General features: G+C 45.4%; 3 protein-coding genes across 8 annotated transcripts; 2 read left to right on the top strand and 1 right to left on the bottom strand.

Moving 5' to 3' along the window:
• Window positions 1–14021: 14021 nt before the first annotated feature.
• On the top strand, window positions 14022–19029 carry LOC144114201 (mpv17-like protein 2). 5 transcript variants are annotated; one of them, XM_077647784.1, is made up of 3 exons: window positions 14022–14185; window positions 15094–15356; window positions 16547–19029. In XM_077647784.1, the coding sequence occupies exons 2-3, from the start codon at window positions 15133–15135 to the stop codon at window positions 16893–16895; spliced, it is 573 nt and encodes a 190-aa protein (XP_077503910.1). In that variant the 5' UTR covers window positions 14022–14185; window positions 15094–15132; the 3' UTR covers window positions 16896–19029. The 5 variants fall into 5 exon arrangements, with proteins under 5 accessions (XP_077503910.1, XP_077503908.1, XP_077503909.1 ...); XM_077647782.1 differs by having other exon boundaries at window positions 14124–14389; XM_077647783.1 differs by lacking the exon at window positions 14022–14185 and adding an exon at window positions 14499–14646.
• Window positions 19030–21341: 2312 nt separating this feature from the next.
• SmD1 (small ribonucleoprotein particle protein SmD1) lies at window positions 21342–38403 on the bottom strand. The gene is made up of 5 exons (XM_077647785.1): window positions 38260–38403; window positions 37856–37932; window positions 32469–32660; window positions 29506–29605; window positions 21342–23494 (listed from the first exon to the last, which is right to left on the bottom strand). The coding sequence occupies exons 1-4, from the start codon at window positions 38271–38273 to the stop codon at window positions 29526–29528; spliced, it is 363 nt and encodes a 120-aa protein (XP_077503911.1). The 5' UTR covers window positions 38274–38403; the 3' UTR covers window positions 21342–23494; window positions 29506–29525.
• Window positions 38404–39261: 858 nt separating this feature from the next.
• On the top strand, window positions 39262–67187 carry LOC144114199 (leukocyte receptor cluster member 1 homolog). 2 transcript variants are annotated; one of them, XM_077647779.1, is made up of 8 exons: window positions 39262–39487; window positions 39863–39905; window positions 40312–40411; window positions 47858–48010; window positions 49769–49886; window positions 55029–55092; window positions 59734–59848; window positions 62378–63348. In XM_077647779.1, exons 2-8 carry the CDS (start codon window positions 39883–39885, stop codon window positions 62618–62620), a joined length of 816 nt encoding a protein of 271 aa, XP_077503905.1. In that variant the 5' UTR covers window positions 39262–39487; window positions 39863–39882; the 3' UTR covers window positions 62621–63348. The 2 variants fall into 2 exon arrangements, with proteins under 2 accessions (XP_077503905.1, XP_077503904.1); XM_077647778.1 differs by lacking the exon at window positions 39262–39487 and having other exon boundaries at window positions 39758–39905; window positions 62378–67187.
• Window positions 67188–70959: the final 3772 nt, after the last annotated feature.

Here is a 70959-nt window from a genome sequence, read left to right as displayed (position 1 = left end):
TTCAAGCACTTGCTATAATATGGATGTTTCTAACATGTTTCTTTAGTTGTAAACCGTGCAAAAGTTACTAATTATGCTGCAGACAAAAGGTCCAAACGGTATGAAAGAACGGCGCGCACAACATGCTTTTAGATTTTTAACCCGAAACTGATGATCCTCTTTCAGTACTATGTAGAAGTCAGTTTAGACTTTTTAAGCATTTGCTGCACTCTGCGACATCCAAAAATATGTTTTTTTTTGTAATTAAAAACTAAAAGTTGCTGCTCAAAACTTGAAATAAGGATAAAATTGCATGATCGGGCAACGCGCATCACAGTATCCCAGCCATTGAAACCGAATTTGAGGGTCATCTTTTAGCGCCGCGTAGCAGCCAACCTGCGCAATGTCGTGGTGATCTCGGGGCCCATTGAAATCGAGAAGATGCGTCAGGAATGTTCTTCAAGAACGTTGTTCGGAAACGCACCTCACCTATTCGATATACTAATGGCATCACCAATCAATCACCGATTTGGTTGCTTACCGATTTACTATGGGGCCGCCATCTTGAATTCCTCGGACAGAAAATTTCATGCCGAAGGGAGGTGGTAGCAGACCCCCAAAAATAGAGAAACGTGATGAATAAGAGCTAACGCTCATAAAACTTGTTCCCTTCTTTGACATTTCAATGCACAGGTAGCATAGGTTTCCGCTCAGCAAAACCCAACTTGCTGCATAAATGACTCTATATATGTGAAGGGGCAAAAGGAATTTAGGCCTATCAGGAACCAGACACTGGGCCTCTTCGAATATCCGCCTCTGGTTGCCCGCGACTGCCAGAGCGCGGGGAGCCATAGGCGCTCGCATTTTCTCGGGCTGCTCCGCGCACTTCCGGTGGCTGCCCAGAACGCGTTCGTTTTTCTCTGGCTGGGCGGTTTCGGGCCGCCAGCGGGCGGCCAGACAATGGCCAGACTTGCCAGGACGATTTTGTGCTGGCAGCGCTCGGGCAACTAGCAGACGACGGAGAGGTGGTATGGTAGTGGGATGCGCGCGCGGCCATTTTTATATTGGCTATAAGGACCGCGGTTCTTCATGTGATGTTTTGCGCGATCCGGGCGCTTGTTTCGACTATAACACGAAGCATATCGTCTGTGGCGCCTGCAATGGCGACTTTTGCGATAGTTCTCGCTGTTTATCTATTTGTTTTGCGTACTCAATTCTGTGTGATCACAGTTCGATCGTCTGACCACCTCGCAAGCACAAATGTTCACTTCATGTTATGATCGCATATAGTTCTGATGCACAAAATATTTCGGCTGTTAATTTCGTGCGCCCGGCTGATATTGCGATGGTGTTCGAGGCCTTTCACTAGAGCGATCAGACGCGTGCATATATGCACGTGCTGAACGTGTTTTGGGATGTGTTAGTTGAGCGCGATACAAGAGCGTATGGTCTTCATTGAGTTCTGCGCAATGGAAATGCGTATATGGTTTGAGAAACGCTTGGTTGATTGAAACATGTTCTTTATTAACAACCTTCACGAGCACACTGATCGATGCACCTCTGCGTGCACATGTATGTGGCCACGCAGTTGTCACTTACGGGTGCCGATTGAGGCGAGTGCTGATTCTGTCGTCGCCAACTGTCGTATAGCTTGATGCTCGGGCCTTCTGCCACAAAAGCTTAAAATATCTTAGAAGAACCGTACGCATGCGTCTCCTCACGTTTGGTTCATTAAAGAGATAAAAAGAATTTCCCAGCGCGGATCATCATGCATGCACACGTACGTGAGGCACCGACACGCAAGGCCGGATTGTAGCGCCTTTCATTCGAATGCCAGTCCTCTGCGGTAAAGCTGTAGCATTACAAATACGCTAAGCGACTAAATTTGTAGAGTATACCCGCTTGTTCTAGATGAACGTTCAATCAGCTGATCGCTTTTGTCGAGATATGCGTGCATGAATTCCTTGCCGGCAGCAAAAGCCGGCGGCCGACAGACTGCAGTTGAACTGAACGTATCCCGCTTTTTCGTGATTATTAATTACAGCCCTCAGGAGTTCACGAACGTAGAAATCGCAATAACCACAGCGCAGAGTCAATCACCATGCAAGGTCGATCGTCTGCAGCCATACGCCAGTCATACTTATTGCGTAGTAAACAAACACGCGATAATTCGAGGGTATGGCGTGTCGTTTGATGAGCAGCGCACGGGCAGTTTTTTTCCCTGCGGTGTGGTGTCTACTGAAAGACGTCAGATTGCGAAAGCTGATCGCATGCTTTTGAGGATTTCTCGAAGCTTACACAGCACACTGTGCACCGAAGGCACACGCTAGCGTTGGCGTTGCCAATGTGTACGAGTGCGAGCACGACAGAGAGACAGAAAAACTTTATTGAGCAAGTGAGTTTTAGACCCAGCTGGGTCCCTGGGCCACTGCGCGGTCCCGCACTGCATCAAGTAGGTCATGCCGGGACATGACGTCGGCAGCCCGAGTCACCGCAGCAAGCTGCGATGTCGGGTCGGCAGACATGAGCAGGACCTCCCAGTCCTCCCAGCTCGAGATGGCGTGCTGTCCCCGCGGGGGAGGGTCAGCAGGGCAGCCGAAAAGGATATGGGAGAGTGGCGTGGGGTCACCGCATAGGGAGCATGCAGGGAATGTGTCGCGATAGTGGGATAAAAGCTGAGGGGATGACAGAGAGCGGGTCTGGAGGCGTCTGAAGAGGATCTGTTGGCAGTGCATAAGAGAGGGGTAGGGAGGAGGGTAAGTCCGACGGTTCAAACGGGGTATTTGCGTGAGCTCCGCAAAGGTGTGCGCCCGCTCCCTCGAGAATCCTGGATCGAGACTGTCCTGAGCCCGGCAAATCAATCCTCAGGCCAATTTATCGGCAGCCTCGTTTCCAGGGTTCCCAGAGTGAGCCGGCACCCACTGAAGCTCTACCCTGCGTGGTAAATTTTGGGTAGGGGTGTTCAACAATTGCCAGGCAGGGGCGTGAATCCTGCCCCTGGCAAAGTTGGACAGAGCCGTTTTGGAGTCGCTGAGGATGTATTGGGCGTCCGAATGTGCACGGGCTAGGGCGATGGCGGCCTCCTCTGCCTCCTCAGGCATAGAGCCCGAGGGAAGACGGTGAGTTAGGGGGTGAGGTAGGGTTGGATTGTAGGCAACTGCTACCGCTTCATGCGCTGTACATGCGGCGTCTACCCAAATGGCATTGTGGGCTTGCCCATAATACTTAAGGAGGGCATTAGCGCGAGCTACGCGGCGAGGGATGTGATATTGGGGATGGACGTTTCGAGGAAGGGGTTTCACAACGAGAGGTGTATGGATGTGTCGAGGGATGGCTATAAGGGTTGACTGGTTAGAGGGTATGTTGATGCGAAGGGAAGAGAGTATATGGCGGCCAGTGGCGCTCGTGGCAAGTCTAAGGTACTGTGTCTGAAGGTACGCGTCAACTCGTTCCTGGATGGTGTTATGCATGCCTAGTGCAAGAAGTTTGGCTGTGCTAGTGCTACGAGGTAGGTGTAGGGCTGCCTTAGTCGCAAGGCGGATCATTGCGTTCACGCATTCGGTTTCCGTGCGGTTCAATTTGAGATATGGGGTTGCGTATAGAATGCGGCTAAGCGTAAATGCGTGCACTACTTTCATGTTGTCCGCTTCGTTTAAACCCTTGTTAAGGGGGAACACTCGGCGTAGAAGGTGCAACACGGATTGCGTGGATGCCTTGAGTCTTTTAAGGGTATGTTCATTTCGTCCAGAATACTGCATGTGGAGGCCAAGGATGCGGAGGGCGGGTGTGATGGGGATAGGGGATCCTTTTAAATTGATTTGGATGGGCGAGTTAGAGCCAGATTTTGGCCTAATTAGGAAGAGCGCGGACTTAGATGGGGAACATTCGAGCCCAATGGATGACGCGTGAGAGGAGATGGTGTCCGCTGCTAACTGAGGAGTTTCCTCAATTTCCTCGTCAGAGCCATGAGTGGTCCACGTGGTAATATCATCAGCGTACAGGGTATGCTTTAGCTGTGTGATTAGGGCCAGTTTGTGAGCTAGGGGGATGAGAGCAACGTTAAAGAAAAGGAGAGAAAGGACCGCCCCTTGAGGGGTTCCGAGCTCTCCGAGTGTATAAGGGGATGTGGTAATCTGGTCTATGTACAGGGAGGCAGTGCGGCCCGAGAGAAACGCGCGAGCGTAGTTGTAGGTTTTAGGGCCTACCTATAGAGCCTGCAGTTCCCGTAAGATGGCATAGTTTCGAATCCTGTCAAATACCTTGGTGAGGTTAACTGCCAGGATAGCTTTAGTGTGGTGGGGGATGGTATCATCAAGCACGTCATGCGTAATTTGAAGTAGGGCGTCCTGTGCAGATAGATGCGCACGAAAGCCGAGCATACTGTGGGGGAAAAGGTGGTTGTCTTCCATATACGTTGTTAGCCGAGCAAGAATTATGTGCCCGAAGACCTTGCCTAAACATGATGTAAGAGAAATGGGGCGGATGTTTTCTAGGGTGATAGGCTTGTGGGGTTTTGGAATAAAAATAGTTTTTCCATGCTTCCACGAGGCAGGGAGAGTACCTGCCTCCCAACATTCGTTAAAGTAGTTGACTAAGTCAGAGATGGAAGCATCGTCAACGGATTTCTGATAGCTGCATTGGTAATTTGATCATCTCCGGGAGCGGTATTCCGTAATTTAAATAGGACGGCGCGAAATTCTGTAATAAGGGCGTCAAGCTCGGGCTGGGATGGGCCCGCATAATCAGGATACTTGCAAGGGAGACCGGGGGCTGTATAGGTGCATTTCACCTGAGCGAGGAAAGCGTCGGTGTCCGGTCGATGGTTGTGAGCAAGGCGGCGAATGCTAAGGCGCGTCTGGGATTTGGATTGCGTGGGGTCTAGCATGTGCCGTAACAGATGCCAAGCGCGGGTTGTGGAGAGATTGCCGCGGAGACCGTCACAAACATATGCCCCGTTAGCTTTGCAAAGAGTGGCACTACATTGTACTATTTGGGATTGAATCTGGGCAAGTTTGAGTTTTAGTCTCCTATTGTGCTTCTGAGTCTTCCACCTTTGCGTTATGTTGTCCTGTGCTTGGAGGAGGTGGGCGAGCTTGCTGTCAATAACAGGGATGTCTGGGGTAGAGTCGAGCGTTTGAGTGTGTTGGCGAATGTCTTTTTGCAACTGAATAATCCAGGTGTCTAGGTCGAAGGAGGCCTGTGTTGGCTGCGCTTGCCTAAATTTGCGGAGCGCGTCCCAATTAGTGTGCTTAACGGTTAAGAAAGAACAGGGTTGATTTTGCAGGGATGGGCGGTAAGACTTCAATAAGGCTGTTAGCGATAGGGGAGGTAATTACGTGCTCCACGTAATGCAAGGATTTACTGACATATGTGACCACCCGAGGAAGATAAGTGGGATCTGATGGGATAAAAGCATATCCTGGCAGCTGCCTGCAAACATTGGCGTCCTGAATGGCGATAATGTCTGGTGGGGATGACGAACTTGCGATAATTTGCTGCAGAGGATCGCGCTTTCGCCGAAAGCCCCTGCAATTCCACTGAATATTCTGTAAAGAATTAAGGCCCGTCGGAGGAGCCATGTTGTTGGGTAGTGAGGGGAAGGAGCGGTGTGGAGAGTGGGACTGTGGGAGGATAGTCCATTGGAGTCCAGGAGTGAGGCGAGTTAAGCGCTCCTCTACCTTGGTCATGATGCTACATATGACACTATCCATTAGACGGGTAATGGTAGATTCAATCATTAGCTGGCACTGTGAAGTGAGCTGCGCAGTAATGCGCTCTGTGAGCCTGGCTTCCTAGTTTTGGGCGAAGGCCTGAAATTTGGCATCTAGGTCTATTGGTTCGACTGGGCTCTTATCAGGCCTTCCTTTTTTAAGGGGGAGGTTGGGCGGGTTGAGTTGGTGAAGGGGAGGGGGGTGGTGGATGGGGAGATAAAGCAGAGGTGGCGGTAGAGAGGGCTGCCCTGAGCTGCTTTACTTCCTCTCGCAGAACCTTCACGCCCGGATCCTGGGAGGTCCTGGTGTTCGTCCCGGCAGCCTTGAAGGCCCATATTGCAGTAGACTGGAGGGACGTTTTCAGCGGAGGAAAGTCGTTCTTGTTCGTTTGCAGCGGAGGAAAGTCATCCTTGTTAGGGGGCATTGCCTTCTGGGGCGATGGGTTGCGTCGTTTGGCGGTGCGATTTCTAGCCATGCACGAGCCGGTGCCCGTGAGGTGCTGGCCTCCACAGAGAATGCAGGTCGGGACGCAGGAGGGCTCATCTTGCGGTTCATGCTTGTCTCCGCACCGCGAGCAGAGACCAGTCTTGGGGTGCGGGCACACGTCATACCTATGGCCCGGCCGACGACAGTTCGTGCACGCGTCTGGACTTCCCTTGTACGGCGTGCATCTGTACACTACACTCATGTAGCGTATGGTATGGGGGACTGGTCCGTGCGCAAAGGTGATCAGTACGGAATGAGTCCTACCCATTCTGCGGGCTGCAATGATATCAGCGTACGGGTTACGGGTCTGGAGGTCCCGTAGCATCTGCTCCGGCGTCTCGTCCCAGTAGGCTTGAGAGATGACTCCACGCACAGCAGCCGCCGGCGGTGCAATGTAGGCTGCGACAGTGTAAGCGGTCTCTTGGAGGACCACTTCCCTGAGCTGGACGAGGTGAAGGGCGGTTGCCTCGTGCGGGGTAGCGACCGTGAAGGTGTTATTCGTAGGATGGATGCTCAGGTGCATGTCACCGAGGTCACGGCCAGCAGCGCTGATTTGCAGGGCTTGCAGGAGTGGCTGCGCCATGATGCCTTTCAAAGCGAGGCCTTCTCTTGGTCGGTAAACGACCCGTATAGTGCCGGGAGGCAAGTTGTTTGCTTCGGTGTGCGGCTACGTGCGTCCCGCGCAGCTGTTCTTGTTGAGGCCTGTATGTAGGCTTGAAAGTCGCAGCGGTAGCGGACGCGGACGCCGTAGGCTTAGATCAGTTTGTAGCGCCCCTCGCGCCGCGCTCGGCTCAGGCCATGGCACGCGGCGCCGGACAAGAAAGAGGAAGTTGGGCTAGGCCGCCGCAGCGCCAGCAGCGCAAATAAAAAGTTCGAACCTCAACGCTGTCGGAGCTGGTTCTTCCTCGCTTTAGCTCCGACAAGCTGTTTGTTCTGCAGTCTGCGGCAGCCCTCAATAACTTCAGGTCGCTGTTTTTGATCTCAAGCAGCCTATTTCTGCCGTACGCGTGCGTAGCAACGAGACGCAGCAGAACGCGAAGCTATGGAGAGCATTTGCCTTCCGTGATCCGTGAAAGGTTTGCCGACGGGCTGGTTCCGGAGGCCGCCAGCCCATGTGACCATGATGAGATTTCCTGTCAGGGGCAAATTTGCTGGCAGCCAGCGGGCTGGCCGAGCGCGGTAAATCGAAGAGCAAAACCAACGTTTTAGATAAGGACAGTTGTAACTTCCGTTGACGCTTTCATCTCAAATAGACGCGAGCGCCATCACTAGGTTTTTGACAGTGTCGCGTTAGTTTTCGTTAGTTTTATCCAAAGTTGTCTAAAAACGTTGCTCAGAGTTTTTAGATAAGGGCAATTGGAAAACTGCGGTGGCGCACCAGGGCGCAGATCGGAGCCAAAACGGTTGCCACCTAGGCGGTGGCTTTGCGGTCGCTTTGGGATGAGCGCCTCGTCTGCTACTGCCAGCTTGAGGAACGTTAGCAGACGGTGACTCGCGTGCGTACGGAAACGTATTGATAATGAATACAAACGTAAGTTGCGCCTTCGTCTCTTTTGTATTAATGAAACAAGACGGCTTAGTAGTATTTATAACCATAACCTCAGCCGGGCACGTTGAAGACGCGTTGGCAAACAGCTTATCACATGCGTATTAGATACGCATTCAAGAAGTAAAGCTAACGTGCTCCCAGTATCGATAACTTTACTTATAGAAGATGCCTGAACCACCATGACGATTATATTTTCATGTCGAGGTATTAAAACAAAGTGGCTGACGAAAAAATAAAAAGTGCGAATGCCGCAAAAAAAGAAAGAAAAAGCGTTTAGTGTCCTTGTAAGCTTTTTCCAGGTTTTGCTTACAGACACTCAACTTTTAGTGATCTAATAAATAGAAGAAAGTTTACAGTATACTTTGTACAACCATATATTACACACGCAAGGAACGCAAACTACAAAGGGGTAAGCGGCACGTAGAGTTTCTCTGATTTTTCCGCGTGGGAACGCGGAAAGAAGGGCTTTAAGTTTCGGCCGAGATCTACAGACAAAAGCTCAACCCCGAGCATCCTGGCTGGCCTCTCGTACCGCAGGCGTAGAGCACACGCGAACTTTGCAATACGTATACGAGCGCGGCTTGCAGCAGCCGCGCCCGGCGCAGATGACTATTACTTCTGCTACGTGACCAACCGCAGGCAATGGCCGTAGCGGCGAAGAGAAAACCAAGAAAACTAACTTGGTATTGTCAAAACCCTAGAGATGGCGCTCGCGTCTCTTTGTATAGAGGGCAGAGAAAAACAAACTCCAAGAGCAGCTTACTGAATTGTTGGATGCAAAAATGGCTGACACCGCCATGCGAAGTCACAATGACGGACATTCCAGCGCCAGCCACGCGGATGGGGCCTGTACTGGCATGGACAGCAATAGGAAAGTAGGTAAGGCAGGTTTAGGCAGGAACAGCTACGCACACGTGACAGCCAGGAAGTCTGGAGGCGATGGAGAGGAGGGGAACAAGCTAACCCCAAGGAATGAGGTCACAGCCAGTGATAAGAGGCAGCATTATCCAGAAGTTAGGAGAGAGGAAGGGAATACCCTAGTCCTTATCGGTGGTGACTCAAATATGAGTAGGTGACTCAAATATGAGGGGCTAAATGATGTCCTGAATGGTGAAGCTGCAAAAGTAGTGGAAAGATTAGCGGAGGGAATTGACGATTTAAGGGCGATAGCACAGCAAGTCCAGATCGTGGTGTGCACAGTGCCGGAGGTGCAAGAACGGAACGGAGAAATTTCCAAGACGTTGTGGCTGTTGATCGGGAGATAAGGAAGTTAAGCCGGGAGAAAAGCTTTGAAGTGGCAGACATAAACAGGGAAGTGCATAGAGCAGGCTTTGGCGGAGGCTTTACACGAGATGGCATCCACTTTAATGGAAGGCTAGGAGCCAAGATTGGCTGGCGCCTGGCAGGCCGGCCAGTAGCTTTTTTAGGGGGTCCGCTGCGGCTCAGGGCGTAGGGGTAGGTAGAAGCAAAGTAGAAAGTGTAACAATGGAGCCTAACACCAATAAAATTGTCACTAGGAGGTCCAGGAAGAAAACTACAAAAAGGAAATTTAACACCAGGATCAGGCACATAAACATGCAAGACGTTAGAAAGAGAGCGAAGTGGTTAGAAGTAGAACAGCAGTTAAAGGATGAAGAAGTAGGTGTATACGCGCTATGCGAAACACATCCAAGGAATCTAGAAGACCGACCATTTATTGATGGCTACGTCTGGGAAGGGAGCGACAGAACAACAATGGAGAGGAAAGGAGGAGGAGTAGGTATGCTGGTACATCAAGGAACAAATTGGCAAAGAATAAAGTCAATTTGCAAAGAACATGTCTGGGCATCAGGTACAATTGCCGGTAAAAGGACATGGCTAGGAGTAGTTTATTTAGGGACAGGAGAAAAATGCAGACAAGAGAACAAGGATAAAGTTATTGTCTCAATGACGATATAAAGCAGTTTGGAGAATGTGCCGATATTATTCTGCTGGGTGACATGAATGGCCACACCGAGGATCTGGATGGATACACAGATTGTAACGGGAAGTTGATGCTAGACTTCTGTGAGCGACACAACCTAGTTATTGTAAATAGAGAAACTGTGAGGGATAAATCACGTGGGCATCTCGTAACAGGCAAACAACCATTGACTACTGCTTAATGCCGCAGGGGATCTATAGCAAGCTCGCAATAATGGAAATAGACGAAGAGGGGAAGTACAGCCTCGGAAGTGAACATAAGCGTATTAGTCTACAGTTCCATGGGAGCCCTGCTCAAAAGATAAATGAAGGGAAGTCAAAAAGAGTACGCAAAATTAAATGACGAACAAATACCGCTAATAGCGGCCGGCATAGAGGAAGCAATAGAGAAACATCCCATAGAAAAATCGAATTATAATCAGTTAGAACTACTAATTAGTACAAAAATAAAAGAAGTAAAAGGAGTAAACCGCTGGAGAGGAAGCCACGAAGTTGCTGGAACAAAGAAATTAGGGAGGCCATCGAACATCGACGGTTGGCATCACGAGAACACAGAGAAGCAAAGAGTGCGCAGTTATCTGAAGAGGAAATAGGCCAAAAATGGGAATCTTATGGATAAACGAAGCAAGTGCAGGCCATCGTGCAGGCTAAAATGAAGCAGTCCTCTGATCGCTGGCTGGCGGAAGTTCGCGATGCAACTAAAGGGGGGTCAAGAAACGCATACTGAAGAAGTTGGCGCGGAACAACGAGGACAAGCGAGACAAACAAAGACGAGCGCTACTCACAACTAAAGGTTTATTCCAGACAATGCTCGAATAAATAGTGAAACCAACAAGAAAAAAACAAACAAACGTCATGAAGACCACATTTTACCCCGTGAATCCCAATGATTTGGTTAGGAACAGATACTCCCTATCAGATAAGCGGACGGAAGTCTGCCTAATGCACATATCGGCACTGATGCGCATATGAAAAGCTTCCATGAGCTCACGCGTGAGTTGCTCCCTGTGCCTGAATAGGATGGTCGTTTTTTCAAAAAGCGGTTTACACTTGATTTTCTTTTCCTTGTCGTTTGTAATGCACGTGCGGCAATGTTTAGGGAGGTTATCAAGAGAATCTCCCCCGAGCAATCTTCGGTGTTCTCCTAATCTCTCGTTGACGCATCGTCCAGTTTGGCCGATGTATAGTGCGCCACAAGACAACGGCAATCTGTACACAACCCCCCTGGCACAGGTAACGAACGGGGCTTTGTGTTTGATGCTGCATTCATTTCTTGTTTTTCATACCGTTCTTTCGCCTCCTTCATCCATCCGGTTGTGCACCTGTGAGCAGATTGCTCCCAACTTCCGAGGGGCGGAAAACACAATCGGAATTTGATAACGCCCGACAACATTTTTCAATCCATGCGTCAATCTGTGCACGTATGGTATGACTGCAAAATTTCAACGCTCTGTTTCCCGGAGTTTACGTCGCGACCCATCCTTGATCCACCTTACCAATCTTCCACAAGCCTCCACAGGACAGATCTAGGAACAGCTCCTAGATCTGTGTTTGCATTTTCGCCCCAAGCATGTTTGTTGGGCATACCACCCTAGGGCCAAAAAAGCATTGCTTGATTATTCATCCGGTCATTCCAAAGTCATAAAGAATGGGATAGTCCCTTCCTGTCTGAAAGCGGCCATCACCAAGTCTTGCTCACATGCTATCAAGGAAAGCGCCGAGTCCCAGGTGAAGAGGCTGAAAGAAAGCGGGTACCCTCAGCATATAATCGTGGAAGCTTGTGGAAGATTGGTAAGGTGGATCAAGGATGGGTCGCGACCTAAACTCCGGGAAACAGAGCGTCGAAATTTTGCAGTCATACCATACGTGCACAGATTGGCGCATGGACTGAAAAATGTTGCCGGGCGTTATCAAATTCCGATTGTGTTTTCCGCCCCTCGGAAGTTGGGAGCAATCTGCTCACAGGTGCACAACCGGATGGATGAAGGAGGCGAAAGAACGGTACGAAAAACAAGAAATGAATGCAGCATCAAACACAAAGCCCCGTTCGTTACCTGTGCCAGAGGGGTTGTGTACAAATCGCCGTTGTCGTGTGGCGCACTATACATCGGCCAAACTGGACGATGCGTCAACGAGAGATTAGGAGAACACCGAAAATTGCTCGGGGGAGATTCTCTTGTTAACCTCCCTAAACATTGCCGCACGTGCGGCAATGTGGCAACAAGGAAAAGAAAATTCAGTGTAAACCGTTTTTCGAAAAAACGACCATCTTATTCAGGCACAGGGAGCAACTCACGCGTGAGCTCATGGAAGCTTTTCATATGCGCATCAGTGGCGATAAGTGCATTAGACAGACTTCCGTCCGCTTCTCTGATAGGGAGTATCTGTTCCTAACCAAATCATTGGGATTCCTTTCTTCTTTCACTCCCTCCTTTATCCCTTCCCTTACGGCGCGGTTCAGGTGTCCAACGATATATGAGACAGATGCTGCGCCATTTCCTTTCCCCCAAAACCAATTATTATTATTATTATTCACGGGGTAACATGTGGTGTTCATGACGTTTGTTTGTTTTTTCTTGTTGGTTTCACTATTTATTCGAGCATTGTCTGGAATAAACCTTTAGTTGTGAGTAGCGCTCGTCTTTGTCTCGCTTGTCCTCGTTGTTCCGCGAAAACTTCTTCAGTATGCATTTCAGCCAACTAGCCCAACTTTCTGCTCTCCTAAGGGGGTCAAGAAAATTCTGGAATCATATAAGCTGGCTGGGTAAAGCGAATCACAGAAAGCAGGAACAGATTCACGATGCTGAGGGAAAATGTTTAGTGGGAGATGACGCTGTGAACTACATTGCGTCAGTTATAGCTGATCGTGGTGGCTACTGCCATCACCCCGTTTCAAAGGTGCCACTCTTACCTTCCATCCATCCATTCGATTAAAGTCACTGGAACGGGCACCCAGTGACTTATACCCCTGTCACACGGGCATTTCGAGGGCCCTCGAACCGATAGTCTATCGACTCAAAGGCGATCGAGCGCTGCCACACGGGCAGTTTCAATGGCGATCGAGTCAATAGCCTATCGAGTCAACGGAGTAGCGCAGAACTCCATCGAGATTTCGAGGGCCTTCGAGCGCTGCCCAAGGTTGCTAGCGTTGCTCCGAGCGTCGCCAAGCGCACTTTCGTACACGACACATTCATTGTACAAAAGCATGAACAATCATTATTCGCATAAAATTTAATGCAAACAGCCTGTAACATTATTTTAAAATTTTATTAGTCTGGTTTTAAGTGCATTAAGCGCATTAATTTTGCGTTGCAGTCTTTGCGTTGCTTGCGTACTTAATGTTGACAACATGGCGGCACCCTGCCCGCCCGCTTCACAGCGATAACAGCCTCGTCGCTAATCCCTCAAAGCAATATCGTGTTCTAAGCTGTTGTATTCGCCTTCGATTTGCCCATTCTTACCCTCGCATAAAGTTTCAAGAGACAAATAGCTCTTGTTTTTTAGATATCATAGCAATTTCCCAGGTCTTAAGCCTGACGAGGCAGCGCTCCGACGCAGTTGTACTGGCTTGGTTTTGGCTCGTCTTGTATTAGAGTGGCTACAGCAGTGTCTGCACATGTCCGTCGCGTACGTGCAATTAAAAGGGTTTTGAACGACTCGCGTATGCGTGTATTTCAGCATTTAGTATACATTTATCAAATATTTTTGTTATTTTTGCAAAATCCAAAGTAGCGATTGTAGCGCCACACATCCGTGGCGTAAGACACGAGAACCATTTCAATCGCCATTGAGATTTGCCGTGTAGCAGCGACGAGTTCGATGGCGATTGAGAATCTCGAAGACCCTCGACTCGAGGGTGATTGAAACTGGCCGTGTGACAGGGGTATTATTTGAGATGAAAGCGGGAACGGAAGTGGGGCCGCATCCCGGGGGCAAGTTATCTAAAAACGCTGGTAAAAACTACAACCACGAAAACGAAACTGAACAACCGAAAAAATCTAATCCGTAACATAGTCAACAAGCCACTAGACGTCAATCCAGTTTTTTGTCTTCCCAGCATGCCTCGGGCGTTTATTGTGGGTTGAAGTGGAGGAGGAGGATAAACGTGAAAACCCACCTTTTCCCTCAAGGGTACAGTAAGAAACTCTAAGATTCAGATGTTACAGATGGTAGCGCCGTCTATCAATTTTAAAAGTAGTTATATTTTTACATATGCAACCTTACTTTGGAAAGAACAGTTCATTTTTCGCGCTATCGTTGCGCGACGATCACACTAGAACCAGTTAGAGAAGGAACGTTTGAATGATGTGTTCAGCATAGAGCTGCTAAATATTAACAACTCTATGGTGTTCATTCAAGTTCAGTGGAGCGTTCGCGGTTGTTCTGAATGGTGGCGCCGTTGCCGGTCTTCTCATGTGTGGGCTTTTTTTTTTTTTGTTGCTGGTGTTCCCATCGAATACAGAAAGTCGCTCATATATCCATATGATCCACGTAGCTGGTAATTACAATACTGTTTCGGCAGTCTGTCAGCATTTTTGTCAGCTTTTTTTTTCTGCTTTAGTATCCGTCTTTGGTCACTTTGGTCGTTTCAAGTTTTTCGATGTTGGGACGACGTTGTGCTATTTGATCGTTTTGTGTTCTGAAGTATGTTCGAAGTAAAGTTTACTAAAACAGTGCGTCATTTGCTGTGCACCATGGAAATGTGAGTCTTATTCCGCTGTCCATCCATCCATTCGAGAAACTAACGGTACAGTGTATTCTAACGGGTCACTAGTTGTCTTCTCAACTCGTAAGCAGCCAAATGTAGCCTCATCCATTTCAGCCGCGTGTAATCCATTTTAGCCGCGTGGGAAGGCGTGTAATCCTCGTCTTCATTAGATCGGCCCACCTTTTCTCATTCATCAAACACCACCTCTTTTTTTTTTTCTTTCTACCTTCCCAACTCCCTTATGCCCTAAGGTAATAAATAACGTTATCAAAAAACAAATTGCTCACAACTTTCTGCAGCGCTTTAGTGGAGCTGCCGTCAGCTTTTGGGTAACCGTGTGGACGCCTCATGAGCGCGTAATCGAGAGCAGCACCCTTGTGGAAGCCTTTCGCGTTGTGCTGTGCCACATGAGAAGGGTAAACTTTATCGAAAGAAATTGTTTGCTTTTTTGGATCCTCCTGGGGGCAGTCATCAGTCCAGGAATGGGAGGCTCAAAAAAAAAAATTTCTTTGGTTTGTCCTTGAGTATCGCAGATAAACATTTTATTTGGCAACTGCCCATTAGCACAGCTTTCTCTGCTTGAGGAGATTTTAGTTTGTGTGCATAGATCAGCACTTGGCCCTTGGGAAAACTGAATGCTTGGTAAGGACAAGTGCTAATAGGAACATCCATTATTTAAAATTCTTCTCTTTTGCCAGTGTCGAACAAGCTCAGAACTGACTGGAGAACTGCATCCAATGGAATATGGAGCCCTGCAGCTTTTCAGGAGATTTGGTCGAGCGCTCTTTGGTCGCCACTTGGTGGCAACCAATGCCACAATATCGACCGTTATGGGGATTACTGGTGACCTCGTCCAGCAGCACTACGAAATATTGTGTGGCCACCAGGCTGACATCAACGCAGTAAGGACATCACACATGGCAGCAGCTGGTCTTACCACTGGCATGGTCTGTCATTATTGGTGTGTACTTGTTTTATTTGTTTTAGTGAAGTTTCATGTCCTTTATACCTTCCTTGATTTTTTAGTAAGGGAGTTATTACTCATTAGCATCCACCTAAGCACAGCTATACTGCATCAAAGGAAAGCTATACAGCTTTCACAGAAACTTCGTAGTTGGAGTAAGACATGTCCTGGTCTGGGAATCAAATCTGAGACCACCGCCTCTCCGGGACAGTTCCCGTAGACATTGAACTGACTCTCTTCATTTTCTTTCAAGGTATGGGACAAGCTCCAGAAAAACGTTTACATGTATGAAATATTGAACACAGAAAATTTACAATGTAATTTGAATTTGTTTTGTTTGTTGTCATGCTCTTTCAACTTTGTGGCATTACACATGTGCCAGTGGCTTGAATTTTCTATTCTAGCAGCCTTCATTTAACTGACGTGTTAATCATATCTGCACAGCAAGTCATGCAACATTTCATGTATGTTACGACTGCAGAGTAATTGTTTAACAACCTTCAGACACCAAAGGAAAGAATTATATTAGCTATTTTACCCAAACTAAGCAAAAATTCTTTGTAAAAATATGACTTGGTAGAAGAAAACAAACTGGCAAAGTAACCTTTCTTGTGAGAATTCTTGGCATAGTATATGCTGTTTTGCAATTGAGGCATGAAGTAGCCCCTTTGGTAAGATAGGTCTAATCTTGTGAAGGTGACTGTGGTAGCAAATGAACTCGTAATCACTTGGCCCCTTTCAGTACCACTTTGCATGCAAAAGTATTTGCATTCAAGGTGTCCAATGGTGCTGTAATGGTACTTTCTGAATGTACTCTGTACAAGCTGATCCAAAGTTACATAGAACGACACTGTTATTTTATAGTTTTGAGTGGAATTGAGGGTTTCGCATTGCTCAAGGACAACTGGAGTGTTCTGCTGTGTGAGCACAGCATGCATGAGGTGATACGTCATTGCAGTGATACCACCGGCAGTGGTCCATTAATTTTAATTTTTGTCGTACATTTGAACATGTTGAGTGGAGAGCTTCAAATGATAGAAGAAATATAAATATCTTTAGCCTTGGCTGCTAAATTTTTATGAGCCTCCATTTATTGTTTACTGCTTTACTGAGTCAGGGAAACATGCTTTCATCTGCCTGAATTTATGTGCTATAATGAGAACATTTTTTCACACCATTGTTTTCAGGTACGTCCTTTTGGACCGATGGATGCTGGGTCGATCCCTGCGCACTGTTTTGCTGAAGGTACTGTATGACCAGGTTGTGTTTTCACCCATCTGTCTGGCTGTCTACTTTGGCACAGTCAGCCTCCTAGAGCGTTCCACGTGGGCTGAGCTGGGTCGTGAGCTGTGGTGCAAAGGTGGCACCATATACCGGGTGGAGTGGGTAGTTTGGCCACCTGCACAGTTTCTCAACTTCTATGTGCTTCCTCTAAGGTATCGCGTCTTCTTCGACAACCTCATTTCCTTTGGATTTGATGTGTACTCACCATACATCAAGTACAGGGACCAAAGGACTCATGTTAGCCACAGCTGATTGCTTTGTGTGTTGAGCTGCTGTTATTGTTTATAAAGGCTCATTGTTAAAAAGGCTGGAGAATCAGAATGCTGCATGTGTTATAAAGTGCTGTTGTAGATTAAGTATGTTATTTGTGAAAGCACTGTTATAAAAAAAACCAGAATGTGAAGTGAATTTCAACCCCAAGCCTGTTCTGCAAGTCTCTTTTATTTCTCATGGTCAAATATTATTGCAAAAACGTTGCAAGACAGAGCCAAAAGCAATGCTGAAACCGAATCATGTTTGATGCTTCCCGATAGATAATGATGCCTTGTTCAAATCGACGAAAGTACCAGAATCTAGTATACTTGTCTTTGTGAGCCTTAATTCTCTTTGAACCATTAGCCCGTCAACTGTGGTGCATAGGGCCCAGAGGAATGCTAAAATTGTTAGTGGTGAGGCTAGTGACGTGACGCTTGATCAATATGTTTGAACTTCCCTAAAACTATAGGCTCTGCCTTCTAGCAGTAATGCAACTTGTTCAAGTGCAGTAGAAGCTAAACTTAATTTGCAGTAGTGAGCCCAGCACTATGTCATGCAATTGGTCAGGTTTAGGGTGGCATTCACGTTTTCAGTCCGAAGTTTTTTGAGCTTTGTGTGAGCAAGTGTAGCACTGAATCAGCTCTCCAAGTGGTTGGACAGGTGAAAGGTACGGGGCAGGCATGGGTTAGAAATACTACAGTACAAGAGGAAAGGCCAGTAATATATGGTAGTTGCATGTGGTTGTGTAGGTAGTGGGATTCTAGAAGCAAATTGGTTGCTGTCTGCTGCCGAGTTGTAAATTCTGCCTGTGTGATGTATGGGTGAGGTCTGGCTATGATAGAATTTGAAAATCATGAAGAGCGATCAGCTTGACAGCTGATGGGATATTATAGTACCCATGTTACCACTGATGCAGCAATGTAAGGAAATGCAATGTTCACAGTCTTGCGTGAAGGGTCACAAGAAGAGCTCATGGTTATCTTCTAGACTCAAATTCAAAGTTGGCTGTTTTAGTGCTTGCCAACAATGCTTTAAATAATGCTGCAACTCTGTTGTGTCGTACATAGGCATGCAACTTGGTATGTTGGTATGCAAAATGCCTGTACAAGCATGCAAATATTTGTTGGTCTGTTTTTGTTAAGTTTGTTTTTCTGTTGTTCTTTTGGATCAGTTGTACATTTTTATGCCATATTATATTACATAATAGTATATGGCCAGTTGGTAAGACATTATACAGCGAAAAACTGCAAAAGACGCAGGAGGCAGGCAACAGCACAAGGCAAGTGACAACCACCTTGTGTTGTTGCCTGTCTCTATCCTGCGTCTTTTGCGGTTCTTCATCATTATATTACTTATTACATGACTGATATAGCCAAGTAGCAGCATTATCACTTGGTAATGGCATGCTTGGTATATATACTCTGTGCCACTGTTTACATGCTTAAGGTTTGGTACTTTGGATTTTAAAATTAGTGCTTCTGTTTGCAGATGGAACTGCTATTTTTGACAAATGCCGTGATTTTTTTGTCATCACAGTGATAGCAGGCTTCGTCACTTCTCTTATGCTTCCGAGTGCATCAGATTACATTTTAAGCACCTGATTAGACATGTGAATCAGCCCATTTGCCCTCATCCTGTCTCTGTCATCGTTTGCGTGCGCCTGATACACCGCGGAGTCTACACTGCATATGACTTTTGTTACTAGCAATAAGAGTTTTGTTACTAGCACTGAGAGTTCATGTTTAGATCACAGAAATCTGAATTTTATTTACTTTAAATCTTGTGTCCAGTGTGTTGGATGTGAAAGCATCTGATTCTAGGGGTTACTTCATTATATGAGAAAAAATGGTTATGGCATTGTGACATAGTTTAATATTCCCGATGAAGCAGTGGGGAAGGTTAACTTTTTTATGGCTGCGTTTAGTAGATTATATCAGTATGGTAATGATACCTGGATGTGCTTTATTTTTTCCCAAAATGGAATGGAATTTTTGGAAAGTGTACATTCATATTAGCACTTCATCTGTTTACAAGTGTGCTTGATGCGGTGTAAATGGATCTCGGATATTTTTTTCCCACTTATAAAACACTGTTCTACAACCTGTTACATTAAACATTTGTAAAATCACAATGCATTAGGCTCTGCTGTCTCAAGTCATTCTCTCTCTCTTCAATGTATGCAAATTCACAGGGCAAGAACTACACCTACTGGGTGTTTCATTTAAGCTGTTCTGCAATTTCCAAAAATGCAATTTTTGACTTGGGAGAGTGCTTTTTTTCAGTATAGAGTTGTCAGCAGTGTAGCATGTCAGAATACAGCTAAATTGTGCCAACTAGTAGGCTAGTTAAGTAATATTGAATAATTTCCTATTAGTATTTATTCTCGTAAGCTGCACACCCCTAATTTATTGCCCACGTTTGTGAAAAAAAACCTGTATTCGCATATTTATTTATACATACTGCTAATCCCATTTGGGATTGTTGCAGGAGGGCAAAATAGGGTTAGTAATAACAGTTCAAAAATACATCATTTTGGTGAAGATCGTAATATAAACAACTAATAGTAAGGGTAAAGCAAAGGCACTGGAATTAACTATGGAAATACAACCAAAAATACAACAACGCAGAATAACAATACAACGAACTGTATCATAACCATATCGAAACAAGGCAAATTAATCTCACAATAGGCATCATGACAGAAGTTGCATCGCAATAGTTCCGAAAACAATACTGGTAGTCTGTGTATACCTGAACAAAGTTAACATTAAGGAACACAGAATAGGTATTTATGCTCCCTGCTGTGCAAGTGCACAAGTTTTTTAGATAGTGTTCATAAAATCTCCGGGCAATTTGTGCGTCCCTTTTTGAAGCAAAAATGTGTACAAATTATGCAACTAAATACGGTAGTGTTAGTTCCTATTTATTGAGAGGTGTGTAGCCCACTGTAAGTAGCATTTATATTAGTCTTTAGAATTTTGAAAGTGTAGCTACCCTCAGTGCTGTGACCCATCAAATCTTGCCTACATTGCGCCATAGTACAAGCGCTTTCGAAAAGCTGGCAGGCAAAGCAACCCCTCCAGTGCACGTAACTCGTCAAAATAGTGAAAATTTGTTTCGTCACAGCACCAAGGGTAACTGCATTTTCATAATTCTAAAAGCTGATATTTATATTACTTATGGTGGGCTACACACTTCTCAATAATTAAGGAGCCCAACTACAGTTACATGTCAACCATTCAGTATTAGTTAACCAGCCTACTGGTAGCATGTCTTCTGTGTTCTCATGCCCTAAACTGCCGACAATGCTTTGCTGAAAAAAGCGCACTTTTAAGTCAAAAAGCATATTTTAAAAAAATTGTGGAAAACCTTGGGTGAAACATCCGGTATATACCAAATGTGTTAAGTGTAGGCATGCTGAACCATGGGACAGGTTTGCTGTAGTATTTCAGAAATTAACAAAACTTGTACAAGAAGCACCACTAATCAAATCGCCAGTGCCACCACAGATGCGTTCTCTGCAAGTGCATGCATGGTCAGTGGTTGAAGCACGACTTGCGCATAAACTTCGGAGTTGTATCAATTCAAAGAACTGAAAGAACATATAATAGCATACTTGTGCGATCTGTGACCCTACCCACTTTTCTACCTTACCCACCAAGGACGTTGTACCCACTACCGGGTCGCAAGTGCAATCTCCATTCTATTCGAGAGATTTAGCATGGCACGATCCGCTTCCAAGCGCCACCAGTGAGCACGCGCAGACTGGTCTCGATGCAGCAAGCGCGAGCTTAGCTGGCCGGCACTTCGCAACGTCAGGGCAATATGCACATGCTCAGCGACTCCATGTAGAAGCGGATCATGCTGTGCAAAATCCATTATGTATCCGACGTATCCTCCCGCACTGCCTCTAAAATACATCTAATCCAAGCCACTGGTTCGATACCGGCCGCACTACGATGGATGATGAACACAATAACACCCACATGCTGAGCGATGTCGGCGCACGTTAAGCTTGTAGCCCTCCCATTAAACTTAATTGCGCTCAGCTGATTTGCAAGGTCCCACCCTATCATCTAATAGGGAGTCGCTTGTATAGACAGTCTCTTCAGACAATAGTTGCACAGCCAATGATGGTTTATTAGACATAAGCAAGAGAGGCATTTAGCTGCCGTAAATGTTCCAATTTTGGCAATCAATGTGCAAAATGACAGTTCATACTTAAGCTGTGCAGGGAAGGTCATTGACCACTGATCATTTGTATTACAACAGCAGCTGTCACTGCAAGTAGGTTTTGCATGCTTTAACCAGTAAACTACGCAAAATAAAAAAAGTAATGCTTTTTTGAATGGAAAGATGACAGTGTGCAAGAAAACACCCTGCCACAATTATACGATGTATAACCAGAAATGATCTTAATAAAGAGATATGAGTAATGACAACTGCAGCACCACGTCATACTTTTATTTTACTCACAGAAACAGAAAGTAAACATAAGCCAAGAGAGAGATATAACATTTAGATGAAGAGCTTACTTCAGCGAAGGTAGGCTGAAATAAGGATGTATATACAACATGACAGCATGATGCAATGTTGAAAAAAAAAAGGCAACAGTTCACTGCACTGTTGTGAGCCAATAAATTGTGTGCTAGTCGCACTGCACTCACAGACCGTTTTGAAGCGAGTGCCTTCTTTCAGGTAAGCAACAAAGTTTTCCCTCATACAGTGAAAGCTCGCTAGTTCGAACTTCGATAATTCGAACTACTCTACTTGGTCCGGCCAAGCTCCATACAGTCTGTGTATAAAAAGAGCCCGTTTATTCGAGAGCGAGTCTGTTGGTTCCCCTACAGATAATTCCAACTATGCGCCGCCGCCAGTGACCGCTGCCTACCCTCTATTCCCCCCAGCCTCCCGAACCCAGAACTACCCTATATACTCGCGTAATGGACCCACCACCCACTTTTGTCGGCCAGAATTTACTTTTTTTTGTTTTGCAGCCTAGGGAGTTCCTCAGTTTTCGCTGCTGTCTGCAGCACAGGCCTTGGCAGCCAAGTTGCTGCCCGCGGCCGACATGACCACTTGTTTATGTTTTGAGAAGAGCTCCAGCCAGAGGGGTGGGAGGACGCTCAGCGAACTTGGCAGAGCGCCAAGACGTTGTGCACTCTAAGCTAAAGCTTAAACATTCGCATTACACACTCCTCACTGTCCCGTTTTTAACCCCGCAGTAAGAAACGCGCGCGCGCCTGACCTTCAGGGCGGGTGTTCAGCACGTCCGGGTTATCTCGCCGCCGGTTAGCACAAAATTTCCGGATCTCGTTAAACTGAACGACGCTGAACACTAGCGGCACGAATGCGTCTGACCGCCCGCGTTTGTTGACGGAAGGACGGACCGAGATATGTGAAATCTCGACCCTTCGAAAAAAAAAATCTGTTGGGTGCCTCCGTGGCCAGCATGAACAAGAGCCTGACGCGCTGCTAAACTTTTTTTCTTCCGCGTAATGAACCCTCCCCCCAAGCTGATGTCATCTTTTCTGGAAAAAAAAGTGGGTCCATTACGCTAGTAAACACGGTAAATACTCATTATCGAGCCCTGTTAATTCAGAAATACAGATAAGTACTGTCGGCGCGGCCCCAGACAATGCCCATGAAAGGCTAACTTCAGACGGGCGCTATAAATTACGTGCGAGAAACTTTTTTTTTTTCCTTTACAAGTGTCGTCCACTCTTCCACCCATCAGTCACCAAGAGAACTTCGCGGTCAGCCGCGATCATGACACCAGCTTTTAGCATCATCCCCTGCAAAAGGCTCTTGCTGCTTTCGCGCGTTCCAATGACTGAGTGGCAGTAGACTGCATCCGCCCCAATCGCCCATGGCACAATAAGATGAACATTGCGAAAACGAGGCTTGCACAACCGGACAAGCGCTGGCACTCTGCCAAGCGCGCTCCCCCCTATGATAGAGCTAACATCAAAAGGTCGCTGTGCAGCATCTTGGCGCACTGCCAAGAAATGCGTTGTGGACAGTGACAGTGCGACATGGAGGGAAGCATTAACAACAGACACTTTTTTTTTCTTTCTGGGACCAAATAGATATGCATATGACAGGACGAATTCAGCAATTCTTAGGCAAAAATCGGGGGTGGGTGGGTTCACTATGTGAGTGGGTTTTACGCGAGTAAATACGGTACATATACCGTAATGCAAATGGTTCTCGTCAGTTTTTTCGAGGCTATTCGATAATTCGAACATTGGATAATTCTAACTTTTTTCCCGGTTGCGTGAAGTTCCAATTAACGAGCTTTTACTGCATTATATTGGCACAGACAGGTGAACTGAAAGACAACGAAATTTAAATATTTGCAGCAGCAACCAAATAGCAAGTTTTACTATAAGTCATTGGATTTAAACCACTACCCAATTATTTTATTTGGCTAAGCCACTGTGGGAAAGCTAACTGTGTGAAATTTAACAGAACAACAGAAAACCATCCAACCAAGCAAATAAGAAAACTTCTTGCTCCGTCTGAAAACAATGACCGCCAAACGCATCTCCAAGTGCAGTACTCTTCTTTTTGGAAATTAATCCCTGCTGGTGAACCTGAAAGTAGAATAAAATAACAATAAGGTTAGATACAGTAGCATCAGTAGAAGAAAAAACTACAGCTTACAGCCAAACTTTGTTTATATGGAAGTTTATACTAATATCCATATATAACAGACGCATGCATACATAGAAGGATACATTCAGTACACAGATATCAGAGAATTAGCACAACAGAGACATACCAGGTGTCCCAGCTAAATAATAATAATAATAATAATAATATTAATAATAATAATAATAATAATAATAATAATAATATCTTTTATTCACTTCAATTCGTAAGTACATGCTCTAGCCCGCTTAAGCGTTATCGCTTGTGCAAGTGGCTGGGCAGCCGGGGTGTGAAGTACATGACTCAGCAGTGAATAAAATAGAAAAACAAAAAAGAGCTCGAACCAGACAGACTCAGAAATTGCTTCCGTGATGCGAGGCGAACACAAGTACAAAAAACGTGGAGTACATACAAGAAAGCATTCCACCGTTGTCACTTTCATGCACGAAACGGCAACGCTGAGAACATGGAAAAAATAGATTAAAAATTTGTCACTCAACATTACTATTCAACCACGATCGAAGAAACTTGTTAAGTTGTTTTAATTCATTAATGCTCGGGGCGGTTTGCATCTTATTGAAGTAATAAGGAACATAATGACTGCGGTTTTTTCCATAATTAGTGTAAATCCGTGGTATGACGTATTTTTCCCGCTGACGGAGACATCGTACTTTAATGTTGTCGATTTTAAAGACGCTGTGGAAGAAATCGTTGCGCAACATGTCAAAAATAAATTGCTTGTGTACCGGTAGCATCTCAAAATGTTCCATACTAGCTATTACTGCTTTATCATGACAGCTGGTTCCGTAGGCGAGATTAGATGCAATTCTGTACAGTATGCGGCTTAGTACGTTTAGTTTATATAATGATGCGGTTCCGTAAATTGTTATTCCATATCGCAATATGGATTCTCCTAACCCTTTATAAATCATTTTTCTAACCGACACATCGCAAATAGATCGTAGGGCATACATATAAACACACACCAGGTGCAAACGTTTGGCTAGTTCTTGAATATGAAAGTTCCATGACAGAGTTTCGTCAAATGTCATGCCAAGATACTTGAAGCTCGATTTAAGTTCCAAAGGTGGGCATGAACAGCATGTGCAATTCTTATCATGAAGATATATATTAGAGCATGTTCGAAGTTTTTTGTATGGACTATGAAAACAAAGAAGGCAGGTTTTTGAGATATTAGTATAAATCTGATTAGCGTTGAACCATTCTATCAAAAAATGAACATCCCGCTGCACCCTGCCGCATGCTTCTTCATAAGTTTCAATTGGTATCACCAGAGCAGTGTCATCTGCATATAAAAAATGTAACAAAGCTTTTAAAAAAGATGAAGTGTCCTAGCCCCGTGAAACCAACTGAGGGTTGTTCAGAGTCACGTGGCCTAGTCATTATTTTTTTCGTTCTTCAAAGTTAAATAACTGAGCCTAATTAGCTAACTTTTTAATTATTGATTTGAGGAACAAAGTATGAATGTAAAAGTCGTAGACCGTTTCCATCAAGGTACGATTGACGTAGCTTTATTTATTGGCCTTGAAAGAAAGCTATCACGTGACCAGCTGCTGGGCCACATCTCTGCCCCAATGTGCACACAAAGGCTCATCGGGGAGAGGACTTCAGTTAAATGAATTTTGTTCTCTAAGATGCGTCGTGGGACATTTAAATGGCACCATTGTCACATGGACCGTTTTTTTTTTATTGTGCGAGCTAGGGTTTAAGGCCAGAAAAAAAAAAAACTTAATGTTAACGGTATTTTTCCACTGACAATTTGTTCCCCAGGGTAATAATTAAAAATCAGCTAATTATGCTTAACCAATTAGTTAACTTTGAAGAACAAAAAAAATATCTGCAGACTAGGTCACGCGACTCTAAACAACCCTCAGTTGGTCTCACGTGGCTAGGACATTCCACGCTTTTAAAAAGCTTGGTTACATTTAGCTGGGACACCGGTATACGGACTAATGTACGCCTCCAGCGCACAGCATTGGTAAGGGCGGGGCCAGGTCCAGCGTCCAGCCCGGCGTCCAGCAATCCAGTATAAGTCTCCACTATGCTAACTACCCATTACAGAATCAAGTTCTGGTGATAAGAAACCTGAGCCCTACAAAAGACATGCCTTCAGACAACCTACTTTTTTAAAGCACCAAGAATTTCACAATCAATTCTAAAACAACACAAACAATTAAGCTGAAGGGGAGCTCCTCAACCAGGTTTTTATATATATATATATATATATATATATATATATATATATATATATATATATATATATATATATATATATATATATATATATATATAAAAACCATTTGCATGCATAACGGCCCCTACTGCGCAAGGCAGGCTTGGGAAGATGGCGCGGTCGCAAAAGCTGCAAGTGGAAAGGGGGCGAATTACGTGCAGTTTACCCGGCTCGGTCGTGCTGGCAGTTGCTTTCCCGGATGAACAGCTGCGACAGCAAACTTCCAGTAACATCTGGCTCGCGCCAGAATTCGAAACTACAGGACCGTTTGCTGTTTGGTTTGCTGCTAGTCAGCCGGGCTGCATGTGAGGGTGTTTTTTTATCGCCTTTTATCTCTATTTGCCTCAGAGCTGGCTTTGCAACTGCATCATTGCTCGTTAACTGCTTCGAGCCATCATGCCATCCCGTGGGAAGGAACTGCATAAAACGTGGGCCAGGGTGGGAGAGGGTATGAGTTATATTGGGAATCAACTTTTTTTTTTTGTTAATGAGGTGTGTGAGTTGGGGGAGGGAGGGTCGACGTAGAGGGGACAATATTGGATATATATTGTGCATTATGACCTTATTACAAGTTTAGAGCAAAAGCTCTACTGTTCCAGTTCTTCAAGGCCATGTTGGTATGCAAAACGATCTTGGGAGGCAGCGGAGTGCAAAATGAAACTAATAAAATAAAAATGAAAACAAAATGAAATCTGAAGCAAACAAAACAAAAAGAAAACAAATAACAATAAAATTAAAAACATCATAAATAAAAGTAAAGAACTGCAGAAAGAATGGCAGAAAAGAAGCTTTCGCACTGCATTAAGGTTCGGCAGAATTGCGACTGACCTGCGTCATTTTATTTAGGACATGTTCGCAAAATCTTCGCATAATTTGCGCACCACCTTTTTTGCAGCCTTAAAGAAAATTACTGAACAAGTTATGTGGGTAAACATGATAACTCAACTCTACTATGGGGTACTGTCACATCACCAGTTGCTTGACAAAATGTAGCCACAGAACTTGGTAGCTGTACCAAACCAATCATTTCACCCAGTGCCAAAGCATAATGCGCCCAATTCTGTGCCATTTCAAAGACAAATTTTATCCAGACAGTACACCAAGTGCGCAAAAATTGAACACATTTAGATACGCTCACAGATAATGCAACAGTGCACCTGAAAAACCAAGTGGCGCCAAAGACATCCCAGAGAAAAATACACATCTTGAATGCACTTGAAAAACACAACATGAGCAACGCTAACACAGGACAAACGAACATAGAAAAAGGATGAGAAACAACTAGAATGGTTTCCCCCTTCTTTTGACTTTCATTCAGCCTTTGTAACTGCAGTTAATGTTGTTACCGTTTATGGGGGTTCAATGTCCCAAAGTGACTCAGGCTATGAGGGACACCGTAGTGAAGGGTTCCGGAAATTTCGACCACCAGGAGGTCTTAAAGTAAAGGGGCTAAAATAAAGTTGCAGTATGCCTTCAATGTTAAAGCGTGCTGCTTCACATATGTATTGTCCAGCAAGAACTTTTTAAATGTGTTTTGTAGAAGCAGAGTTATCTGTAGTCACAATTTGAATTTTAGGGTCTTCATGCCTTTCCCTCTCCTCTCGTCACTTTTTGCACGTTGGATAGTCGGCGCTCCTTCGGCGGCCCGACCTCCAGGAGCGGCACTTCCTGACCTGCCAGAGCAATGCGGCTTATTGGCCGCGGCCATGGTAGCTGCCTGACGTCGTAAAGAATCTAACCAATAGCCACTTCTCAACTTGTATACGCAGGTATGAGCGACAGAGGAGGGTGTGAGCATAAAAAATCCCCGGGGAGGGCTTGCCAACTTTCGCGCGCGATTGGTGTAGAAGTTATCACCGTATAAATGCTGTAAGGGCTGCACTCCGTTAAGGAGTCCATGTTGCAGAAAAGCCGGTGTTGTCTGCCATGAGAGAAAAATGGCGCATCTCGGTGGACACCTGAACTGCGCCGCAAGGGAAGGGATTTTCCTTCCCTTAGGGCATGGTATGGTGTCCAGCGAGAATTGTGAGACAGGCGAGACAGGCGTCATATCCTTTCCTTAAAACCAATTTTCATTTCATTTTCCTTCCCTTACGGCCCTGATAGGGTGCCCCCCGAGATATGCGAGACAGGCGTCTTTCCTTAAATTGTGCAACTGGCCAGGCGTTGCGTCGAACGGGCGTGCACTCCTTGGCAAGGCTGCAACACACTGTCGCATCTCACCCTTAAAGATGAAGCTGAAGCATCCTCCAAATTTTTTTTTTTCTAGATATGAAGGCAAATTTTCGGGGTGTGGCCCATACACGCGATGTGCGAGGAAAAGTTTTTTGAAGTAAAAACACACCAATCGGGGAATGAGCGACATTTATTCTACTTTCAATCGCCACTCGTGGAGTATTGCGACTCCGAGCTGGTGCTGTGCTCTGGTGCATGCTCATCCCACAAGAAATTGTGCAGCATGTCCGCAGACGTTGTTCGCGCTTGCATCACTTAATAGAGCAGCTCTTCCAGTTCGGGAAACTTGCATGGCTTGCCTCGGAAAGCGCGCTTTTTGCACCTTGTGTTCCTCAATGCATCCTTTTGGTTGCACAATCATCAGACGCACTTCTCAGCCATGTCGAATTTCCTGCCCGTCACACGCTTGCCGTGTTCAACAGCAAACTCCCAGCCGTGTAGTGCTTGCTCATCATGCTAAAACTGCAACGCTCAGCGGCAGCATGCGAAAGCCACAACTACAGTGAACTAACACGCTACCACAACTCCCGTGCCTCTGACAGCCGCAGAAGGCTGGAGCTGGTGATACTGATGCCGATATGATAGCGGGAGCTTGCGGCAGAGGAAAAAGTTGATGACGAGCAGCGGCCTTCGGCGCCATCCATGGGCAGCACCTGGAAGCTCCTGTGCGCATGCGTCGCCCCCACGATCAAGCGCACCGTTGTTTGCAGCCGGAGCTGATCACGGAGGTCACGGCGTGTGCATTTCGAAGGCTATTCCAGCGTGGGTCGTGGAAAGTTTGGGTGCGGCCCTTACATGGATATAATTTTTTTTCCTTTGGGAAAAGAGGGCGCGGACCATACACGGATGCAGCCCTTACAGATGTTTATACAGTATTTGGCTCAGGTATTCATTACAACACACTGCAGTGATTGAGCGAGTTGATGTGCTCTCCTCAGAAAGTGTTTCAGAGCCCCTTTAACGTGCACTGACAGTACATAGACATCTAGAATTTCACCTCCATCGAAATTCAACCGCCGCGGCCGGGATCAAACCCGCATCTTTTGGGTCAGCAGTCGAGCACCATAGCCACTGTGGCGGTGCAGCTCATGTTGTGATCTTCAAGATGGGATATCAGCTAGCCCAATCATCCACATTAATCTTGAATTCAGCTAGTGCTAATACGCTATTAATATTTCTCTAGCCTGAACTCAACAGCAGGTCTGGAGCATTCATACAAAGCAACACGCAACTCTGGTATGCACAGCCCCCAGCCTTGGCACGCACAAACCAACAAGCTGAAGCTAATGCTCAGCCACATACTAATTTTTTATACAGGCAGAGACACTGTGTGAATGCAAGCATTTGGCTATTCTGAACCTTCAAGCACCTTGCAGAGCAGGTAGCTTGTTAGAAAAAAGCTAACTTTGATTGCAACAACAAAGAACGCCTGTGCAAGTGTGAAGAGTGGCAACAAAGTAATACCCTGATGCCCGGAGTGATGTCTATCGCCGGCCTCGACCCCTGGCACCACCACGTCCTCGGCCACGGCCTCTGCCCCTTCCTCGGCCACGGCCCATTGCGGCTGTGAGCAGGATAAAAAGTGATATGCACACTTGACCAGAAACCACAGATAACTATCGCATGAACTCCCACTTAGTAGCAAGTGCTAGTGCATTTTCCAAATTGGCTTTTTCTGCAACCACTGATATCACAGGTCTCTTTTCAGCTCTGGGAGAAATATGTGCCCAGCTTTGAGAAGCAAATCCCCTAAAAGGGCATAGCTAGACACCGGTAGCTCCAGAAGGTTTTAGAAAGGCAGTGCCATGAACATGTGCTTTCTTGAACAACAAATATACATCCAAGGATTGACATAGTGTGAAATTATGCGTACTTTATCCTAGCACTATTTTCAATTCCAGGCAATGAGCCAAAGAAATTGGAATAGTTTATGGTACCTACATCCCAAAGAAATAAGTGGTCATCCATACATTTTACACAAAAGTTACACAAGCATTTGCTGTGCTGTTCACGAGTTCAAAATGAGAATCCCAGGCAATCATTAGGATAATTTGCGGTTGCATGCCTCTTAAATGTGAATCACAGCATACACGGCGGTAATTACTGTAATGCAATAGATGATATGCGAAACTGCTTGGAGATCTGGCAACACTGCACCCGTGGCTTCCAGTTCCCATCTTGGCTCAGTCGAACAGGTGTGTAGTTTGCTAGCGTGCTTGCTTGATATCGCATGCCATCTATTACAGGAATTTAATTACTTGTCTCGGTAATTGGTAGTGTAATGGGCAGTAATTGGTACTTTTGGGCAGTAATTTGGGAGCAAAAGTAATTCATTACTGTCAAAATGACTTTCATTAAGAATGCACCACAGCTCATTGTGTTGGCAAAGATTTAATTTCTTGTTTGCTGGGTCAAGCACCATAAAAGCAAGAATGCACGAAAACACACGGGTCAGTGGCAATGTGCGTGCAGCCTTAGCCGCCATCTTTCAACCGGGAAAAGGGAAAGCTACATAGTTACTGGCACCTTGTATGAACACAGACATACCAACATGCGATTTGACAATCTTTTAAGTGCACTCAAAGCTGAAAAAGTTTTTCATCTTGCACAAGACAGGGCTACCTACCCTAAAATGAGTCATGTTTTATGGTTTACGAGGGCTTAACGTCCCAAAGCGACTCGGGCTATGAGGGACACCTAGTGAAGGGCTCCAGAAATTTCGACCACCTGGGTTTCTTTAACGTGTACTGATATCACGCAGCACACGGGTCTCTAGAATTTCGCCTCCATTGAAATTCGACCGTAGCGGCTGGGATCGAGCGCGCGTCTTTCCAAGTCAGCAGCTAAGCGCCATAACCGAGCTACCGCAGCGGCTAAAACGCACCAGTAGAACAGCTATCCATGGCGAAGGGTACTCTATCTTCAAAGCAGGGCAAAAATTTCAACATCCACTTTACTGCATCACAGGAGCAGAAGAGCTTCAAAGTGAGAGATTTGAAATGAATCCACACTTGTAGATTTGCTTCCAAGAATGATCTACACAAATTGAATGTAGCAAGTATCCCATTGTGCAATGGCAGTGTTTCTTCCATGCACTAAACTAGTTTACAGGTTCAGAATGCTCAACCAAGTTTAGAAACTGAACATGACAGTAAAGTGCGCATACCTTCTTGAGACAACTGTACCAAATGCCCCAACGAAGTTCTTTTCCAGCCAGCATATGGTTTTAATCACACTAGCATATGTTGCTTACTTCAGACTTATGCATGTGTTGGTAGTCACGCAGAGCAAACTGCAGTATTTATTTTTGCTTTATACTACCCAAATAAGTGAGTTTAATTGAACTGTTCCAACCATTAGACACTGGCAATAGCTTCCAAACAAAGTTGTAGAGCATTTAAAGAAACCACATATTGTGCAGCTTCTGAGAAGTAGTGTTTTGAATAATTCTTCACACTCTCAAGGAAGCATGCGCAACTGATAGGAACTGTGACAGTATCAACTTGGGCATACAATATTACCAGAAAGTATGGAGTGTGCTGCCAGATGTGAGGTGCTGGAAATATGCCCTCCTGTTGTGAAAACTTGGGATTTTGTTTCGAAATATATGAAAATTACACCTTTGGAAATTCCTCTCAGCAGGCAACATTAAAACAGAGACCTTCTATTTATACCCAGCACAGTAAAAGTAGATTCAATTAATAAAGGCTATTCACATTAGCGTGAGTTAAGAAAATTGCTCCTGCTTGCTCTTGGCAACCAACATCACAAGTTCAATTTTGACACAACTTACTCTTTTTTTTTTCCTTTTAAAACCTAGCCATGCATTATCTGTGACAACCTGCACATTAGTATGTGGTAGTGACAGCGTAGGAGGCTTTCACATGAAGTGATGAGTGCCATGATGGTTCGCAGCATATACAACTTCTACAGCGCAGGCCACAGAAGGCCGTGATAAGCTGATCAGAAATGTACACAGCCTTTTCGCCCTACTCCATTTATACCAATATGGTGGCCAGTGTGGCCCGAGTGCAAGTTCTCTATACATGGCAAAGCACCTATACATCCATGCAATGTTGGTTGGCCTTTTTCTTCTAATGCTACTGACACCAAATCTGTGTTTCTTCATTGCCCATTTCGTTAAGACTTTTTACTTGCATTTTGAATGATGGAAAGTGCAATAACCTTGCCAATCCTTAGCATTACCATGTTAAAATACTTAAATTAGTTAAATGACAAAAATATTTCTCTCACACCAAGAAAACTTTCACACGCAGAGGACAAGAAGCTGGACATCCTTTGTGGTGCCTGCTTAGCAGCAGTGATGCACGTTGTTTAGCATGCAAAACCAGGCCTTCTACAACGATGCTCAGCAAACAAGTCTGTTTAACATATCAGTGACTTCTAAGGTCTTTTCAGGCCCTTACCAGCCTCCTTCTTCTTTGCTTTGGCTTTTGGTGTGTCATCGATCAGTAGAGTCTCCAAAGGAAGGCTGTCTGGCAACAGGTAATATCGAATATTGTTGCCCCGGATACTCAAGCTATCAAGCTGGACTGGTTCACGATTCCTCATTGTCATCTTGACAGCTTTAAGATGAGTGTTCATGGCCACATCAACACCTGCAGATTAGATGGAACATACAAATAGCAAGTGACTCCATTATGCACCCAAGAAATAGACTGCTCATCAGCTACGAACAGCACCACACATAACCTTTCAATGGCTCAATCTGCAATTAAAAAACTATACCAAGCTAAAACTTGAAAGCGTAGAGACGCACAGTTTCTAGGTTCTGAGTGCTTAACCGATGATAATGTGCGGGGCCTTAAGAATGAAGGAACCAAAGATATGCCCCAGTTTGTTTTAGTAGCTTATTACAGAACAGTTTTTGCCAACAGTTCTGTTTTAAGTTTCATGGGCCGTGGCATCAGAAGCAGGCACACAAAACAACCACAAGCCACATGTACTCACAGAACACTGTTTATGGGAGTTTAATGTCCTGAAGCGACTCGGGCTATGAGGGACACTGTAGTGAAGGGCTCCGGAAATTTCGACCACCTAGGCCGGGATCGAACCCATGTCCTTTGGGTCAGCAGCTGAGTGCCATAACCACTGAGCCACAGCGATGGCTACTCACAGAACAGTGATGCATTAGCTGCTCTGTCTGCTGCAAACCACAGAACCACCAGAAGTCACTTGCAATCCCAACAGACAATGCAGTGATTGCATCCTTTTCTGTGAATGCATAAGACCTGTGACTGTTTTGCATGTTCACTTCTGTAATCACAGCCCATGGAAACCAAAACCAAAACACTTAGTCACAAAAAGTATGTGCATATCCTCTCCAGCTCTGTTGCTCCTAAAGCCCTGCACACTATTATCTCACTGTACATGGGAACCTGTTGGCGATAAGTGGATTAACAGAACACCCAGGTTTTCGTAGCGGTTTCTGCTCCCACAGATGGTAACCGCTCTGATGCCAGTGCAAACTAAGTACAGGTACTCATTCCAAGCTAGCATAGCCTAACAGTGAACAATCATGCCATTCGCCAGAAATCTACATGTACTTATTTGCATATGGACTTGAAACTGGCTGTTGCATTGCTCAAAACAACATGTATAAATGCTCCTCCAAGTTACAGCTGCCTCATTTGCATTTAAAATTCACAAGGGGACATTTGAATTGAATTACTCAAAATATTAGAAACTTTGGGTGCAGTGCTTACATTTCAGCAAGAATGAATAGCGAGTGAATGTCATCTGCAGCATTGTAAATATCAGTTGTAGGCATTACCTACAAAAAGTAACTAAATCCATTACTCATTACGCAAAAAAAAGGAAAGCGTTACCGCACTACGTTACCTACAAAAAAAAGGTAACGCGTTACTGTTACCGAAAAAAAAGCACCACTCGTTAATTTGTCGTTACTTCATGGCCATAAATTTTAATTAGTGCATCTTTGCCGTAAGAACTCATGATAACAATTTCAAAAAGCTCACATTTCACATAAACCTTCTAGCTAAAACAACGATTTTATGCGAAATCCTGATTTAACAAGAATACTTTGCACAAATGTGCAGGAGCTTAGCAATGTTATAGTGGCCTCAAGTTGCCAGCAGAGTTACATGTGATGGCTTCTAACTCTGTGCACATCGTGAAGCCATTTTCTGAATGTGACACTGAACACAAAATGACACTTCATCATCAATTCTAACTTCACAAAGAAAACATAGCTGAACTCTCAACAAATTTACAGTAATTCTGAAAAAAAAGGGATGTTCCAAAATGCTCGGCATGCTTGCACACTTTATAAAGTTGTGCGTATCTGGTTTTGGAAGGGAAACCTCACATTACCGAAAAATATTAAAGGGACACTGAGGAGAACCCTATCAAATTTTTTTTGTTAGCAAAATCTGATAGTTCGGCATTTCATGGCTTTGTTGCCGCTTGTCCGGGAGCGAAAGATGCATTTATTTCGAAGAAATTTGGATTCGAAGTTTAAAAAGCTTTTCCTGCCGCTCCGATTCAAACTCGAGAAATCTTATGACGTCACAGGACGGAGCGACGTGAAACGTGACGTAAACGGAGACTCCGTGATTTCTGGCGGCTAGCGGTGTGGTCTAGCAGCTGCCGAAATGAAAGCTACCGCTGCCGCACGTTGAAGGCATCTATCGGGGGTCGCTACCGTCGCTTCGTTTACGTTTACACCGACGTCTTGCCAGCGTTACGATAGATCCTGTTCCCGAACCCGACGACGCAGTTCTTGCAAAAACTCCGGCCAGCATTTCAGCGACCTCAGCCCCACAGAGCGTGTGATGCTTTTGAGGGAGCACGGTTAGGTTAGGCGCCGGCGGGTCGTTTCCCCCTTCCTCAGTGAGCAGCCGTTGCAAACTAAATACCATAACCCCAGTGCGGGGAGTCGCGAGGGGCCAGGACAAGGTTGGCGCCTTGCGGCCATCGGAGGCTGGCCGGGGCTTTGGGGCCAACGGATTGTGATTCCTTGAACGGCGTGGCTGCACGGCGCATCAGGCGGTGTCGAGGTCTCCCACGGTTGCAAGGGCCAAGTTATTTATTTTTTTGCCACAAAAGAAAGGATGGGTGCTCAAGGGCAGTCGCGTTTAAAGTTGGCGTCTTGAAACTAAAGCCGGCGCATGATGCTTCAACGGCTTCCGCTAGATCCAACGGGTCCACTGGATCGGGCTCTCTCGTCCACTTGCATGTACCTTCAGATATGTACTGTGAATGAATTAAATTAGCCGAGCTCGAAAAGAACAGCTCCGCCCAACTGCCGAAGCTATTGAATTACGTCACAACGCGCATCTCGCCGCGGAGCCGTATCATTTACGTCACAACGCGCATCTCGCCGCGGAGCCGTATCAGTCTGGCCAGGCCGGCGGCGGCTGGCGCACTCGACGCGAAATAGAGACATGCTCCAAGTCTCCCCGCCAGAGTGGTCACAGTGCGCCGAAGCCACCAAATGCGTCGGCGGTCAAGCGCAGTGGGAGTATAGAGGGTCTCGCTTTGGCCGATGTGAAGTCGCCGTGCAGCGCGCCGGAGCATAAACGCGCATTAACAGAGCCTGCGCTTAACCGCTAACCAACGTATTCGGTGGCGGCATCCATGGGAGCCACTGAAACCCCCCGCCCACTCACTCACTGAATAAAAAAAAGAAATCCTGTGCCGAGGTTCGGAACCGAACCAGGGCCTTTGGCGTTTGAGGCAGAGACGCTACCACTCCGCCACGACGGCTCAAGTTACATCCATCAATAAAGGCTCATCTAGTGAATGCACTCTTCTGATGCAGATATCTCCGCGCTTTCGCTAGGTATATCCTGGCCTAACAGAGATAGGCCATCAGCAATTTTTCTGAACTGCCTTGTTTGTACCTTGTCTCCCGTCCCTCATAAACGATTTCCATTAAGTAGTTTGAGGTCGACTGGCACAACCGGGAATGTTTCGCCGGGTGAGTGTGCGAATACACAAGTGCTGCCTTGTACGATCACCGACCATCGTGCCATCATAGTTTTTCATCGACCGTGGCGATCGTCTGACAAGCCTTAACAGGCTCCTTCAAGGGTTAACTAGCACTTGAAGCGGCACTTGGAGTTCCTCTGCTGTTCGGCGCTTGTAAATCGAGGCGCGTCAAAAAACAAAACCACGGGGCACGCAAAGCTCGACGCGAAGCGCCATAAATCGAAACTCTCCTGGCCGCCTGTGGCACCGCCAAGCATCGGTTTTGTTTGCTTCCAACATTCAGGTTGTCTTTTGTCTGCCTTCCTTGTGTTATAAAAGTGCACTATCGGTTTTAAAACAAAACTTCCTTCAATACTGAACCGCGCAACCTACCTTTGTCAGCCTGAGAGATTCGCGCACCATGTAGGACGGAAAATTTTTCCAAGGTGGCGTCTCTTGCCCTATGGCATCACCACGCTTGTACTTGCGAGATTGGCCTGTGGCGGCGATACCTGTAATTTGGTTCTTGCTATTTTCTACCTTACAAGAGCTTTGTTTTCAGTAAGAGCGGCGTTTTTGTGATCAGGAGCTGGTATTCTATCGATACAAGCCAACTTCAATTTCTCCTCAGTGTCCCTTTAAAAGAAAGCTATCACGTGACCAGCTGCTGGGTCACATCTCTGCCCCAATGTGCACGCAAAAGCTCATCGGGGAGAGGACTTCAGTAAAAATGGATTTTGTTCTCTAAGACGCGTCCTGGGACATTTAAATGGCATCACTGTCATGTGGACGGTTTTTTGTATTGTGCGAGCTAGGACTTAAGGCGAGAAAAAAAGAACTGCTTTACGTTAATGGTGTCTTAGTGCAAACGTCGCAGTCAACTGTTTTTCAAAGTGATCAACAATTTTTCCATTGACACTTTGTTCCCCAGGGTAATAATTGAAAGTTAGCTAATCACGCTTAACCAATTAGTTAACTTTGAAGAATGAAAAAAAAATTGCAAGTTAGGTTTGTCAGTGGGTCTCATGTGGCTAGGACATTCAGTGTTTTTTAAAAGCTTGGTTACATTTAGCTGGGACACCTGGTATAACTTCAACATATAAAATTACGCACGATTCATAACAGTCAAGAAGGATACAAAGGACAGTCACAACAGCACACACAACTCCATAAAAAAGTCATATGTCCCATCTGGCTCTAATTAAATTAATCGAGCTGTATGTAAAGGATTAGCATAGTGAAAAGAACCACTAAATTTCAGCATACGTTTGAGGGACCAGGATGGCAGCATTCACACAGTTTTGCCCTAGCTGCCCACATAACAGTTGTGAGGTTTACAAATGTTGTGTGTGCGGCTGGGGAAAAAAACAACCCATCAGAGATAAAAGAAACCACACAACATATGTTAAGCTATAACAAATGGCTTTAAAAGGAATTCTTGTTGGGCGAGTTAGTAGCTGTACATCGTAAATATTTAAAGGCACCAACACACACACACACACGCACGATAACTGGACAGAGCACCTTCTCTTGAGCGTATATGTTTTTGGGGAGTTCATATAATTATTACAAATAACATTTCTGTACACTTAATCAGTGGTGCTTCCGATCTGTGCCCACTTTGCTGTTAGAAAGCAGGCGATCGTGTTCACCAAGATAGTAAAATCGCATATTACGCATAGCTGCATGAACACACTGACAAAAATACACGCTTTAAACTCTTTAAATACCTGCCCATTCGCCTTCACCAGATTGCTCCAGGTTGCTATTATCGGCACTGAACTTGGGAAGAACGCATACTTACAACTTCGAACATGAAAGCTCATAAAAGAAGCGCACATCAAACATGTATCATACGCACCAGTTATCGTGCCGTGGACTTGAGTGCCATTCTTGAGCTCTATTGTCACCGTTTCGTGACTAAGTTTCATCAAAAATCTGCAGAAAGGTTGGGAAGCGGCTTTTGAGCGAACGATTGATAGAGGCATGAAACAGAACGGCGTAAAGTTTACAAAAGCTTTCCATAAAAAATTCTGTGCACAGGTCTATATGCACCCACACATTAAATTCATCAATGGGAAAACATCCAGTAATTGTTAATTTTGCGGTACAGTTATTCAGCAGTTAAATCGAACGCCATTGGAGCTATGTTACGCACGAACAATAAACATACGAGAAAAATACAGCAAGAACTGCGAAAATTGGGACTCTAGTGTCACAATAATGACAATAATGACAATAATGACAAGACTGACAACACCATACCTGACTAATTTCATGATTGCAGTGGATTGTGAAGCTTTGCAAACTACTCAGAGCGAACGTTTTGTTTACGCGAGACGCCGGAACGCCGGTGTTTCAAAATGACGCCGTAGAGCACATTTAGGATTTCGCTATATTTAGAGAAAAATAATTAAATGTAAAACTATAACTAATTCTAGCAACATAAAATAATAACTTAAAATAAATTATTAATATAGTTATAGTGTGTTATTGCTTTTATCTAAATTAATTTTTGTCAGAATTACGAGCGAGGAGGCTACGGTCTAGGCACAAAGCCAAAGAAAAGCCAACGCGATCTGCGACTGTGTTGTGTTGACAGTGCTGCCAACCCTAAGGATTTTCCCCTAGATCCAGGGAATTTGAACGTTGTTTAGGGGAAAAGGGATTTTTCTTGTAATCTAGAGAAATTTTACTTTCCGCATGGGCCTTTTTTATTTTTCGATGTAAATCGGTTCCTTATTCACTGTTTCTTCACCACCTTGATTTTGAGAATCTGGTTATGCGCCATGTGCACGAGGGGAAAGCGTTGTTGGGATAGAGGTGGCGTGGTCGGGCCGGGAGGAGGTACGAGGTACGGCAAGCCAGATATTAACCAGATTCCCATTGGACAACGTACAGATGAAGAGACTGGAGGCAATCGACCCGCAAGTTGTCATCGAAAAGCGGATTTCTTCAATAGCCCCACTTGCCACCTCATTCCCTTCTCTGGTGCCAGAAAGAGAAATGAACAAAATTGACGCAGAATGGAGACTGCTCCGCAATACAGAAATGGACCTGCCGACAGATACGAGCGTTCAACGCTTTTGGAAACGAGTGAGAGACGCCAGGCAAGGAGACGGGAGCCCAATGTTCCCTCTCTTGAGCGACTTCGTCTACAAGCTTCTCTGTTTGCCGCACTCCAGTGCAACAGTGGAGAGAGTTTTCTCTCAGATCAACCTGATGAAAACAAAGACCAGAAACAGCTTGGTGACGCAAACCCCGGCAGCTACGCTTCACGCCAAGCGGGTTCTTGGAGGAGCCAACTGTTGTTATGGCTTTGCAGTGAACGAACGCTTAATTGGCCTCATGAAAAAAGAAATGTATATACTGGAGTAAAACTCAGTCGGGATGCCACCCGAATGACGTGTCCTATGTTTTAGTGTTTGTTTGTTCACGCCCACATTTGGGCACAAAGTGGATTTCCCTCGCTCTTTGACTGCAGCCGGTGAGCGTAAGTGTTCACTGCGAGATTTTCATTCAGTTCAGGGCTTAGGCCAGGATTTATTAGGTTTTGATATTAACTAATGTTTTCCTTACCCGTGATCATGTGGTCCGCGAGTTTGCATGGGAAATCAATGTGTTATTGTATTCAACGTTGCTGCCAAAGTGTAGTAAGAGGGTCTCTGCGAAATAAACGAGTTCACAATTCAACTACGCACCTTTTTTCCATGCCTGAATATTATTTTTCGGATCTAAGGAATCTAGGGAAGTTTGAGTGAAGATTTGGGGGAGAAGTGGCTTTCGAGGTTGGCAGCACTGTGTGTTGATGTCAGGGTACTTCCAGTTGATCTGCCTTGACTGTGCTAGTTGTGCTTGTTTTTTGCAGCTGCTTGGCTCGGAGTAGGAATGAATATCTTGCCGAAAAAAAGGTGTGTGATATTCTAACAGAAAAGCCTTTCTTTTGCTTGTAGTTGCCATTACCGCTTCTCCTATTATAGCATTCTTGAAGGCTGTCACTAAATACATCGAGTTGTCCCTTTTGTGCAAATGAAGGTCATGACGCATTGATGTTGTGCAACAGTGTTTAGGTTACGTTATTGGCGAATAAGACGCTCGTCATTTACCCTGACAGGTACTTCGAGCTTTGTTTTCAACACCCGTTTATTCAGTTTACTACTTGTACAAACAGTGCATTCCATGTTAGCTACCAATTGGTGAGAAGGCTGCATTGACTGCTTGCTGAAGAATCCATCATCATAAAGTTAGGAATAAACACACTGTGCCTCCGAGAAGTTCTATCGAGTGAATACTCCATTTTTTTTTCCTTTGCCGTAGTTGGCATGTTCGCACCAAGCGGAACATTGACCGTGTGCGCAAGGATGAAGCGCTTGCCGCTCAAGAGGAGAAAGAACTTCAAAGGAAAATTCAGCTTGCGGTAAGAATAGCTGTTTTCACTGTAGTCTTCTTTGCATGCAGTGGTAGCGGGTATCTTTTTTTATTGCAGTTGTACATGTGGCTTGGAGCTGGCAAGTTGACAGTGAAACTATATCCGCATTTGTTACTCGTTATGGAGGCGGCACTGTAGCAAAAGATGAGAAAAAAAACAACAGAAGCTATCAAATGCACTTTGATTGTATCCTGTTTATGGTTATACGTTATTTCTTTAGCAATTGGTTACAGTGTTGGTACAAGTGGAACTGACAAGAAAAAGTCGACAGAAATGAAAAGTTGGCGTCTCACGTATGCGTAACTCGCCTTGAAAACGTTTAGATGAGCAGATCAGGTGAACAGATCATTTGGCATGTCATATTTTCAACTTCTTTCTGTGCCCTCAAATTGTAGATGTGCAGTCTGTTCTGAATATCAGGCCACAAAAGCCACATACCCTTTCCATCAGTATTGTGTTAAGAGCTAGCTATAAAAATTTAATCTTATTATGAAAAGGAACAAACCTACTGGGACCCCATCTCTTAATATAGAGGAATGCATGAATATTATGTTACGACTCATGTCGCACTTAAAACAGTCATCAAAAAATGATTAAATTCGCAAGCTTTTAACAGCCCTAACTCATTACCCTAGTCTTTGTCTCAAATATAGTGCCAACTGCAGTGGTTGTTTGTATAAAACTGACTGCAGTTGTGCTTAGAAAAGTAATTTAGTGTTGTGTGGAAACATGCTTTGCCTACAAGTTAAAAAAATACGTGTCTGATTCAACATATCTAAACAGTAATGAAATGGAAACATATGTACAAATTTCAGCTTTTTTTAATGTAAAGTGTTTTTAAAAGGACACTGAGGAAAAATTGAAGTTGGCCTGAATTGATAATTACCGCTTTCTAATGATTAAGATGCTATTTTTTCTGAAAACAAAGCTTTTATAAGATACGAGAAGCAAACAAAAAAATTACAGGTGTCGACACTGTTTTTTTTAGGCATGGATCCCAGAGGCTTGGCTACACTGCCTTTCACTTCAAAACAGTGATTGTGGTGTTTCTTCTCATGTACGCATCATGAGTTTGAATTGAGTGATGGGAAAATTTTTGATGCAATTTTTGGAGCAGTAAATTGCATCTTTAGCTGCGAGACAAAATCAATATAGCCAGAAAGAGCCACAGGATCGATTTTTACTAAGAACAAAAATTAGATGGAGTTGTCCTCAATGTTTCTTGAAAGAAATACTGCATAAAAATCTGGAAATACTGAGAAAGTACTAGGTTTTCATTCATAAGATACAATTACCCAAGTATACAACTCAGTGAGCATCTCACTCAGGGAGCACCTGCCTACCAGCTGGCAGTCATGATGTCACGCCTACCCTCAGCAGCAGTGTAGGCAGATTTGTAGTTTTTTGAGGAAAGGAAATGGTGCAGTAACTATCTCACTACTCGGTGGACACCTCAACCATGCCATGAGGGAAGGTGGGAGTGAAAGAAGAGAGATGCGTTAGCGGAGGGCTCAGGAATAATTTCGACCACCTGTGGATCTTTAAACTTGACTGACATCGCATTGCACCTTGCCCCTTTTAACGTGCACTGACATCACACAGCATATGGGCGCACCATAAGCAAGGTGGCCTGGCAGTGCGTAGTTCTGGAATCGCTGCCTGCTGGTTCCTCTGGCAAGCGTGAAATGGTGCCACCGGTACCATCTCTGTGAAATGTTGCTTTTTTGGTTTGCCATCGCTGCAGACGATGGGGATTTCTGATTAATTCTGATCGAATCAGGCAAGTAGTCACCCAAAGTATACAACCACGAGATGCAGGCAGCGAATCTGAAGTGTGGACACGAGGAAGCTGAACAGAATGGACTGTGCAGTGAAGCAAAAGCACGCCAAACTTGTTGACTTTTGTAGGGTTCGTGCTGGCAATAGGCTGCGACGTGTACGGCTGATGTCACATCCCATATTGTGAAAGCTTTCATAGGTGGCGCCTGCTAGGTACGGAAGTTTGATAAATATTCATTAAGATAACTACTTTCTGCTCATTTATGCTTAAAAAAAACACATTGTTTTGTCACTCTTAGTGCCACAGATACCATTTGGACCAGAAATCTCTGTGCCAGATTTTTGTTCACTGTCTCTTTAAAACAGAGAACGGATAAGTGCAGTCATCCACAGAGTGAGGCCACAATTTCACTAATGCAAATACTCGAATGCATTTTGCACATCGTTGAGTAAATCAAGCAGAAGTAAACCGGCATTATCATCATAGCATTTAATGACATTAAATCTAAGTGTGGCACCAGTTCTAAAGATAGTGGCATTATTGAACTTGAAGTAGTGTTTAATGTCATTTCTAATGTGCATGTGGCACAGGTCTTACTAGCATTCAAGCAATGTGGGAGATATTTATACCTATTTCTCTTTGTGTGACGATAGCTGATTGGAAAAGTTACTTTTTGGATAGTGTCTTCTTCATAAGTCAGGCCAGCGTATGTTTTCATGTTGTGTGTCAGATTTTGTTTTTTTTTGTGGTCTAAATAGCTGAAATGCACTGGCTTTTACTGCTTCAGGTGGTTAAGTGTTTGGGCTTGGAACATTTGTACCAAATTTGCTGTCATTTATACCCCTGTCAGGCACACAAGTTAATTGTGCTTAATGGGAATATCACTTGTTATAAATGCATTCTGGAAATTCCACATAGCATAAGGGAGTGCAGTCCTCACAGAAGAGCCCACTCTCGTTGGAGTGTGTTCATGGAACAAACTTTGCTGGCTGAGCGTGTAGCCTCGCCAGCAGCAATTTTCAGACACGAAATGTGTCATGTGTCAAAAAAGCACTCACAAGCTTATTTTGCTCATTGTAAAACTGTTTCTAAAAGAAGTTCTTTGTTAACCAACAAGCAAAACAACTTAACAAAGAAACGAGATGAGATGAAACTGCTCTGCGCTCTGCCGTATTGTTTGTTGTCAGAAATATGGATATGCTAGGAACTCATCATGCCTTGCAATTCGCTAATAATATAAGAACTTCTATTTTCCATCATTAAAAAACTATTTGAGTGTTAATTTTATCTGTGTTACCAAGCAAAGCAATTCATTCTCTAAAGTATTTTTTTTCAACAACTTTTTCAAAATGCTTGCTTGTCGTCTGTCACTATTTTTGCTACTATAGTCGGGTACAACTTAAGTCTGTATTGAAGCCCTGTCTGCTTTGAGGACCGCCACACAGAATTCCTCTGCAACAAAAAAGTAGACAGTTGTTAAAGCTCTTCTTCTTACCTAACAATGAAGCTAACCACAAGAAAAAATTAAGAGCTCAAGAGTTTTGATGCCTCTGGCTTGTTTGCTATAATCAAATGTTACAAAGCTGATTTTGTTTACCTTTGTGATTGGTCAATGCAGGATGCCGCAGACCATTGCCTGCTGTTACCAACTGCTTTTTTTTTTAAGTTGCATTCTACTATACAAGTGATACTGTGCTTCCCCGTTTACCGTGTAGACTAAAGTCACTTGAAGTGCTAAAGCGCACTCCGAGCCGCAGCGGTGGCTTAGTGGGTATGGCGCTCGGCTGCTGTCCTGAAAGACGTAAGTTCGATCCCAGCCGCGGTGGTTGTTTCGATGGAGGTGAAATTCTAAAGGCCCGTGTACTGTGCGATGTCAGTGCACATTAAAGAACCCCAGGTGGTCGAAATTTCCGGAGCCCTTCACTACGGCGTCCCTCATAGCCTTAGTCGCTTTGGGACGTTAAACCCCCATAAACCATACCAAACTAAAGCGCGCTCCCCACAAGTGCACTTATAGGACTATAGACTCCAAATTTTTGCTCCGTGTTTTCTTCTTTCAAATGATGTGCGAGACATTGATATTCATGGATCACCACGTGATGTTAGCCTATGACTGCTGAATAATTTATAATTGAATTTCTTCATGACACTGTTTCGGTTTCATCAACCGAACGATGGCTGTGACATGTAGTTGGTCTTTAGGTCACATAAGGCATCAAAAACTAATGATGCTGTTATGTCGTTTGTTGTCGTTCCAGCTCTTGAACCAGGCTGGATTAAGTGTTGTAGTAAATTGAAACTACGTATCAGCGTTTATATTGCAGGTTTTTCCATGTCTCACGTGACTTAAAGGCCAACTGAACATCATAGCTATCGTTCGCTTGATGAAGCCAAAGCTGAAACAATATGAGAGAAGAAATTCAAGTGTAAATTATCTAGTGACCGTAGGCAAATACTTACGTGGGGATGCATGTATTCTGATGCCTGACGTATCATTTGAAGGAAGAAAAGACTCAACTAAAATTTTGTGTCTACAGTCCTTTAACTTGCGCACCTGACAGAGCTATAAAATGCTTACGAAACACAGTTGAACCCGGATATATCAAACACGAAGGGGATCACGAAATAGTTCGATATGTTGACAATTGGATATATAAAGAATGGCAGTAGATAAGCTTATCTGTTGGCTAGAAGCAAAATTCGGGTGACACTTAAGCTCCGCCTTTGCCTTAAGTGTATGACGTGATAATGTTAATGGCTCCCTTCATCTGCCTGGGGCTATCTTTGCATATCATTTTGCAGGCACGGACATTGTTGGACAAGACACACAAGGCCTCCCTTTAACCAAATCGAATGAATGTGCCTCGGTGGACTAGGGGTTGGGGGTCTGACATGGGATCCAAGGGGCATGGGTTCTATTCCCATCTCACTTCAGTTTTCTTTTCAGTGCAGTTAATTTCTTTTACATTCTTGCATGTCGTAATGACATTTGATTCTTATTGCAACCTTATATTCACAATTTATGTGATGTTTTAATCTCTTTTCAAATCCGCTGGTTCATGTGTGACGTCACTAACTTTTCGACCAATCTGCATTTTCTCGCACTCCGCCGGTGCAGCCGGGTTCTCTGCTGAACGGGGCCTTAACGCTGTCGCGTTGAACATACATCGCACCTATTGTCAGTGTTGTGCTTCCGGCAGCGGCGTGTCGCCTGCCAGTGTGCTGACAGTGCAGCGCTTTCTTTGCTAGGCTCTCTTTGCTAGTCTTTGCTAGGCCTAACTTGCCTCGCATTGACGCTGCAGCGGATGATGTATTGGAACTTGCCACTGCCTATCACAAGATGTCTAATCCTATTAGTAGTACACTATGAATAGAATAATCTCGTTGAAATTAACGTACAGATTGTTTCCGCATCACCTTCGGCAGCGAAGCGAGCAAAGCATACCAAAGAAGGGCCGCTGCTTGACTATGGTTAGGTTGGCTTCACCGCATGGCAGCGACGTGATGTGGGAAATGAGTACTATTATCGGATGCAAGTCAAGAAAAAAAGCGGCTTTTCCCCATCAAAAGACCCCCTTCCAGCCAATGGCATCGCCCGATTCTCATGGACCTGCTAGCGTGAACATGACGATGCAGGGAGGGGACCACCCCCTTTCATCTGCCACTCCCTGCTTTGTCACGCTAGCAGGTTCGTGAGTATCTGCCAATGCTATTGGCTGGAAGGAGATCCTTTGATGGGGAAAATCTGCTTCTTTCTTTACTTGTATCAGACTGTAGAGACCGGAGGCAACTATCAAGCGCACCCCTTGTTCACCTTGTCACGCGGTTTCACAGTGCTAGTACTGCCAGCAGGTACCGAAGTCTGTGCAGCCGACCCTTCGTTGTGCGCAGAAAGGGATCGAAGAGTGTCGTTAGAAGAAGCACCACTTGTAGGGGTGTGACGTGCTGTTCGATTTATGGATTGTTCCGCTGAATGCAAGTTGGATAAACACGAGCAGTAGTGCAATATTTTTTCATGGTATTTCCAAGGGGATGTTCCGACTGTTTGATATAAACAATTCAGTATGTCTGGGTTTGATATATCCGGGCCTGACTGTAGTCGCCTCATGATTCACTTGTTCTGGGCTTATCAGAAATGTTCAAAACTTGTGCTGTTGACATAACTGAATTGAACAAACTGGTTTACTGTTTTTTCGTTACTCTTTAGTTTAAAGTTCCCAGGATTTCTTAAAGGAGCCCTGAAACACTATTCAATAAAGTTGTGGCATGCCTGGGATGTTAAAGGACGCCATTCTGTGAATATCCTCCTGCAAGCATTTTTTCAATTCATTTTGTAGAAGCGGCGTTATCTGCAATGAAAATTTGAATTTCACTTTCTTCATGCTTTGTCACTTCATGCTTTGTCACCGCCCCTTATCCTTTTTTTTAATGCTTAATGGTCGGTGCTCCTCTGCTGGCCCCACCTACCTCGGTTGCCAATGCATGTGGAAATTCCTCAGGGGGACAGAAGTTCCTGATGTGCCAGTGGGGCACATCACCGCACTGTGATGTGCTGCACCACCGCGGCACATCACCTGCGACGGTAGCTGCATGATGTCTGAAAGAATGTGACCAATAGCCATTTCTAAACCTACATACATAGACGAGTGGCACAAAGGAGGACGTCAATTTGAAAAAGTCACCGGAAAGAGCTTGCCAATTTTAGGGCTTGATTATAGGTTCTCTGCTGCATGTAGATGTGTGTTATTTGGCTGAGATGTCCATGACAGCATAGTCTAGTTATTGAATCAGTTAATATATTATGTGCAAATAGTGTTGCAGGGGTTCTTTAATGAACACCTAAAAGGACTTACCATGGTTCATATTGATAATAGTGGCATTGTGTTTTTTTGGAAAGGCCTATGCATAACATTCTTCTGTGTCACATTGAACCATCTATGCAGTTCTCTTGAGTGCTAGTTGCTTTGTGCCATAGCATACTGCTTGCACTTGCTGTCTTGTAAAAGAGGGCCATTGCTGTTGGCAGAAGCTTATGGGGTGTACTTGCAGCTCAATGTTTCCTTTTCAGTGCTTTAAACATATTGTCATGTGGTCATGCTAAAGGAAGGTTCAGTTGTGCTTCTAAGTGGGTAGGTCAGATACGATGGCTTAAAAGCAGTTCTCATCACTAATGTCTCATTTTGTTGAACCTGTAGGTTGGGAATCTTTGACTGCTGTAAGCCTCAAAAATCATCTTGAGCAGTGGCTTAAAACAGAGTAACTCTGCTATCATTAACAGTAATTTGGGCACACCTTGTTTTTATGTTTCAGTTTATGCTGTGTCTGCCATGGTGGCTCAGTGGTTAAGGCCCTCAGCTACTGAGCCAGAGGACCCAGGTTCAATCATAGCCGCAACGACTATGTCTCAATAGACACACACCCTTGTGCTTTGCGATGTCAGCGCACGTTAGGGATCCCCAGGTGGTCTGAAAAAATCCGAAGGTCTCCACTACTGCGTCCCTCATTGCACATGCATTGCTTCTGTACGTTACACCCCACAATTTACAATTTGTTTGTGCTGCTGCAAGAAATATACTGAACTTTACGAGAGGGTAGTTCCCTGAAATACATTTTGTTGTTTTTGTGATTCTTGATGGTTTACTGTATTGTTACAGGAATCTGAAGCCCGTATCAACTTCTTGCGTGGGAAACTGAAAGCGGAAGGGCAAGAAGAGTTTGACTTCGAGAAAGCAGCAACTGCTGAAGTTGCTACAGATTTGACATCAGGTGGCCATTTCAACTTCTTCAAGGATGTGGAAAAGGCAGAGGTACTTTAATTTCCAATTAACTTTCTCTCTTTTGAGTCATGTGGCACTGACCAACGTTACCGGAACAAGCCAGTTTTGCGGCTCCACTCAAAACGTGGCCCCATTGCTGGTACGCGAACGGCACTGCATTCGAGTCTTGCTTCCGCCCCAGCGCATCGTCTGCTACACGTGGAGCGCAGAGGCTGTACGCATATATGTGCTTTAAATGCGATGTTTGGAACAAAGCAGTCAAGTCACAACTGTTCATGTTGTGTGACACGATAATAATGTGCCGAGGTTAACACAAGTGCCGTGAAAGTCGTACGGTGTCCTTTTTTATATATGCATCATCTTGCGGACAACTTGAAGGTGATTGCTTTTATGACGGCCGAAGAGTCGCAATAATTTTTTTTCTGGTAAGAAAATCCCTCATTCCCCTTAAAAAGTGGACTTGAACGATATGAGGATAAAAGAGCGAAATAATCTCATGTGCTTCGTTAGTCGTTTTGCTAATATAAACTCGGGCAGAGCACTTCATCCGAGTAGGTTTACGCTAAGCTGACTAACTTCATTAATTTGGATTGCTCATTTCTTTCCGGCGCTTGCGAGCATTTATTTCGATATACTGTCAACCCCAACCGGGGTTTACATGACATATCTTTTTTGCGACCCAGCTGAAGAAGTCCATTGGTTCCAATTAGAATTCCAACTGGTATTAAGTGGAACCAATTCGAGTTACTTGGTTCCAATTGGCAGCAGCTTGTCCTGCTGGTTTCGCCAACTGATGTTAACTGGAGTTAGGGTTCTAATTGGCTGCAGCTTGTCCAACTGGATTCCAATTGGACATGCCAATGGGTTATAGAGGTTTCAGGTGGTCGGTTTCACAGCTACATGTTGCTCATTATTGGCATGCAACAGTGAACTAAAGAGGTTTCTGTTCAAAAGATATTAGCAGCTTAACCTGCTGAATTGTTTTCTTCATTTTCACCACCACCGCGGGCATGGACAAATGAAATAATTTTGCTCAACGGACAAGCGTCACTGGCTTCAGCAGGAGGGTGCTATGTCAGTGCACGTTAAAGAGCCCCAGGTGGTCGAAATTTCCGGAGCCCTTCACTACGCCGTCTCTCATAGCCTGAGTCGCTTTGGGACGTTAAACCCCCATAAACCAAACCAAACTTAGCAATTAACTGATTCTTTTGCTTTCTGATGAATTTTGCATCTATTACCTGCTCACTGCTCTATTTCGTGTTTACTGTGTACTGTGCACAAGACATGTTCAGGCATTTCTTGTTTGAGAACTGTTTGGTTGGAACCAGGGACTTTTTTTTTTTCTTCAGCATAGTTTCAGTGCTTACAAGTATTGCATTTATACCTCAGCAAAATCATGAATGCTTACTCGGGCTCACTCAGAAAAATTTGGTCAACCTATGAGCTCACGCAAGCCCGGGCTCACTCAAACTCATTTGGGCTCACAACTCATTTGGACTCGCTCCAACTCGCAACTCATCTGCGGTCAGCCACTCATTACAACTCGCGACTCATCTGGACTCACTCACTCATTTCGATAAAATGATTCATTTGGGCCTACTCACTCGTTTCGGCTGAAGGCATACATGAGTTTGCTGAAGCGCTGAAGTGGCATGCCCCCAAGTCGATATTGATTGTTTGTTTCAAAGACATGTGCATTGTTTTATTGAATCGGCTCTATGAAACACTTTCTTTTCCGAAAGTTTGTGCCACTGATTTCTTTCCTTTTTTTTTTTTCACGTGCTACAGCGGAACTTGCATTCAAAAAATGAAGACCGTGAGAAAGATAAAAAGGCAGAACAAGAAGATTACGAGAAGAAAATTGGTCTGCTCACATATTTGGGGCAGAGCTCAAGTGAGGCTTCTGGTACGTGTTCCTGCCTTTGCTGTCACATGTGTTGTTGCTTAAAGGTGCACTAAAGAGGAATCTGAACTCGTCTTTTTACAGGGGTACTTTATCTACACGTTCCGGGCATTCTTAGAAACTTCGAATTATTGTCCTGTGCGGCCGATTGCCATAATTAAATCGAATTAAACGTCCCGGCTCCCGCCATTTTTTTAAATTCTACGCGGTAGGTAAGAAGAGTAGATCAACGCGTCAGCCAGTCCCGTGGTGGTGTGCCGCTCTGCCATCAGCGGAGTGATACGTAAATCAAAGAGTCCACATGTATTTTTATTTCCATGGGCCTAATTTGCGGCTATATTGCCTGCGACTGAAACTGTTTATTCACAGAAACCTAAAAAACAAATAAAAGCGAAAGCGAACCCGCCACGGGATTGGCTGAAAGGCACTCCATGCGTTGGTTGACTCCGCCTACCTACCACGTTGAGTTCAAAAAAAGGCGGGAGCCGGGCTTTTAATCTGATTTAATTAGGGCAATCGGCCGCACAGGACAATAATTTGAAGTTTCTAAGAATGCCCGGAACGTGTAGATAGAGTTCCCCCGGTAAAAAGACAAGTTCAGATTCCTCTTTAGTTCACCTTTAAATTTGCTTCCTGGAAACTACTGCCTCTGTCTGATTTCAGTAAGCTTCTGTTTGACTTTCCATCATCTCCTTAGTTTTAGAATTGATTGCTACTTAAAGGAATTGTGTAATACTTTAGTGCTTATGTGTGGTAATAAGCATTTGTAGACTAGTGCTCGATATGATTTATTGGCTAGTAATCCAGAATATTGGCAGGGTGGCTGTTTGTTTCATTCGCAGCAAAAACATAAGGGGCTTGGAATCTGTCGAAATGAAGATTTATGTTTACATGAAGTTCACAAACATTTAAAAATTATTCTGCATGCTGCATATCTGGTATTTTGTGTGCTGGGATAATTTTTGTTGAGCTACGGAAGCTTCATTTTGTGCGCGTGTGCATGCGCATGTGCTTCACAGCAGGAACTGCTGACTGGCAATACTTTTGTCCTTCCAAAGTCATGGTGCATCTTTTTCTTTTTTGCAGTTTTTCTTGAATTGATTAAACATTTCCCAGATTAATGGAACATTGAAATTTCCTTACTGTCATAGAATGCTGTATTTATGCCCCACTGTATTGTGAGGTTGCTTTAGTTTGCTAATAAAACGATGCTATATCAGTCTAGAACTTGCCGTGGTGGCTGAGCGGTTAATGCGCTCGACTAGTGAGCTGAAGGACCCAGGTACAATACTGGCCATGATGGATGTGTTTCGATGGAGGCGAAACGCAAAAAGCACCTATGTGATGCGGAAGGCTAGCACACATTGAAGAACCGCAGTTGGTCCAAATTAATGTGGAGCCCTCCACTACGGCCCCTCATGACCCATGGGTCGCTTTCAAGGATAAGTCCTTTTCCCTCTTCCATTGAAGAATGTAGCCACATTAGTTTGCCTGATTTGTACAGCACAAGATTTTTAAAAATGAACCGTATTTTGTTTTTCGCATTATTTGTACTGGGTTATTGAGCCATTTATATTTTAAATTATAAATTGTGGGGTTTAACATCCCGTAGCAACGCATGGGCAATGAGGGACACAGTAGTGGAGGGCTCCGGATTAATTTAGACCACCTGGGGTTCTCTAATGTGTGCTTGGATCACACAGCACATCGGCACCTTTTGTGTATCACCTTCATTGATATGTGGTTGCTGTGCCCGGCATTCCATCCTGCATCCTCGGGCTTAGCAGCCGAATGCTATAGCCACTGAACCACCTTGGTGGGTCAAGTATTAAAACTGTACTCAGTTCCTGCCTATTAAATTTGGGATTCAGGTTTGTTGGTGTATTTTCGTGATAAAAGCCTACAGCACTGTAATATAAAGGGGAAGCCACATCACCTTACACTGTACACTAGTAATTACACTGGTCAGTGAAAATATTGTACCTTCAGGATGGGTACACGTGGAGGCAAGGCAATTTTCAAACAGGAATACTACGAAACATTTAATGCTCATTTATTTTGAAGAAACCTGTGATTTTCTTTTTGGCGGGTATGGCATGAGCGCTTCAGGATTAATACTTCGAGGTTTTGAGCTTTCTTTTGCACAGCATCAGGCACATCGTTTCAATGTCTGATGAATGTACAAAGCTTGCCATTGGAGGTCAGAACATTCTTAGCAGACATAGGTTAGTCTGCTTGGTCCGCTGGTGGTGAGTCAGTGTCATTTTCATCCAGTTGATTCTTTTCACCACGGTCTTCTTTGTCGGGAACACTGGTAACTGTCTTCTTCAGCCAGCTCCTCTGACATCCGGGCTGTATAATCGGACTCTACATAGTCGTCAAAAGTTCGATGAGCCTACGGGGAGCATCTCAGAGGCTTTATTCCACAACTTTCTTGCGCTGTCGTCATCATGGGTGTCCTCGCAGTCTTCTGAGCAAAGTGGTAATTTCAGAAGGCCTGCTTTCCTCCAGCAGTTGTGGATGGTGGAGGTCTTTGTGTTCCACCGTGCCCCAGTTATCATTTCTGCTGCTTGACGGACGTTGATTGTTGTCGGAAGACCGAGCCGAAGGTTGATCAGAAATCACTGCACAAGGTGCTGCCGAAAATTTTTTTTTGACGCTCTTTATAATTCCTTGATTCAGGGGTTGGAGCAACGAAGTGTTGTTGGTTGGGAGGAATTCCAGGCGCACATTCATGAGTTGTATGTTGATGTTGACAGTGTGTGCAGAGCACTTCTCCTTAACCAAAGGAATTCTCTTACCTTCCCTCCTCATTTGGTCGTCCAGCTTGATCAACCATTCGATAAACAACTGCCGCATCATCCATGTCCACATGTTTGCTTTGTAGTCGCATGGTAGTTAAAGGATATTTTTTACGTAGAGAGGTTTAGCGCATTTGCCAATGATTAGGGGTTTCTGTTTCTTTGTCCCCAGTGAATTGCACCAAAGGAGCATGGATACTTGAAGATGTGATTTCTTCCCGCACTTGCATTTATTACCTTTAAGGTTCATAGCCTTGTCGGACAGGAGGTGATAAAAACGTTCTCTTCTCATCAGTGTTGAAAATAACCTCTGATTATGACTGGGTAATGTCTTGAAAACGGTTGTTGCACCAGGAGTTGGTGCTCTCCTTGTCTGCAGCTGCTTCCGCTCCGCATACTTTCCACCAGGTAATTCGTTTTTCTGCCAGAAACGAAAAGGCTACCCGGCACTTATTTTGAACTCTGTAATCACGAAGGTCATGATGAATTCACGCACTTTGAATGCGAGAGCGTTAAAGGCCCCGTTCTCTAGAAAATTCAGTGTCGGCATTGTTGGCGTTGGCATTGTGAATGAAAAATCATGGGTATGGCTTTGGTAGGTGGTCCCCAGAGGGCAACCTAGGAGGCAAGTAGGCCACCTAGGTCACCTACCGTGGTGGCTCAGTGGCTAGGGCGCTCAGCTACTGAGCCGAAGTTGATCCCGGTCGTGGCAGTGACGTTTCGATGGAGGTGAAATGCAAAAGGCACTAATGTGCTGTGTGTGTCAGCACACATTAAAGATCCCCAGGTGGTTGAAATTATTCCAGAGCCCTCCACTATGGCACCTCTTCCTTTCTTCTTTCGCTCTCTCTTTTATCCTTTCCCTTACATCCCTTCCCTTAGGTCCCTTCCCGGTTTGGGTTTCCATCTAGATGTGAGACAGTTACTGTGCCATTTCCTGTCCTCAAAAACCAATTTCCACCGGGCCACGTGACCTTGTGGTGTCATCACTACCTGCCCACCAGATAGTGAGCAATCTGCCCACTGTGGCAGGTGGCAGTTTGCTCCTGCCCTGCGGCACCACTGTACCAGGAGGGGTATGAGGACTCCCAATGAGGGGTATGAGGAATGCAAATTAGATAATGAACTTCTTCATACATGGGAATTAACCCATTACGCTATCGTGTCGTACCCTTAAGGCGGAGCTTAAGTGTCCCCTCCAGTTTTTTCTGAAGCATTGAGCTGGAGGCCGGTATATTCTGCATTCTTGCCTCTCAATACTTCCTCATGTATGTCTTGGTAATTTCCAAGTCTCTGCCATTTTCTAGTAGGGACAGGCTGCAACTGCCAATGTAGGTTTGTTATCTTCATGCGATCTTTCAGAATGGTCCCGACAGTCGAAGGCACAATGTTGCACTCCTTGCAGATGTCGATCTGCTTCTTTCCAGCATCCACTTGCTCAAGGATATCTATTTTTAAGGCAATAGCCTTTAATGGCTCATACTTGCGGCCATGACCTTGTCCGGTCTCAGGTCATGTCCGGTCTCAAGTCATGTCATACTGATGACTCGATAAGAAAAAAAATCCTTGTGCACGGCAGGATTCGAACCACCATCCTTCCGTTCCACAGCAGAGCGTGCTAATGACTACCCTACTTCCTGCGAACGCATATGTAGTTCTCCTTGCAGTCTGGGCAACATTATTTTTCTTTCTTTTTCTCTGCCCACACTAATATATGTCCCTATGTCTAGCGTAAGGACGCAGGAGAAAGTTTGTGGAACGGCGTCGAATCGGACGGGTGCCTTCCAAATGCCCTCCAGTGTCTCCAGCAGTTAAGATTCACAAACAATTATGGACTTCATCAACATCTTAACCACACATCAGCGACACAAGCAGGAACACTGCGCTAGAGGCTTTCGCTTCACCACACTTTAGGTCAACAAAGTGCCCCCCTGAATTTTTTCATAAGCAAAAACTGCTGTCATTTCATCTTGATGCGGGCATCCACAGAACTCATGGTCAAGGAACTTTCAGCACCTCGTGAAACTTCGCAGATGTGTAAATCATCTCTCTCAGTGGGTTGGGCTCTTTACTTCAATATAAATTCGTAATAATGAGGTTTTATAATAGGTGAGCTAATAAGTTAGGCATGTTATTCAGAAATGTTTGGTATTTTGAAAATCATAGTAGTGAAATAGTTTTACGTTGAAGGTATAGACATTTTGGCAGTGATTTTCAGAAAGTTCATATTATGAAAAATTTGTGAATGTGGGGTTTGTAGTAATGAGATTTCACTGTATATGGAATGCACATCTCATGCATGCTGCTAATTTTGCTGGGGTTGTTTATTCTTCTTTTTTTCTAGGCAGCAAACCATGGTTTATGGGGTCTCATGAAGATCGCTTGCAGCTCTGTGAGGAGTCGGAAAAGTTAGTTACCTCTGTCCCAGTTACATTATGGGTCTCTTACATTCTTGTGTCTAGTTATGTACAGTGTCCTGTGCATATTTCAAAAATTTTCTTTAAGCTCTTGTCACTTTCATGTGTGTCTCGTGTGTCATGATTTAATGTGTATGTATAAAGGTTGACAGATATTGTATGGTGATGTGTGGCAAGATGACTTAAATAGCATGGAGCAGATAGCTTCATGCAATGTTTCTGTGGATGATACTATGCAACTATACCTTGTGACGATTTGCCTTGTCACTTGTCCAGCTTAAAGAAATGCTGCTGTGAAGTGAGCAGAAGGTCAATAAGATTTTTGCACTCAACGCAACAGCATACCCTTGCTGTCAAAGGAGCTGATTGGGGAAAAACTGATCACGAGCAGTTCTTAAACTCATGCACATGTTTGCATTGCCCAGATTTGTGTTTTGACTGTCATCACTTAAGGTGAGATATGGGTCTTGAAATGATTAAAAAATGCAAAAATTGAGATGCGAAAGGCCTAATTCGACATCCAATTACTAAAAAATTATATATTTCACGTTTAAGAAGAGCGGAAATGGTGATTTCACCACACCCTGGTATTATTCACTGCTGTGAAATATTTTTGGAACATCCGCATTCTGCTGTTTTTGAGGCTTCTACAACGACCTCCGAATGGCTGACGCGCGCACTTCAAATGAGATTTTCTCAGCTTCCTGTTTGTATCCAACGTGACTAGCCTTACTGAAGTTTTTTTAAGTTTTCATGGTGCAATTTCAATTAATCTTATACTGTTGAATTCAGAAAGAACTGAACTGTGGAGCTATGCTATTTATTTTTTTTGGCTGAGTCGAACATTTCAAATTTTATGAACCATAATGTCACCTAACTATACTTCATAATTATGGTGCTTATATATAATTGAACATTTTTATACGATGATGTACCTCAGGAACAGTGTAATTAGCATAGCTCCAGATGACAGGCCTGTCTACGGTTCCATTTTGATCGAAATCAAAAAACGTTGAAAGAAAGTGTTTTAATGACCCGTGAGAGTTTAGGTAATTAGGCTTCAGTTATTTTCGCATTTTATGGGAACTGATTGAGGTATACTGGAACTAATTATATTTTTGAAAACAGGAAGAAGAAACACATGCACATCCAAATTTATTACGATATCTCTAATAATAAAAATTTTCATTTCAAGACCCGCGTCTCCCCTTAATGGAATCAATACAGGCGGCTCTCTTTAATTTGATTGCTGTTATTTGTTTAGCTGTGAATTTCCAGGTTTATTTCTATACATGCGGTACTTTTTGGTGCATTTTATATATGTTATCATGTTGCACAGTTAATCCAGTGTGAATTGCTGTATCGGATTTTAAATTGTGAAACTCTGCTCTGTTGAACTACTGTCATGAAGGCAGCTGTAGTAGGTGGCAGTGGACAAAGCAGCAGAAAATATGGTGTAATAAGTTTGGTTGCTACTGAGGCTCAGTTTTTAAAAACTGGTGAGCAAAGAAAAATGAACAATTTCACCCTTTTTGGAATTACTACTATCATCGTCATCAGCCTGACTATGCCCACTGCAGGGCAAAGGACTCTCCCATGTCTCTCCAAACAACCGCGGCCACCATATTCCCACTGATTTCTTAATCTCATCCACCCACCTAGCTTTCTGCCTCCCCCTGCCACACTTGCCTCCTCTTAGAATCCACTCCGTTACCCTTAAGGACCAGTAGTTATCTTGCCTTCGTTTACATGCCCTGCCCAAGCCCATTTTTTTCCTCTTGATTTTGACTAGGATGTCGTCAACCTGCGTTTGTTTCCTCACCCACTCTGCCTGCTTTCCTTCCGGTCTGCTAACATTTAATTTTTCTTTCCATAGCTTGCTGCATTGTCCTTAACCTTTTCGTTAGCCGCCACGTTTCTGCTCCTTACTCCCCCCCCTGTGGTGGCTCAGTGGCTTTGGCATTCAGCTGCTGATCCCAAGGTTGCACAGTCTAATCCTGGTCACATGGTCACAGCGGCCACATTTCAGTGGAGGTGAAATGCAAAAACGCCCTTGTGCTGTGGAATGTCAACATACATTGAAAGAATCCTTGGTCTAAATCAATTTGGAGGCCTCCACTACGGCGGCCTTCATAACCTGTATGTCACTTTGGGACGTTAAACTGCACATGCCTAGCATACTGAAATCCCAACTGCATGACCTCAGAGATACTCTGCAAAGCAAAAATTAAGGCTTTCGTATTGGCCATGCACAGCATAATGTATAATGTACAAAACTTTATGATAGCCTTGAAGTTTAATAACCTGGTACAGATTGTAGATTGAGGCAGAGAGAAGGGAGCCTTACCTACATCATTAGTGTATCGTGAATAATAACCTGACACAGTCTAAATACTTCAGAATCTTAAAAGGGGCTCGGAGAGACTTTATCAATCGTGAGAAATGAGATGGGTCAGTTATATTACAAGCTGTGTATCCCAATTTGTTTTGCTTTTAAAGGTACAGGTGCTCACAGAATAATTCGGAACGCTGGTCAGGCGGCTACTTGACTGCAAAGTGCGCCGGCGTAAGAATACTAAGACAGACTGCACCTGTGCGGCCTCTCTAACTAGTGAGCCTCCTTCCCTAGTGAACCTAGATTAGAGCTGCCTTGCTCCAAAAAGGGTAGCGCTAGGGGCTTCTTAGCTGTGAGAAGAGGGCTGGGCAAACAGTGTTTGTGACGCGCTGCGTGTTCACGCGCTGTGCACCGCAATCTCTGACACGTGCGGCTTGCTTGCGTTGCATTGACGCCGGTTTCTGCATTAATTTGGTGAGACAGTCACGCTCTCTGTCATTGGTGCTATGGCTAGCGTAAAACTGCTGCTCATAATTTAAAACTCGTAAGCTGGGCCTGGGAAATCTCACTTCTTGCACATTTCCTCCCTCAGTTTAATTTTCTATCGCGAATGAAAGCGCCTTTTTAGCAAAATAGCGAGGGTTCGTTGGTTGGTGTGAAAGAATAGTAATAAAATGTTTTTTTTTTTCCAATGAATTAAGCGTCTATTTCTACGCACATATTTCATGCACAAAAACTTTATGCAACTGGCTCTTATTAGTCATATATTCAAGGTCACTCATTGTAGTCGTACGAGTTGAATGCAAAAAAGATGGCGCATCGGGCAAGGCAACGCAGGGTTACCTTTCTGTTCTTTTTTTTGTTGTTCTGGAGAAAAATCAAACCCAGCGTGATTTCTGCTGTGTAGCTGCACAGTGCTCTCCGTACTTTTTTTGTTGTATTTTTACTCGTAGGGCCTACTCTTGATTAACATCCTATAGTCATGCCAACAAATGGAAACCCGGATCAAATTCAAGAATACTCGCCACAAGGGAAATAGCGAAGCGACCAGATACCACAAGGGCGCAGTGTAGAAATGCCTGTGATGCTCAGTGCTACTCTTGAGCATTAAATACAAGTTTAACACAGTGCTGCACTGCTCAGCCCACCTGTCACTGCGCTAAGAGGCCGTTGCGCTAGCATTCTGGAGCAGCAGAGCTAATCTAGGTTCTCTAGGGATTGAGGCTCGCTCCTTAGGGATCCCGCGCATGTGCAAGCTGCGGCTGTATTCTTCCGCCGGCGCCCGACCGCCTTCGCGGCAATCCGAATTGTTCTGTTGGCGCCTGTACAACAACAAAGAAATAATGAAGGTGCAGTATTTAGCTTTTTCGATCGTTCTCAACTCTAATTGTCTGGTTCTCGCTTCTCGTGGTAACCCTGCTCTTGCTATTATGTTGAGTGCTGATGGGATAAATTCAGGTGTTGTTGCCATGCCTTAACTGCTTTAAGGGGACATGCTGACTACTTACAGAACACAGCTGCTGTCCAAATGCTGCAAAAAAAGATAGATAGCTTGTTTTTTGCACTCTTTGTGAGCACTGTGCGCTGTGTAGGACCATGTAACTTGGCTGAAGTGTTCACTGTGACAAACTACCCATAAATTGTTTTGATTCGCGGTGCCTAAAGGGAGGGGGTTTAGGACACCGTTAAGTTAATAGTGAAGCATGCTTGAAGACAAATATAAGGCACCAAAGAATTTGCCCTTCCTTATGAGATGTTGGGCTTGGCAGACGGCCTCAATAAATGCCTCTTTAAAACATGATGTGGATGTTACTTGTGATCAATTTGACTGTTTAACAGCTTAAAGGCATAGATATTGTCATTTAAAATAAACCATCATTGAATAGCTCATCAGTGATGCTGAAAACTCAGCAGATATCTGTAGAACTGTTACATGCAAAGCTTTTTTTCCTCACCCTCTTCCCTTTACCACGCAGCCATTGCTGCACTGCATGTTTTTACAGGTTGTTTGTAGGTTGTGGATTGCAAAGTCTCTGTTAGCAAGCTCTCAGTTGTGTATCACTGCTGATATGTGCCTGGTATTGTGTCCTCTGGCAGCTCCTGCAATATTTTGTGGTGGGCTGGAAGCACTAATTCAAAGGAGGGTTTGTTCAGACTTTGTTAACCCATTGCAAAATGCAGGGTATTGCCCCAGCTGGTGACACATTACCATGTACAACCGTACTCTTTTGCACTGATCTGTTGCATTGCAACTGTGCTGATATGACTGGCTTATGCTCATTTGTTTTTCTTGCTAGGGAAACTAAAGACTCCAAGACTAAGGACAGCATGGACCCACTACATCTCATAAAGCACTACGTCACTCTGAAGTATGGCGTAAAGGAAAACACTGACAAGATCAAGAAACTTAACGTGATTATCTTTTACAAGTCTGGTTATTGGATATTGGCTGAGTACAGTATTTACAGGATTGTAAAAAGACCTATTTTTCAAAATTTGAAAATCCGAATTGGGGGATTGATTTAAAATCGAAACCAAAGCATCGCACCATAAATAAAGGCGCGACAAACGAGATATCAGTCATGCCACAGCATGGTTGCATTTTTGATGTGCGGCTCTGTCGCATCGCTTTGGGCGCGGGCCTTGAGCAGCTGCTGTGCCAACGCGCAGAACCAGCATCCCCACCCCGCGCGAGGTGGCCGATGGTGGCTGTCGATAAGCAGCAAATCAGCACCAGCCCACTCCCCACACGTGCCCGCAGATTGCGTCTGCTGATAAGTGGCGGCGACCCGATAACACATTCGCGTTCTACGCAATCGCGTTCCAAGATTTTTTTTTGTTTCATTTCAACTGCGCACTCTACACTCAAAGGAGCGCCGATAGTCGATGGAAGAGCCGCTGTTACAATTGCGGCGGCACCTCACTCGGAACTGCAGCGGCGCCGGGGAGCGTCGTAGCCGACGGAAGAGCCAACGCTGCTCACGCGTAGTTTCTCTTTGGCTCTGACGCATTCGACTGTTGAGTGCTGCGTTTCACAAGTTTTTAATGTAGTGCTTCGTCATTTGTGCTCCGGGTCCGGTAAGCAACCAGCGCTCATTCAAGGCTACATTCAAGATGGCTGTCATTCTTTACGCCGAGGAAATGAACTGCATGGCGGGCCGCAAGTTCGACGTTCGCAACAGGTGATACAGGTGTGGCAGCTGCAGTGAGGCAAAATTTTCAGCTGTTCCACGCGATTGTCGTGATGTGGCTCTTTGTGAAGTGCGGGATTTCGCTGCACGATGATGTTGGAACGACGAGCTGTGGGACCGCAGCAGCGATCACGACGGCAGCGCTAGTGAGGACGACGGTGCAAGTGTGGACGAGTAGTCCAGTGACTAAAACATTTTCGCTTTGGAATATGCCCACGGTCGCTCCCGCGTGCGGCAGCCGATATATGCAGAGGTGGCAGGATAGTGTTATCGCGTTCTATTATTAAAGGACAGGTGTAAACGACCTCGTTCAAGTTTTTTTTTTTTCAGAAATTAATGTGGGGGGTCAACTTACATTCGAGTTGACTTACAATCGTGTAAATATGGTAATTGATGCAGGAATAGATAGTTCTGTTACTTATTTGCTGTCAGAGTTAGTAAATGGATCTCTTACTGATGCAAGTAGATAAAAAGTGACAATTTTTTGTGTAACTCTCTAATTCACTATTTAGTTATTCTATGATAAGTTACATTATTTGGCATTAAAATTTGTGAGTAATGGTGAGTAGGAATAGGATATTAAATAAGAGTTTACGTATAGTTGAGTGTTGCACATTATTGAAAGGTATAAAATGTCTGACAAAAAAGTTCTCTTCTGTGCAGTTTTTGTGCGGATGGGATTTGGTGCCAGCACTGTCAATTACAATGTTTGTGAATCGCATCTGGTATGTTCACATGGCAAATAAAAACTTGGCTTGCAGGTGCGTAGCCTTAGGGTATGAACTACAGTGCAGTTGCAGCATATCATGGGCATTAGGTCGAAGAGCGATATATGTGGGGTCAGGGATATGCGGACAAAAAAAGCAACAAAACATTGCATGCCATGAGTTAACAAAGGCCACTTCTGCACCTTAAGGCTTTCGACGTGTGTTAAGTTTTTTCACTTCTTTTGGCATGTTATAAAACCTTTTTTTAAGGGACTCTGAAAGGGGCTCTCAATAAAGGTGCGGTATTTCTGGGATGTTAAAGGACGCCACTTCATAAGTATACTCCAACAAGAATTTTTTAATGTGTTTTGTAGAAGCTTAGTTACCTGTGGCCAAATTTTGAATTTCAGTGTCCTTGCGCCTTTTCCTCTCCTCTAGTCAATTTTTGCGTGCTCAAAGGTCAGCGGTTCTCCACCAGCCCCATCACAGGAATGCCCCGGGGGAGTTTCCTGACCCGTTTGAGCGACACTGCTGCCTGGCCGCAGCCATGGTAGTTCTGTAATGCCTGAAAGAATCTCTGAACAGAATTATGCAAGAGTGTGGGACGAAGGCAGGCACAAGCATAAAATCGCCGAAAAGGATTCGCCAGCTGTCTCGCTCGATTGTAGGTTCTCTGCTGCGTGTGCAGTGTATTATTTGGCTCACAGGTTCATAAGGAGGGAATGTAGGGACTGAATGAGTTTGTGTGCTCTCCTCAGAAGGTGTTTCATAGCCCCTTTAATGTGTCTGTACTAACAGTCATGGCAGTTGCTTTTAGTTCTGGTAGTGAACTTTCATTTCTTCATGAGGTGCAGAAGGTCAAATGAATTTTTCCGTGGAAATGTTGCTCATGCTTTTGATAGTCAGTGATCCACTACCCCGTGTCATTTTGCTGATGTTGGGTACGGAAGTAGTATATTTTATATGGTTAGTGCAAGGTGGCTAATGCTCAGTATGCAGTGTCAGACCGAAAATTGCAGTGCTTGTTTTTTTGTTTGTTCTAGCAAATTGAACACCAGTCCAAGAGGCGCTTAAGAAAAGTCAAACGCCTGGGGAAGTCTGTTGAAGAACTGCGGGCTGAACGCTTGGCTCGTGAGAAAGCTGAGCGGTTGAAGGCTGAGGAAGTCCTACAGAGAGCTCGGGGTGAGCCACCTGCCCGGGAGAAATCACCTGATGTCATCTTGGATGACAGACGACGGGGCTACAATTCCCAGTACAACCCACACTTGGCTAAGCGACCACAATGACTTGCCTCGATATCTTGGGCATGAGCTTGCTTTAGCAGTATGAGGAATTGAGGCCTGGAGGCACTTTGTTATTGCTGCTTGTATATGATGACATATCTGGCATGCCAGTGGTAGTGAAGTGTTTAAGTGCTTGAAAGGTGGTTTTGCTATTTGCAGGTACGGCACTTTCAAGTATCGCATCACTTGAATTATGCAATGTGAGCACTTTGTCATTTTCAGTCATCTGTGACAATTGCTTCAGGCTGCAGCCACTGGTTAGTGTCCCATGTTGTATTTAGGGGATCCATTAACATCATGGTTGAGGGAAGCCACCACCTCAGTATTGCCAAAGGGTTTAGTTCCCATATGCCATCATTTTTGTCATGAAACCTGTGTGTGGATGGGAAGTGAATTAACAAGAACCTCGTGACCTCGCTCTCTTGCAGAAAGTCCAAATAGCAGCTGATTTGCAATGCTTGTAAGCCAGATATTACTTCATGTCAGTGCACTGGTGTGAATGCTGTAAAGCTTTAGTCCATCTAAACTGCCTGTTAAGTCATAAAATGTGCTTCAACTGCGTGGTTTTGAAGAGCTAAAGTAATGTTACATACTCTAGCCTTTTTTTCTTCAGGGTGGAGTCCTATTACAGCCAGAATTATTTCGCTGATTCTTGTTGATATGAGATAGCAGATAGCATACCATATTTACTCGCGTGATTTGTGCACCGCTAGTTTATAACCTGTGCTTGTAAAAAAAAAAAAAAAAAAAAGTTCATATTATGCACTTCCTGCTATACCGGGCCACCAGCATGCACATGGGTATGCGCAAGGCAGGCTTGGGAAGATTGGCGCAGCCACGTCGCTAAGTGCGGCTGCAAAAGGTGCGAGTGGCTGGCAGTCTCTTTCCCACACGAACAGCAGCCCGCGCACCAGACTTTGAAACTGCCAAACCGCTTGCTGTTCGGTTTGCAGCTAGTCAGCCGGAGCACACGCGAGAGTGCCGTTTTATCACCTGTTATCTCCATTTGCCTCTGACTGCGCAGGGAACTACATAATGTAGGGTGGGGCGGAAGGGATAAGAGTTTTCATGCGACAGCATTAAGGGCCCCATGTCGCAGAAAAGCTGGTGTCGTTGGCGGCGTGAGCGAAAAATCCTAGAAGCATTAATAAATAAAGCCGGGTAGGAAATTGGTCGAGTTGGGAAATCGAACCAGGGCCTCCGGAGGGTGAGACGAGCATGCTAACCACTCTGCCACGCCAGCTCGATAGTTTGGAATGAACAAAGGCGCGTCTAGTGAGTACTGTGTTGTCTTAGAAGGGTGCTTTTCCTTCACTTATGGCGTGGTTCGGGTGTCCACCAAGATATGTTTCCTTTCTTTAAATTGTCTGGGCAAGGCGTTGCGCTGAACGGAGGATGGCGTTCCGTGGATTCCTTGCCAACGCTGCAACACGCTCTCGCGTCCTGCTCTTAAAGACGAAGCTTAAGCGTCCTCCAATTTTTTATGTTTGGGGTCTACTTTTAGTGCACTAGCACTAACGCGTCCAGTCTCTAAAAAAAAAAAAAAACGTCTTTTTGTTTGCTGCCAGCTAGACCATGATTACGACTGGGTTCCAAACCCGCGGCGGTGCGAACAGAGCTTCGCTGGCTACTGCACGAGAGCCCTATGCTGCCACTGCAACCGACCACCCATTATGTTTAACTGCCACTCTCTTGCGCTGTGCATTGCATGTTGTCGTCTTCATTAACTTCCATCCGTGCACAATGGATTCAGAACTGTCGACTATCGCAGTGCCCTCTTATGGTGCATTAAGCGGTTCCAAAATTTTATAGTGCGCTCCCGCTAAGGTCCCCAATCACAGATATTGCAGAACTTTGCCTTACCTTGAAAATTGAAAGCGAAATGAAACTCGACGTGCTAGCTAGCACACATACTTATTATTTGGCCAAGTAAGCTAAATCGGCTGTAACTTTTTTTTTGGCCAGTGAGGGTGTGAGTTGGGGTGGGAGGTCGATGTTCAGGCACCAATATGCAGTATATATTGGGCATATGACCTTTTTCATAATGCGCAATATTGCACAATACCTTTGTCAATTTAATTGCGCACCCCTTTTTGAAGCGTTAATTTTAAAAAATGGGCAAATTACGCGAGGAAATACGGTATTTGGGCTCATGGGCCTACTGTGCAGCAAAATTCTGACTGGAGGGTGCTAAGCAAGCTACAGCGGAATGACCCTTACTGTGTTGTTGGGGCAGCGTTCCACAGCCCTTGCAAGGGAACATAGAAGGGATGCAAGCAATGGCGCACATGCATTTCAAACGAGATTGTCAATCTTTATTTCCTGAGTTCATTTGCGTGCTGTGCAATGTCGGTGCACATTAAAATTTCCAATTGGTCTAAAGTAATTCAGTCTTACCGCTATGTTGTCCTGTGTAGCCCATGGGCTGCTTGCAAACGTTAAACACCACATGGGCCATAACACGCTGTTGGTTGTATTTCGCTTGCACTGGGCCGTGCCGCATGCATGCCCTTAATACAGCTTCACCACCTGATACCTCCTCCTTACCCTTCCTTTATTTGCGACCTCGACTGTAGAACCACTCATTTTGAGGTTGGTCGCTTTTCAGCACTTCCAGTTGCCCATCCCTTGCGCTCCTCTCTCCTTTTTTAGTGCGGTAACACTAATAGTGGCCATTACCCGCATTTAGCTGTTGTGTGTTTATCTAAAGTCAGTTGTTGGCAGCTGGCCCACCTGTCCAGGTGTGTGTGTATATATAATGTATGCACACACACACACACTATCTTCTCGGCGAGGATCAAGTGTGCCATCTGTTAGTGCGCTAGCGCTTACAGTGGCCATTCCCCACATTTAGCCTTTGTGTGTTTGCTTCTTTGAAGCCTGGTCTCACAGTGAAACCATGCACAACCAAGAGTGACCAGAGGTAACCAGATATGACCAGTGGTAACCAGGTGGCAACCTGGTAGCTGGTGGTGGTGGTTAGTGGCAGGTGGTCCACGTAGGTGACATGACCTTGTGACATCATCACAACCTGCCCACCAGACTGAGCAAACTGCCCACCATGGCAGGTGGCAGTTTATTTAACGATTAGTCATGAGAGGTTGCTTGGGAAAGTGGTGGTGGTGGTGAAAGACTTTTATTTGCTAGAAAAGAGTATTTACAGGGAGGTATGATTTGACCGACCCTTAAGGGGCCGCCCCTCACAAACACTAGGTGGGGTCCCTAGTACGGGACCCCAGTGGCGTCAGCTGCTGCCCGGGCACGCTCAACCAAGGTCTTTTGAGCCTGTAGGTCAGGGCAGCCGAGCAGGGTCTCCTCCCAGTCCTCCCGGGTGGGGTTGGGATGAGGGGGGATAGCAGGGTTGGAGGGACAGGCCCACACCATGTGGTAGATGTTTGAAGACTTCTGTGCACAGTGCGGACAGCTGCCCGAGAAATGACATTTTCAGAAGCGCTAAAACACCGAGGACGCAGAGGGATTAGACAGGGACGAGCGCTACTTCCAACTGTTTATTTCGTAAAACCGCAAGTGCTTTAAACAGTTCTCAAACGCTTTTATGACACGGCAGTAAACTACACGTGCGAGAATACACAGTATAGCTACTGAGACTAAAAGAACCAAGGAGATAAGTGCACGATTACGTTGATACCCTGAGGAAGGCAAGTTCTTTTTTTGACAATGAAATGGACGGTGAGCTTACACAAGTGCTACCCAGTGATGCTGTGTTCTGTGCTTCTATAATCTCTCGGGTTAGTTGATCACGACTACGTCCGATGATGTGGCACTGATTTAACAATGGAGCACAATTGCGGCACTTACTGCAGTGAATGGCTAGGTTGCTTCCGAAGGAATTTTTAACATTGTTGTTGTGCTGGCGTAGCCGGTCATTGAGACAACAGCCCGTTTGCCCAACATACTTTTTGCCACAAGATAGAGGGATGCAGTACACAACACAGTCTACACAGTCCACGTACGCTGTTTGGTGTTTGATACCACATAATTGTTTGACAGAAGAGTAGGGTTTCGTCAGCTTGCAAAGCTTGTTTAGCTTGTTAGGGGCCGTGAAAACAACTCTAACATCTGCTTTCTGCGCTACCTTTTTTAGGTTGTGTGAAACAGTGTGCACGTAAGGGAGCACAGCAACCTTTTTTCTCTCACTAGACTTATTTGCGATTTCGTCGCAACCGTTCAGGTTCCTAAGGACGCGTTCTGCTACCGAGATCTGAAGTGGGACCGGGTAACCAGCGGCGGATAACCGGTTCACTTGTTTATGAAAACTACGGGGCATGCAGTGGTGGCAAGATTTCGTCAATGCATTCCTGAAACAAAGTGCAATCACTCCTCGCTTAACCAGCTTAGAGTGGGCGGAGCGGAAAGCTAAGAGGGGTTTATTGCCGCGAGGTTCGTAGCTCCAGCAAACGTGGTTGTCGGTGAGTGAGAAGTTTATATCAAGGAAGCGGATTTCCCCGCCAGATGGTAGTTCATGGGTTAGTTTTAGTGGGCTGAGATTATTCTGGAAGGCTACTAAAGTCTGGCTAGCTTCGTGTTGAAGGGATTTCTGGTCACAGTCAATAAAAACTAAAAAATCATCCACAAATCTAAACACCTTAAAAACCTTTGACCCCTCCAGGTACCGCTGGAGGGCTCTGTCATGGTAGCTTAAAAACAGATCGCTGAGCACCGGTGCTATACAGGAGCCTATACATACACCTTCCTTTTGTAGGAAGGGTTGGTTGTTCCAGGAAATAAAAGTATTTTTCAGGTAAAACTGCAAAAGTTCAAGAAAGCCACTACATGAAACCCCGGCATCATTTTGGAAGGGGACAACACAGAAGCTACAAGGTTTGGAGCTCAGCATCAGCCGCCGAGCAAGGGGAGAGGGGGTGGGAGGAGGAGGCAATCCTACCCGAACCGCTCACCTGTCTGCCATTTTTGACGGCGCTGGCCCAGGCATTGGCCTCGCCATTCTTGACTTGGGAGTGGGCTTGCTTTTCCTGGCCGCCGTGTGGGGGCGGTAGTGGCCCTTGTTTGCCCTTGACGTCATTCCCGCTAGGAGGTGTCTGTCTCTTTGAGCCGGTGACGTCGCCGCGATGTGGTGAATCATCGCTGCCGGGGTGACGGGGCTGCCTGCCTGTCGCGTTGGATTTCCCGCCCTTTGGGGCGGCTCGCTTGTTGAGACGATACTTTGCAGTACAATCCCGCAAATTCGTGGCGTGGCTGCCACCACAAACCGCACACTCTGGTTTACACTCGTGAGGGGCCCGCACCCCCTCCACTATGGGTGCCTGCTGTCCACACAGGCCACACTTATCTTGTATTGGGTTGGGGCAAGAGTCCGCCCAATGACTGACAGTTCCACACACGCTGCAGGCTGGAATAGTGCGCAAATATGCTGCACTGAGATGATCTCGGAGTTAAGTGCACGAACCTAGGCTTCACCATACTGGCAAAGGTTAGCCGGGCCTTATTAGAGTTGCCGAACTTGCGGATGTCAATTACAGTGCCGTTTCTCCACTGTATGCGATGTTGAAGTGACTCGGACGTCTCTTGGGTGGCCACCGTAATGACCCCATAGCAGACATCCTCTCCATGTTGTTTGAGATGACCGCGGAGCAGCACATCACTTTTGGCCGATTTGATTGAGAAGTCACCTAGCAGACGGTCTGCAACGTGGGCGTTCCGGGTGCTGGCGAGGATCAAATTTTGCTCCTTGGAGAAAAGGAGGCTCAACTCGGCCGCCATTGGCGCCCCGAGGAACGCGGCGCCGAGCTCGCCATATTGAAAGGCGTCCCGGATGGCCAATGATGCCCGGGGCTTGATGGCGATAACAAAGTCGTCCTGGTGGAACTTGGGCAGAGGCTTGGGCCTCCACTTGGTCACGGTGTTTCGGCCCTCAGGGCCGGAGCCCTGCGCTACATGCGAGGCGGGAGCTTGGTGTGTAGCGGCAGCCTTGCCGGTGGTTGACGTGGCCTTTCGTCGGGAGCGGCGCTCAACCAGATGAAGAAGATTTTCATTGCGGATCGGGTCCGGGGTGCCGAATTTTGTTCCACAGCGACGGGAACAGTCGATAACCGCATTGAAGCAGCCCTTCCGTCATCTTGACACGAGAAACGGCTCCTTCGCAGCCGAGCGCCGGCGCGAAGAGACTCGGAGGAAAATCCGCTCCAAAATTCGTGAAAGTGGGCCCACCTGGATGAAGTTGGTGTCCACGGATGCCGGTCAGCTTGCTGAATCCAAAGGGAGCAAAATTGATAAGGTCCGATGACTTGATCCGTGGCTCCTATCAAAAAATGACTGAGCCGATGCGCCACACGTCTAGCAGACGCAGCACCACCAATTTGAACCTCTGCTTGGGAAGAGCAACCTGGGTCTTGCCAGCCCCACCCGTGGCAGCACCTGCCATCGCAGGGCAGTGGCGCATTGCTTAAACGCTGCAACACTGCACCAGGAGTGGCGTGAGGACTCTCGGCAATCTGTGAATGTAAAGTTGAGAGTGACCAATTCTTGATGTTGTGGGGTGGAAATTAGGGGTAAATACATCTTCCTCACATAACCGCGGCTGACACATTTCAAAGCCACCGCACCCAAGCCTATGATCGCGCCCATGGCAGACCTTGCTCGTAGGGAAATAAAGAAACGACACAGGCTGACACAAAATGGCATTTATTGCTACAAAAATAATAAGGCCAGCTAGCAACAAAATATGCTAAGGAATCGAGGTCGTCCGACTAACCATCAAGCTAACAAGCGAATGTTTGCCCACGCTAGGGCAGGGGAGAAGCTCCGAGGCCGGACGGGATGAGCTTGCGCTAGAATGTCCCCACGAGGCCTTGCCTCGTTTGTGGAAAGCGGAGCGCTGCGCTGAAATGTCTGCACGCGACCAGTTCCTGATCCGAAGAGAGAGAGTGCTGTCTCCCGTGCACGCGCAGCAATCACGTTGGCCATGGCCCTCGTGTTGCTGCGACGCTGGCACCCTCTCCTGTTTAGGCAACTAGAAAGGAGGACACATAGCAGAGAAGCAAACCAAAAGGGATGGAGCGGGGTGATTCCCCACATCCCCCCCAACCTTAAATAGACCGACGAGTATGCAAATATGTGCTATGGAGGAGTCTCCTGGTCTTCATGAACTTGAGACAGCTTGCAGCGGAGGTTGCGCCGATGGCATCCACGCAGACTACCGCGGTGTTCCGATGGTGGCGTGGTTTCCACTGGGACAACTCACATGGCTCGTGGACTACATGTCCGCAGGCCCGCGAAAAGAAGGCCGGTTGGCAACTGCGGGCTAGGATTTTGCAGTAGTTGCCAGGGTGACAGCAGCCGGAGGTGACTGCTGATTGGTCTCATCACAGCTGCCCTGGTGGATGCGCCGAACAGGATACAGGCAGAGTTGTCGCAGCAGGTGGCAGCGAGACGACATGCACTGGACAGTAAGCCTGGGTGGCTCCGCTGCCAAAATGCTGTCTGCATGCCTTTAACTTGGGTCACAGAAAGGGAAACGGCGTCGGCAAGGGCCTCGTGGCACAGTGCTTAACTCGCTGTCAAAACGTATCGCGTGGCTGTGCAAATGCAAAGTTCAAGTGAACGAAGCCCTTTCTTGAGTTAAACGCGGCTGCTCAGTTTGTGCGAGGTTACAAAACAGGTGGACAGCAATGTCCTCGCATCTCAGTACCGTGGTCCGGTGGTCGTGTCTCTTCTGACGTGGTGCAGGCAGCTCCAAAAAGCCTTATCACCACTGACAGCGACCATCAACAAAACAGACTCGAAAAGTGTTACATGCACGCAGCCGCGAGACAGCTGCATGGGTTGGACCTACCCCACTCATCGCACGAACCAGCTTCTGAGCGGTCGGCACCCACCGTATCGGACGGTGTCGGAACACACGGTGCCGAGCTGAAAACCAGCGTCCTCGTAGCGGGGCACCCGTGGCCCCAGGCCACCCGGAGCCGTGACTCCGAGTAGCTACAGAGACGGGAGAGAAAAATATATGCAGGAAAACTTGGACCACCCAGGCGGCTTCCGTACTTGCTTCAGGCTTGGTAGCTCTGCAGGCGCAATGCCTGGTGGTCCTTCGATGCAGACCACGTGGTTTTCGTACTGAAGAAACTCCAGGGGAAACTTGCAAAATGTGCTGAGCATGTTGAAAGGTTCAAACATGCTGCAGCGCAATCCACCTTGCACTCAAGAAAGTATGCCGCAAATCCTAGCGATCGATGTAGAAGCAAACCAAAGGGGACGGAGTGGGGCGAGCCCCCACAATATGTGGGCATTAACCCATTGGCTCTGTCTCATCATACCCTTAAAGGGGCTGTGAAAAATCTTTTGAGAGTACATAAACTCGTTGA

The sequence above is a fragment of the Amblyomma americanum genome, chromosome 1 (assembly GCF_052857255.1).
Source record: "Amblyomma americanum isolate KBUSLIRL-KWMA chromosome 1, ASM5285725v1, whole genome shotgun sequence".
Taxonomy (NCBI): domain Eukaryota; kingdom Metazoa; phylum Arthropoda; class Arachnida; order Ixodida; family Ixodidae; genus Amblyomma; species Amblyomma americanum.
This window is presented reverse-complemented; position numbering and strand designations above follow the sequence as displayed.

What these genes read in the sequence shown, in the direction of transcription:
- LOC144114201 (XM_077647780.1), top strand. An exon ending in GGCATGGTCTGTCATTATTG is followed by an intron (nt 15,357 to 16,546) that starts GTGTGTACTTGT and finishes CATTGTTTTCAG; the next exon opens with GTACGTCCTTTTGGACCGAT.
- SmD1 (XM_077647785.1), bottom strand. An exon ending in AGTCCACGGCACGATAACTG is followed by an intron (nt 32,661 to 37,855) that starts GTGCGTATGATA and finishes TCTAATCTGCAG; the next exon opens with GTGTTGATGTGGCCATGAAC. An exon ending in AGCAAAGAAGAAGGAGGCTG is followed by an intron (nt 29,606 to 32,468) that starts GTAAGGGCCTGA and finishes TCCTGCTCACAG; the next exon opens with CCGCAATGGGCCGTGGCCGA.
- LOC144114199 (XM_077647778.1), top strand. Translation starts at nt 39,883, where the DNA reads ATGAATATCTTGCCGAAAAAAAG. An exon ending in AATATCTTGCCGAAAAAAAG is followed by an intron (nt 39,906 to 40,311) that starts GTGTGTGATATT and finishes CCTTTGCCGTAG; the next exon opens with TTGGCATGTTCGCACCAAGC. An exon ending in AAAGGAAAATTCAGCTTGCG is followed by an intron (nt 40,412 to 47,857) that starts GTAAGAATAGCT and finishes GTATTGTTACAG; the next exon opens with GAATCTGAAGCCCGTATCAA.